The sequence below is a fragment of the Megalops cyprinoides genome, chromosome 7, assembly GCF_013368585.1.
Source record: "Megalops cyprinoides isolate fMegCyp1 chromosome 7, fMegCyp1.pri, whole genome shotgun sequence".
Taxonomy (NCBI): domain Eukaryota; kingdom Metazoa; phylum Chordata; class Actinopteri; order Elopiformes; family Megalopidae; genus Megalops; species Megalops cyprinoides.
In genome coordinates this window covers 39,176,897-39,234,453 of record NC_050589.1, presented here as the reverse complement: position 1 = coordinate 39,234,453, position 57,557 = coordinate 39,176,897, and the positions used below count along the sequence as shown (strand labels likewise).

Genomic DNA, 57,557 nt, shown 5'->3' with positions numbered 1-57,557 from the left:
CAACTCTCCCTTACACATCTTGCTTTCTGAGGTGTGACAACTCTAGATTGGTTGACATCTGATCCATGCTGGTTTGACTGGGCAAAATAAACTCAGTGACCACTTTATTAGGTACACCTATACACCTGCTCATTGACGCACATATCTAATAAGCCAATCATCTGGCAGCAACTCAATGCATAAAATCATGAAGACAGAGTCAAGAGGTTCAGTTGCTGTTCAGACCAAACATCAGAATGGGTAGGAAATCTGATTTAAGTGAGTTTGACTGTGGGATGATTGTTGGTACCAGGTGGGGTGGTGTGAGTATCTCAAAAACTGCTGATCTCCTGGGATTTTCATGCACAACAATCTCTAGAGTGTATAGAGAATGGTGCAAAAAACAAAAAACATCCAGCGAGTGGCAGTTCTGTGGGCAAAAATGCCTTGTTAATGACAGGTCAGAGGAGAATGGCCAGACTGGTCCAAGCTGACAGAAAGGCGACAGTAACCCAAATAACCACACGTTACAACAGTGCTATGCTGAAAAGAATTTCTGAAAATACAACACGTCGAACATTGAGGTGGATGGGCTACAGCAGCAGAAGACTCCTCCGGGTACAACTCTTGTCAGCTAAGAACAAGAAACTTAGGCTACAGTGGACACAGGCTCACCAAATCTGGACAGTTGACAATTGGAAAAACATCGCCTGGTCTGATGAATCTTGATTTCTGCTGTGACATGCAGATGGTAGGGTCAGAATTTGCCTTGCCTCCATCCTGCCTGTTGTCAATGGTTCAGGCTGGAGGTGGTGGTGTAATGGTGTGGAGAACATTTTCTTGCCACACATTAGGCACCTTAATACCAAGTGAGCATTGTTTAAATGCCACAGCCTACCTGAGTATAGTTGCTGACCATGTGCATCCCTTTATGACCACGGTCTACCCATCTTCTAATGTCTACTTCCAGTAGGACAATGCGCCATGCCACAATGCACATGTCATCCCAAACTGGTTCCAGGAACATGACAATGAGTTCAGTGTACTCCAATGGCCTCCACAGTCACCAGATCTCAATCCAATAGAGCACCTTTGGGATGTGGTGGAACAGAACATTTGCAGCATGAATGTGCAGCCAACAAGTCTGCAGCAACTGTGTGATGCTATCATGTCAGCGTGGAGCAGAATCTCTATGGAATGTTTCCTGCACCTTGTTGAATCCATGCCACAAATTCAGGCCGTTCTGGGGGCAAAGAGGGTCCTACCCAGTATTAGACAGGTGTACCTAATAAAGTGGTCACTGAGTGTATTTAAGACAATCACCAGAGATTTAGGTACGATTCTTGGTAGACCTGCGGACTGAGCTCTCCTGTTCTGCTATGAGTCTACTATGGCAACACGACACAATGAGTGTTTCTTTTGTGTCCTGAACAAGAAACTGGCATCTGGTAGCTCAAGTCCATGTAACTAGAATGCAAGTCTCGATAGCTCATAATGCAAGACTCCAAGTGAGACTGTGCCAACCTGTGTTCAGCATTTTAGCTTCAGTGAAAACTAAGTTAGAGAAATGTTTGATTGAGAGAAAGAACTCCTGAGGACTGCCTCTTAGTCCAACCAAGGAGAACCACAAGGATCAACAGGAAAGAGCAGGCTCCCTGTTCAGAGGAACAGAAAGCAAGAGATCCAGCTGTGTCCTGTTCCAGCCCTCAGAGAAGAGCCAGGTCAGAGATCTAGCCTTATCCAGCACACAGAGAGGGCCAGGTTGTATATAGCTTCCTGTTGATCCCAAACAAAACTGGTATAATATCACAATATAACTCATCCATTTGAAAGATTCTCAATGTCTTTAAATTCCCTCTCTTGCTTAATGATGCTAAATACCAAACTGTGGTTTGTATTTGGGCTATTTTTATTATCTTCACCATGACCTATTTACCATGCTTACACTTGTTATATTTTGTAAAAAAAAAAATGTATGATAATAAATGTTATTTGTGTTCATGAATTGTGTTGCCCAGTAAATACTCAGTAAATTGATATGTTTAACGCCATCTCCCTTTAGATACGAGCAATTCCTCATTTGAATAAATTCTTCAAATGTTTAGGTGACTTCTAAATTGGTGCCCCAGCAATTTAACATTGACCATTTGCATTCACAAGAGGAAATGGACCAAATGGGCCAAATGGACCGAGGGTCTTCCTCCACACTTTGATGCCTTCCAGAAAATAATAAATCCTCACAGAGTCTGATGTAATCATGGTTGTTTGGTTTATTGCATATGGTGATCAATCACATACAGTAAACCGGGTTGGTCCGCGGAGCAACAGGTGTATATGCGGTGTGTATACATTCACAAACACTCCCCAATCACTCTGCCCTCCCCTCAGCCTACATCCATCCTTTATGCCTTTTCTCACTCCTCCTATCCCAGACCACAATTTCCAACTCCTCCCAGGCTCCTCCTTCAAGATCATCCCATTTTCCATTTAATACACCATTATTTAATTTTTAAGCTGTTACATTTACCCTGCCTGGAAAGTCCCATAAACTCCATAGTCATTCATTGTATATTATTTTTAAACATAATACTTCTGAAATTTCCCATTATTTCCACTCCACACCTATATATTTTAAACATAATTAAATAATACAGTTTGTTTTATTTTTAAGCATATATGCCTGGAATATTACCATTATTTCCAGGCCCACGTTTGAATAATAAAAAAGGTTAAATAACTCAGTTAGCCAGACAGCTGTGCTGCAGACTGTAAGAAGGCACACAGATATCTATGTGCCATAAGCTACAAGGTTAGGCCTTAAAACAAAGGGTTAATGTAAGAACTAGGCCCCGTCTGGACACAGCCCAGGAGCCGCGAGAGCAAGACAAAGAAGAATTAAACCCCGCAAAGGGGGGCCATTGGCTCAGCACTACTATGATGGGCGACTATGACAAACTGCAGTAAATCCACATGCAGTTCGCAAGCATTTGCCAGTAGATGTCTGCTAGGCCAAAGCAGGCAATCAGCTCTTATTTTCTAGCTGTATGACTCCTAAAAGAAAATATAACACGAAAATGGGATGCATATGTTAAAAGGAGGCAAAAACATGCTGACACGCTGTGGGGGCATGTCAAGGGGAGAAGATACAATAAGCGAAGGTGGCGTGACTATGAGTCAGAGGAAGAAAATACAATAAGCGTGACTGTAAAACAATAGGAGAAAGTGGCATGACTATGAAACCAGAGAAAAAAGATACAATAAGCGTAGACCATGAACCAATAGGAGAAGGTGGCATGACTGAATGAACAGCAACATAGTGCACGAAGGTTCTGGGGTGACTTCCAGGGAGGGCTAATGCTGAAGGCAGTGTTCCTTCTCCAAGATTACCCCCCTAGCAGTGTCTTACAATGGCCTACATGCAATGTTTATGACCTAGGGTAACCCCCCAGCATTACTTAGGCATAGAATCACATCATATTACTTTTCAGTAGTAGTGCTTAATGCATACAATATTTTCCACTATACAAAGTATAATAGAATACATATTATTTAAGGCTAACATATTAGATTGTCTGGTTTCCTTATATATTTCCAGACCTCCACATGTACAGTAAAGATAAAGTAAATAGCTAATGTAATATATCAATAACTTCAATTAATATGTCAATGGGGGGGGGGGGGGGGGGGGGCGGTGAAAGTGGCAATACTCATAATTTACATATGGGGTATACACTTTATCAAAAAATTTCCACCAAATCAGTTTCATCTTTGTTTAAAAACCTGAGAATGTGTGTGTGGATAGATTACTTAATTGGTTAGCCACACCCACCAGCTAATAAAAGAAATAGGTTGAGAGGACGATAGAACCAAGGAGAGTTGTTATACCTAGGTTTTTTTTTCTTTTGTTCTTTTTATTATTGCTTATTCCTCTTGGTATTTATAATAAACTCTGCATTTTCTTAATTTCCATTCCTATGTTTTTGAACTAAAACCTTTTTATGGGAGAATTACTGGCCAGCTTCTTCAAACGTAATGTGAGGATTGCTATACCTACTACAATAATTGGTGCTCTGCGTGAAGACAGCTGTATCCACTACACTGACAATAAAAAATTAAATCTCTTCCATAATCATACCTGAAGTCAACAGTTAAGTAATTAAGGTCTTATGAGGTCTGGTCCTGTCTCTATCCCTGGCATATGCACACACAAACAAACATGTATATGTAGACATTCACATATACACACGGACAAATACATGCATATTCTCACAACTTATTGTGTCTTCATCTGTTCACAGCAGTAGTCGTTCTAAATACCAAGCATTTTAACTACTTAATTAAAGTTTTATTGGTCAGCTCATATGAGTAAATGAAGATTGAATATATAAGTCTGTCAGTCTTTATATTTCAGTCTTTTGTCTTCTACTGACTGTTTCTATTAATGATCTGAATGAATCTGAAGATAATTACATGTTCGTCTCTTTGCCTCCTTCGCATTACTCCCTCTCTCCCTCTGTGCTTTTCACTCTGATGTTTTGCTTACTTTTTACTAAGTAGCTAACAGGACTTTGGGGGCTATATACAGTCCTGTGCAAAAGTCTTAGGCAGGTAAGATTTTTCACAAAACATTTGTCTTAAAACAGTTCTTTTCTATCTTCTCCATTAGTGTGTCAATAACAAATATCATATTTTAGATTTCCAAACATTTCTTTTGAAAATAGTGAAATGTGTCACTAAGACTAAATAAAGAAAGGAAGTGGCAAACTAACACAAAACCTTCCAGACCCTCCAAACCTTTTTTGTAGGCATATACTCCAATGCATGATAAAACAACTATACCAAACTACTAAACAAAACAGGTGGTAATCATTAGCAACATAAGCAGGTTTAACCACAATTATTAACTGAAACAGAAACACCTGTGTAGAGGGAATAAAACTGGGTGAGGATCAGCCATACTGAAAAGGTGAGGTTGCAGAACAGATTGCTAATCTTACACCATGACAATGGTGAGCATAGAGACACGACACAAGGTGGTCATCCGCCATCAGCAAGGTCTATCACAGGCAGAAATTTCGAGGCAGACAGGTGTTTCCAGATGTGCTATCTAAGCTCTTCTGAAGAAACACAAAGAAACGGGCAAGATTGGACCAGAAATGCAGTGGTCGGCCAAGGAAACTTAGTTCAGCAGATGAAAGACACATCAAGTTGAACAAACGAAGGCAGTTCGTTCGTCAAAGGGCTGGAGAACGCTACAAGGATAACTGTGTCTGCAGGCAGCAGTAAAGAATGGTGGAGATTCCTTGCAGGTTTGGGGCTGCATTGCTGCAAATGGAATTGGGAATTTGGCCAAAATTAGTGGCCTCCTCAATGCTGAGAAATACAGGCAGATTCTTATCTATCATGCAATACCATCAGGGAGGCGTCTGATTGGTCCTAAATTCATTCTGCAGCATGACAATGACCTCAAACATACAGCCAGAGAGATAAAAAAAACTATCTTTACCAAAAGAGGAACAAGGAGTCCTGCAACAGATGGTGTGGCCCCCACAAAGCCCTGATCTCAACGTCATCGAGTTAGTCTGGGATTACATGAAGAGACAGAAAGAATTGAAACAGCCAAAATCCATAGAAGAACTGTGGCAAATTCTCCAGGACATTAAAGCTTGTAATCCTATTGCAAATAAGGTATTGGCTCCAATGAGCTCTCCACCTCAGGACCACTACCACTGTCTCTTAATGCATATAATAAATAAAAAAAAAAAAAAAAAAAAAAAAAATATATATATATATATATATATATATATATATATATATAAAATAAATACCATAGGTACCATTAATTTCAAATTTGTCTGTTTTTTTATGATTGGGCAGTGCATATCAGCTATTGATCAAGCTGATCTCTTGCTTTAGGGTGATGTGGCAATCCTTTCACAGTGCAAGCCTTCAAGCATAAGTCATAAGAATGGAGCTGAGACCCATTGGTGACTTAACAGCCCGTGTTAATGATTTCCAATGATCCCGCAATGACTGCAAATGAGATTTTAGGCATCCAGTCCTGTTGTGAATGCATATGTGCGTGTGTGTTCTTGTGCACATGTGCACATATGCCATCATGTGATTGTCAGTCTCTGCATGCAGGTATTTGCATTGACCCATTCCAGGACTTTTTTGTAAGGTTATGTTTTGCAGGCATATGCTTCTGTGTGACGATGTGTGCTTTTTTCTCAATGTATTTGTGTTGTCTACCTATGGAGCCCAAAAAAACTCATGCATTTCAATCATGTCTCACTTTTTTAAAGAAATAAATTCCTCTCTCTCTCAGACAGAGGGCAGTGTCTGACCTCTCTTGCTGCTCTCTCAGGAGACTTCCTTCATTCCTGATCAACCTGCCACCTTCCTTGCATCTCTGGCTTCCTTTGTCCTCCCCTCTCCAGTTTATCTCTCATCCCCTTTCATTCCTGTCTCCTCCTTTCCTGTTCTTCTTTCAGACATTGGTATCCCCTTTTCTGTTCTCAGTTTCTCTTCATTTCCCCTCCACCCTCTCCCTCATTCTCAGCTATCAGGCTCAAGTTAATTTTTTTTAATCTACAAGTACACTTTCAAAATATGGGGAAAAAACTCAACTTTTAGTGTTGTGTGATGTGGAAAATGACGAATACAGAGGAAACAGGAATCAAAAAGGAGGGGGACAGAATGAACATATCTGTGACCTCAGCACAGTGTTGTTCTGGAGGAGGGAGAGACTGAGAGGGAACAAGACATGAGGGATTGTTCTTAAATTATTGGAAGCGATTAACAGGTGATTTATGGTTGGTTGCTGTCAGGGGCTTAACGATAAATTATGACGACCCAAGAATTACACTTTCTCCCTCTCCCTCCATCTATCTATTTTCTCCTCCCTCAGTCTGTCTCTGTCCCTGTCCCTATCACTCTCTCCCTCTCTATTTCCCTTTCTGTCTCTTTCTCTCTGTGTGTGTCTCTCTCTCTCTCTCTCTCTCTCTCTCTCTCTCTCTCTCTCTCTCTCTGTCACTCACTTGCTCCCTGTCTCTCTTTCTGTAGAATAATGAGCTTTCCTTGGTCACAAATTTAATTCATGCTAGTACCCCCCCCCCCCCCTCCCCCCCTACACACACACACACACACACACACACACACACACACACACACACACAAACAGTTGCAATGCATCTTCCTCCAACATCTCCTCTTCTCTCTGGGTCTATGTCTGTCTGGCAGTTTGTTTTTATGTATTACTGTCTGTTGCTCTTTGTCTATCACTCAGTCTTCACCTCCAGCTGTTCATGTGTTTACTGTACTTTTCTGTCTACTCATATCCAATAAGCTCCCAGGGATCTCTTGGTAAAGACTTTGACAAGATTTGATTTTACTAATTAGCCAAAATGAAATCATTCTCTACATTTTTTGTCATTGTGCATACCTGCTTAATCAGTGGTCAAAGGCCTTTAGTGTTATGTATTCCCTTTACTAAAAGCAGAGAATTTTCTGAAGGGAAATTTGAATGATATACCCATAAGGTGACATTGAAGGTGTTGAAATTTTTAATATTCTTACTTTTCAAGTAAATATGTAGCCTGTGTTTCCCAATACAACATCTACTTCAGGAATATCAATGCTTTGAAAGGGTTCTCACTATTTCATGCTGTATTTGTATAAAGGATGGCTGGTATTGTAAAGCAGCGAGAAAATTCTTCAATACCCTTCACAATTGACAGTTTTTTTCTCACCAGCTCTCCTTCTCCCTTTTACAGATGTTTTGCACCACAGCTGCATTTGTGTGGATTTTTCAGAAGCTTTCCTTTGTGATGCAAGTCTTGGATTACCAATGGGAGCTCAGTGCTGTAGCTTGAAACCTCTGCCTTATTGAAGTCAGACCTTGCTTTGGTTTGTTGGGCTGGGAAATAGGTATTAGGTCATTGATCATGCAAGAGGCACACACATGCCAATCATGAAATGGAGGAGGACCCCTGGTATGATCCAAAATATCCCCACCCTATGAGTTTAAGTGGCATTAACTGAAACATGGCTAAAAAAGATTTTTTTTTTAAGAAAGAATTGCATTATAGTTGTCTCCCACACCTCACCTGTTGTAACCATGCCAATTTCTCCTTGCGGTGAGTTTGCCCTGCTTGGTTTGTATGTGGTGCCGGTCTTGATTTATAACTAGCTACTGCCACCTTGTTTGGCAGTTTCTTTTCCATCCATTACTCAAGGACCAAACTATGATCCCATCTCAAAGTCACTGGAGCTACTGAATTCTAGTATAAAATGTAAATAAACTGGCCTATGCTTCTCATAAAAATGAACAATTTAAGCAACAATTAAATAATTAAATTACAACAATGAATCTGTTTGGAATATATTTGATTGAAATAAGCACAGTTATTGACAAAGTTACAAATAACAAAAATACAAATAAGACAAAGATTTAGATTTTTTGACACACATTTAACAATCAATAGTTTTGGGGGACAGGTGAAGGCTCTCCTTAACAGAAACACACAGTTCTCATAAAGATATTCACAGCTGGGGCTCCTCTTTGCATTGAAAAGTTTCATTGATGGCAAACAAGTGATTCTATTTGCTGCTGGCAAATTCTGTGAAGCCTCAGGTGTGACAATATTGTGTCAGGTTAAAAAGTGACTTTATGTTGTTTTGCTGTTGTGTTGATTTGATCTGGTCCTGTTTCACTATATCTGTGTTTTTTTCTTTTCTTTTATGAGAAAATGAGTGTGTGTGTGTGTGTGTTAGTCTTTATCTGTGGTATATCTGTGTGTGTAAGAGAGAAAGAAAGAGAGAGAGAGACAGACAGACAGAGAGGAAATGTGCGTGTGTGTAATTGCCGTGACGAGAAAAGATGTTGGGGGTTCGTTAGTGCGTAGCCTGATCGCTTGAACACATCAGGAGAAGCACAGAGAGAGGAAGAGGGGGGTCAGATGAAGAGAATGAGAAAGGGGGAGAAGTAAACGCAGAGAGGAGGAAACAGAGAGAGAATGTGTCCGTAAGAATGTAAAACAGTAAAAGCAGAGAACACAGAGAAAGGAGCTGAGAGCTGAGGTGTTCTGAGTGTTGATCAAATACCACACCAATATAAAGACTCGCACACGGAAACAGCACCTGGAACACCGACTTTCCTACTAAAATACTAATGCAACAAGGCAGACTGATGCAATGACTTATGCACTGAAACACTGGTACAGTTACTCATCAATTGAAACACTTACTGGTTGAGTGATCACCTGATTGGCACACTAACCAATTAATTGGACCATACATCTGAGTGATACAGTCCTGTAATTCACTATCAGAAATATTTAATGATACAGTAGTTCACTGACTACCCAATGACTGGTACAGTAATTCACTGACTAAAACAGTGAATGATACAATAATTCACTGGCTGAAACATTTAATGATACAGTAATTAACTGACTTACCCAATGACTGATAAAGTAATGTGCTGACTCAGTGACTAATACAGTGGGACAATGACTAGCACACAGAGTAACCAACAAACATGTTAAAGCACCTGGCCTGTTTCATATATCAGACAATCCAAATCTCAGTGAGTTTAGCAGTAAGATTATTCCTGCTCTTAACCTTCAAAGCCTGGCTAAGAATGGTACTTTGATTCACACTCTACTGCTGCAGAATGAAACACAGAAGGAGACTTGGGGAAGAGGGAGAGAAGCAATACGAGAATGACAGGGAGTGACAGTGGGTACATGCTTTAACCTTTACATTGAGCACAAAGGCATAACGGCAAGACAGAAGGTGATGACGGAAAAGCAGGACTGAGGGACAAAGTGTGTGTGTGTGTGTGTGTGTGTGTGTGTGTGTGTGTGTGTGTGTGTGTCTGTGTGTGTCTGTGTGTATGTGTCTGTGTGCAGGAGAGAAAGAGAGAGAGAGTCAGAGAGAGAGGAAGCAAGAGCAAGAGAGAAATATAGAAAAGAAGAAAGTTTGTGAATCTGATATAAAAGTGAGTGTGTGTGTGTGTATCTATGTATGTGAGAGAAAGACATGGAGGATGTGTGTGTCTGCGATTGTCTGCTTGCTTTTTATGAGATAGTGATCGAGTGTGTGTGTGTGTGTGTGTGTGAGTGTAAGAACATTACTTTGTGTACAGTAGGAGTGATTCCCAACATTAAGGATTTCAGCATGAAGGGAGAGGTGGGGGGGGGGGGGGTCAAGCAAGAGGGAGGAGCTGAGAGGAATGCCATTCAGTTATCAAAGATGGGAGGGATGCAGGGGTCTCTGTTAGTTCTCAGGGGAGAAGAGCAGAAGGGAGCCACATTTACAACAATCTGAACCAGAAGCTATAAAAATGACTTCTGAACGATCCTTACATCTACATTCACTTTTCCAGTGTCCTTCATCGTAAAGCTTTCTATGTATAATGTGTGTGCATGCATACGTCTGTGAATGTATATGTTGACTATGATATGCTGACTAAGACATAAACTGATACTGTGATTCAACTGTGATTTAAGGGATAAGGGTATTTTCCTGGCAATGAGAAAAGTTAGCATGTATAATAAATCAGTACCCATTGTTGAATTTTTTTGACTTATAATTCAAATGGCATACTCATAAGAGTATATGAAATAACAATGGAAAACAGAGAGTAGGAGAAGGAGAAAAGAGGGAGGAGAGAAGGAGAGAAGAACGGGCGGGAAAGAAACAAAGAAAGACAGAGAGAGGAAAAGGGAAGGAAGGGAAGCGTGTCCGAATGAAGTCTCTGGTGAGGGAGTTTAAGACAGAGTCATGGCAGTACCTGACAGTCCTGTCAGCGTCAAACAAACACCCCCATACACACACACACACATACGCACACACACACTCTGGGATCTCACACTGCGATCACACGGCAGGGCTGTGGCTCATGACCAGTCCACTTGCCTGCGCTTTGACTCTGTAGAGTCTGAGGGAAGGATGGGAGGAATACTAAGAAATCAAGCATAGATTTTTTTTGTGGGGGGGGGGGGGGGGGTCACATCAAACTCTCTGCCATTCTCCTGCCCTGTTTTTTGCTTCTCCTTCCCCTTCTCGAGTGTTCTGTAGGGACTCTGAGCCAGGCAGTGGAGCATCTCTCTCTCTCTCTCTCTCTCTCTCTCTGTCACGCTCTCTATCTCTCCCCCCAAATATTCACATTTAAAAAAAATTTTAAAAATTATGCCACTTTCATTCACCTCACAATGTGCCATATTGCGAGAGATGGATTCCAAAGTGAAACATGAGACAGTGATAACAACAATAATGTTGCAAGTGTAAGTGTAATGAATAACAGTAATAATAATCATAATAATACAATTATAATTATGATGACTGAAGGAAATTTAATATAAATAAAAGGCTACATAAATGGACAGTACCCTTCCTCGCTCTTTCTATCTCATTTACCAGCACTAACACTTTCTGTATCAGACACAATGCATTGTAAAGTTTGCAAATAGTTTGATGAGATCAATCCATTTTCAAACTCTAGCTGAAAGCTCTCACTCTCCTGCTTTGCTGGTCTGGCTCAGTTCGGCAGTGTTGGCCTGTTGACACACATGGTGTGCAAGAGAGACAAGGAGAGAGAGGACATGAGGGTGTGGGGTGGGGGGGGACAGCATGGACGGCTGTGTGCTGCTGGGGCACAGAGGAATGAGAGGAATGGGAAAATTAATTGGCTCAAAGAGACGATCCTAATAAGACAGTCACTGAGTGCGCAGAATTCCAATGAGACAGAGAGAAAGAGAGAGCAAAAGAATCCAAAGGAAGGGAGAGATGGGTAGATGGTTTGTCAGTAATTTTACAGTTACATTTACATTTATTCATTTGGCAGATGCTTTTATCCAAAGGGACTTACAAGTGAGGTACAATACAACACAAGCGAAAAACCATACAGAGTCAACAATATTAGAAGTACTGCATGACAAAGTTCCAAAGGTTAGCCAGGCGAGGTACAAACTAGCAGGTAAAGCTAACAAGTGCGTTAAACTTACTTTTTAAATTTTATTTTATAGTTTAGTAGGAGACAGGAGACATGAGAAATTCCTTTAGGGGGTAATGTTTCAGGTGCTCAGGTGAGAGAGCTGTGTCTTCAGATGTTTCTTGAAGACAGAAAGGGACTCGGCAGAATGGTGAAGTGTGAAATTTGAGGAGTGTAATTTGAGGAGTACACCAATTTAAAGGAAATAGAATAGACTAGACAGGCTTGTTTTTAACATTTACACACCATCAAAAACATACGACGGAGTATTAGGGCCACATTGAGGAAAAAAAAAAATCTGAGATTTCAAGAATAAAGTCGTAATTTTACATGAAAAAAGTCAGGCTAATATTACGAGAATAAAGTCGTAATTTTACGAGAAAAAGTAATAATATTACGAGAAAAAAGTCATAATATTGCGAGAATAAAGCCGTAATTTTACGAGAAAAAAGTCATAATATTACGAGAATAAAGGGGTAATTTTACGAGAAAAAGATCATAATATTACAAGAATAAAACCGTAAAATTTCGAGAAAAAATTTTTTTCTCGAAATTTTTCTCGTAATTTATAGGAAATTATATTACTAGCAACCAACAAAACGGGAGAGAGGACAGTCAATGGTATGAGGGGCCGTTTAGGAAATACTTCAGACTGTTGTTACACATACACACATGAAACACGTACGCATTCACATGTGAAACTTTCACACACGCATCCACACTACTAAAAACTCGCGCATATATGTGAAACGCTCATATAGACAGATGTGAAACGCATTCACACACACATACTTATGAAATGTTCGTACAGATACACATGAAACGGGCGCATTCATACATATGAAACGCGGATATAGACTTGTATGAAACCCATTCACACACACATATATATGAAACGCTCATACAGATTCAGGTGGAACGGACTCACACATATATATGAAATGCTCATACAGATGCATATGAAATTCATTCACACACACTCGCACACATATGAAACTCTCATTCAGATACAGGTGAAACAAGCTCACACATACAGTACATATGAAATGCTCATACAGACCCATGTGAAATACTCTTTTGTAACATTGCACACTCGCATACATGCTTCGGCATGAAACTTTAACCATGTGTGAAAAATTCTGTGTGTTTTATATAAGTCTATATGCGCGTTTCATGATATTCTGATATTCTGATATTCACCCTCTATAACACGTAACCTAAAATTACGACTTTATTCTCGTAATATTATGACTTTTTCTCATAAAATTACGATTTTATTTTCGTAATATTATGACTTTTTTTCTCGTAATATTACGACTTTATTCTCGAAATCTCTTTTTTCCCTCAAAGTGGCCCTAATACTCCATCGTACAAACATACTAACAGCTACCTATGTTTGAAATACCTGCAGCATATCGTCTTTAAAAGTGTTTACATGGGAATCGCATCACTGAGATGCGATTCCCATATAAACAGCACTTTCTACATTCGTTTGTAGTGATAACTTCCTGTCACCCTCAAAGATACGGACGCACGCTGCATGCAACAAAACTGGAGATGACAAGAATCCGTTTTCTTTATTGTGACTGTCCTCGAGCTATCAGTGTCAGCGGAAAGTAGAAAAATAAGAATAATGGAGAAAAGGGACAAAAAAATGTAAACAAAAGAAGTCGAGCCAATTACCTGAACAAATGTGGAGTGATTTGTTTGTGCATCTAGTATCATGCGCTGGGTGCTAACGAGCTTAACTGAGCTCGTTAATAATAAATTGGGGGTAGCGGTGGGGAAAATCACCGTAGTATAGAACCATTTTCATGGACTCTGATGGGCCTCTGTAACGACACACGGATATAGCACACTTCTGCCGACGCTGACAGGCGAGCGAGATACAAACTGCGCACGCGGATGTACACAAACACCTGCAGATTTTTAAAACGAGTTTTTTAAACGGAGTTTTTTCGGTTCTTCTTTTCTCTCTGTTTTGTCTGCGTCCATTTCCTCATTTGTTCCTATCAATATTAATCTGTTTCTCTGATACCTTCTCTTCAGAACATTACATGAGACACCACAAAGAACAGTTTCCATGCTGTTTATTTTCTACCTTTATCGTGAAGTTCTTCGTGCTGAGGTATGATACACACATAAATTCCATACAATATTTTCTGATATCTGAAAAATGTATATCGAGCGACCTTCTAACGCACCAGAAACCGTATGCATGTCCCTTTGACCCTCTAAATTATCTCTAGATCCGGTTACAAAACCGGTAAACTGGTATCTCGTAGCTTTCTTACCTCTGTGCCACTGTAGGCTGAGCACTTCGAGGTCATAATAACAATCGGTCAGAATACTGACACTTGCTTTCTAAAATACGGAAACCGACAGACACACAAAACCCTTTGATTCGGCTCTAATTGGGGCAATATATGCCCACACAAACACCTGTGGGTGTATGCAGTTTTACCCGTTGGGGGTTCATTCTGAGTCAATGGGATTTTTATTTGTGTTTGAACCACAGTTGATCAACACATGCAGCTTTGATTTCAATAAAGCATGTATATGAGTGTTATCCTGGTTATGATTACTGACAGCATAAAAAGGTTTTGATATAATTTTATGTAACAGGAGGTCTTAATCAGTGACAGCTATTTGATTATTAATTCAATTTACATGACATAAAATGAGTAATCTAAACCATGAAAATATAAACGTATAGTATAGTAACATGAGTCAGTCATATCCCTTTTTAAAAAGTCAACAAACACAGCACTGGTGATTTAAGACTTTAGCTGAGCTCTCAAGTATTAACATTATTCACAGTAGCTTCCTTTATCCAGGGTAAGTTACATTACCAAATATTTCCATGCAGTATCGTACACTGATGGGAATAAATTCATGTGAAGCACCTTTTTCAATAGCAGTTGCAGTTACACTTGCAATAGCGCTTTGTTGCTATAAAGCCACACTATACTGCCACCCCAACAGTGGCACAGAGAGAGAGGGAAAGTGATGAGTTATGCAATCTGAGTGGTGTAGACTTCCAGCTTCAGTTCTTTCCATCAGACAGCTTGATTCATGCTGACCAGAGTCCAGGAGATGGACATAGTTGTAAATAGTGGGCACAGGCTGAACGAGGGGACAGAGGAGGAGATGAATCCATGCAAGAAGAGGTGGAAAAAAGGAAAGAGGATGTGGCACAATTTTATACTATTATACTATTAATTATTATTACTACTATAACTGACTGGAAAAGGAATCAACAAAGAAAAGGAAAGAAGTATTAAAGGGAGATATTATGAGCTAGGTCAGGTGGCCTGAATGAAGGTAACTCCAGGTTTGTGATACATGAAGTACAGATGAAACCAAGGTGAAAGCAGTGGAGGGAATTCTGCTGTGGGATTTAACATGGCTTTCCATGTCTGTGCAGCGTAGAAAGAGATTGTATTATCTCACTGACCTTGAGACCCAGGTCCCCATCTGAAGGAACTAATCACAATCCTTCTCTGCCTCTGGGGGTTACATTATCTTCTGTACCAGACTTTCACATGCTCATTCATGCTACTCCAAACCTCTACAGGAATGCCGCTTTTTACACTGGACAACTTCTGAGAACAAGAACAGGGATGATTTGACAAACCTAGCACATCTAGAAGAATTAAAAGAAATTAAAGCTTAGGTGCTTTTTTTGCCTAAGCTCCCTCTCTGCTAAGAGAAGGCTACGTTGTTTACATTCTAGACTGTCAATTTCACACCCCAGTCCAAAATGCAAATCTGGCCAAAAGGCAGTGTTCATTACAAATTCAACTCCACAGCCAGAGAGGCTGTGAACCTGGGGAAGGCTTTATTGACTTCAAAAAAGTGTGGTTCACCATTTTCCTTAAGTTTGACTTTTCTCTTGCTTTTGCATGCTGTTTTTCCTAGCATATAATTCAGAGCCTTTAGAGGGAGAGTGCAGGAGGTGAATGCAGGTGTGATCTCCTTCAGTTGTATTGCCACCTCTCCTGCATGTACATGTCCCCTGTATATAATTGCTCTGCACTGAGGCCTACTGTGGGTTCAGACAAAATATGTCATATCAGATAGGTCACTGAAGGACCATGTTATATGCATGTCACCACTAACAAATTGAAAGAGATTCCACAATAAGCAAAAGGCTGCAACATTTGCATTTGCTGCCACCTACGTATATACTAAACTTTCACTGGAATGTCAAAGTCACGGTTTATGTCCTTATGGTGGACTTCACAGGGGAAGTACAATATCCTTTTCCAGTGAGCCAGCTTTGTGAAATATAACAGAAATTTAATTGGTATTTATTGTTTTATTGTACAGCATATAGTGCTACAATGTGTACAGTTCATAAACATGGTATTGTGTTTGATTCAAGGTTTAAACTGATTTATGACAGGACTTTCACAAAAGGTTCTCATTGTCATAGCTATTTTGTGCTGTTTATAGACCGCTTTCTTGAACGTGAACATGGATACCAACTCTAAATTCATGATTTGATCTGAACCAAGGCCAGACTTGAACTAAAAGTTTTAACTGGTGTCATAACTTTTGTTTGTTGCATATACAGCACCTCTCTCTCAATCGCCCTATCCTCTCTCTCTCTGTCCCTCACCCTGGGTGAACACACTGACCCTGCTGTCTCCAGATTCTCTCTGCCTCTCCCTTGGTCCCTCTACCCCCCACCTCCCTGCATTGCTGCTGTGTCCAGAAGCCTTCTCCATGCATGTGTTGAGATCAGAGGTGAAAAAAGGCGACTGTATCGATTTCGTTTGCTGTGAAATGGTAGCTTTGGTCTCGCCCGGTTTACTGCTGCTTCACAGCAAGTCTAGCTGCGCCTAGAAAGAAAGAGAGAGCGAGAAAACAAAGAGAGGGGGGAGATGAGAAAGACAAAGAGAGGAGGAGATGAAGACAGAGGCAAAGAGAGGGGGAGATGAAGAGAGAGAAGGAGGGGAAGGGGGAAGGAGATATTTTTGCTTTATTCTCTATTGCTCATTTGTTACCCCTGCTTTGGTAGTAATGTACAATGCAAAGTAAAGCCAATAAAGCACTATCTGAATTTGAATCTGAGTTTTTTGGGGGGGGGGGGGGGGGGGGGGGGCTGATGAGGAGGAAAGGCTGTGTAGCCATTGTGAATGAGGAGAAGTTCAAAAAGAGGGGCATTTCCTTCTATATTGCACAGTAAATTGCCAAATAAGGTTGTGTGATCATGCAGAAATTCAAACAGGTGCTGAAATTTCCACTACAGCCAGAACATCAGCAATGCCAAATTCTTTGTGGAGAGGAGGCTGAAAGTATAGAGCTGGCAGCCCAATATGAAACTGTTTGTCATAAAATGAGGGACAGTGTGTAACCTTCTGAAAAACAGTTATATTAGTACCGGCAAGACGCCTCCACTGCGGGGGACCAGGACACCTATGCCTGGACTGTCCAGTACGCCCCCAGAGGGAAGGTGCCATGGCAGACACTAGGTGAGAGGAACCGTCCTATTCAACGTGTCACAAAAACAACTCCACTCACTTACCCGTGCAGTTATCCTATGGCTCCGTAACCTTGTCTCTCTCAGCGTTAATCAATTCGGGAGCTGCCGGGAATCTCAGCGATGTTCATCTTGCAGACCAGCTGGGAGTCCCTCGTCGACCCATCATTCCACCTCTCACCGTTACTGTCCTAGATGGACGGCCTATGGGGACTGGTCGGATCACCCAGCAAACGGAACTGGTGCAACTCAAAGTAGGGGTGGTTCACCTGGAACATCCAGCTGCTGGTAACCTCTTCCCCCAAAGACCCTCTGGTTCTCGGCTACCCATGGTTACATCTGCATGACCCAGTCTTGTCCTGGCGACAGGGAGAGCTTCTCTCCTGGAGCCCACAGTGTTTTTCTTCTTGTGTCTCACTGCCATGCCGCTCCACTTTGATTGAGAGCCCTCTCATGACCTCTCTGAAGGATATTCCCTCTCACTATCAGGATTTTGTGGATGTGTTTACCAAGTCCCGAGCTGCCACGTTACCTCCTTATCACTTCTGAGACTGTGCCATCCAGCCACCTAGCTCCCCGGCTGCATCCAGCTTCTCGCCATTAAACTGGCTCTCGAAGAATGGCGACACTGGCTGGAAGGAGCTACGCATCCTTTTGTGGCCCTAACTGATCATCGTAACCTGGAATACATCCGAGAGGCGAAGAGGTTCAACCTCAGACAAGCCAGGTGGGCATTATTCTTTACCAGATTCAACTTTTCTGTCACTTATCTCCCAAGTTCTAAAACATTAAAGCCGACGCCCTCCTCACGGCAATTCAACCTACCCGACGTGGTGACCGTTCCAGAACCCATTGTCCTCCCTTCCTATGTCATTGCTCCAGTGTGCTGGGAAATAGATACCACCATCCAAGATGCCCTCCAGTCAGAACCAGCTCCATCTGAGACACCGCCACACCATACCTATGTACCCACCCACATCCAACCTCAACTCATGCAATGGGTTCACATGTCACTGAGCTCCGGACATCCTGGTATTACTCGTACCACTGGAATAACATCTCGCAGGTTTTGGTGGCCCTCTCTGGCAGATGATATCCGGGATTACATCCTTTCCTGTCCTGACTGTGCCCAGTCCAAGATCCCCTGGAAGCTGCCTGCAGTTACGCTAGAACACTTACCAATACCACACAGACCCTGGTCTCACATCAGTCTGGATTTTATCACCGATCTACCCCAGTCCAGTGGTTACAACACCATTTTAGTTGCTGTGGACCGGTTCTCAAAGATGTGTTGCCTGATTCCCTTACCTGGTTTACCCACAGCATTAGAACTAGCGGAGTGTCTGTACAACCAAATTTTCAGGTTCTAGGGCATTCCAGAAGACATCGTCTCCGACCGTGGACCTCAATTCACCTCACGAGTCTAGAAAGCCTTCTGTAAGTGCCTGGATGTCAACGTCAGTCTGTTGTCTGGTTACCACTCACAATCCAATGGACAAACCGAAAGACTGAACCAAGAGATAGGCCGTTACCTGAGGCAATACTGCCACACCAACCAGACTGACTGGAACCGCTTCCTAAGCTGGGCTGAGTATGCACAGAATTCTCTCGTGCATTCATCTCTCAAATTAACCCCTTTCCAGTGTGTCCTAGGATATCAACCCGCCCTGTGTCCACAGGACGTGAACCCCAGTAACGTCCTGGCCATGGATGACTGGTTCCGGAGGAGCCAGCATTATGCAAGGCTTTTTTTTCTGGTGAAACATTTCATGATGCAACTGGACGTTGCACCTCAGCACCACATCCACAATGGTGTTCCTTCACTTTTATGTCAGCATGGATGCGCATATGTGCAAACATGCCATAAGCATTTGTAGGCGGTACCAAGCAAGTTTAGCTCTACAAGCGTTCCAGGGTCAGCAGCTCTAGAGCAGTATCTGAGACTTGGATCAGCTGAAATGCAGCACCGCAGATTTCACAGGGAACTATGCAGCTATTAACTTCACCCACAAACTAATCCTGGTCGATTTAAAATTCATACCACACAACGCAAACTCTATGTTTGTTCTACCCACCCACGGCCTCGGTCTGCTCTCTTATCTACTTATCTTATCTGGCCGAAGCTGACCCTGTTGCACTCAGTCCTGTGTGGGTATTTCCTATCCACAGAGAGCACCGGTTTCTAAGAGTACACCAGCAGAAAAACCGAAAGGCCGGTACTCAAACAGAAACACAAAAGTGTAACAACAGAAGGTTAAACACCACTGCACAAATCCTCAGCTCAGGCTTTGCTAGTGTTGACACAATGGATTGTGATTATATGTACACCTATGGCTGACTTTGATGTCATCAGCAGTTTAGAGATATTCTAAATGTAGCACATATAAATATCATGAGGTTAAACAAGAAAGGTGCTTACACACAATGTCAACAGTATGTGAACGAGACAGAGGCCCATGTAAAGACATTTACAAAAGTTTTTTTTTTCAAGTAAAACGCTGGCAGCGTTTGTTCCAAAAAGCAGTTGAGAGCATCATTTGCTGCCATAACAACAGTAGCATGTACATTGTTAGCGATCTAGCTGGCTATACATTGTTGCAGAGGTAACGTTAGCTAACAGGCTAGTTTTGCTAACAACTTCAAGCAGTCAACACCAACACTTTCCAGAAACTCCTAGGATCGGTCCAATTTGACTCCAAACGGCCTCTTTATGATTGTCATGTTGTACAGTTCACTGTGCTCAGAAACTAGCACAATTAACTTCTCCACCACTACCTTCTCCATTTTTGGTGGTTGTTATGGGAAACAACAAGTGTCACTACTCCGCTTGTGATTGGACAGCTGTCAAAAAAGCGCTTATATAATGTTCAAACATGAATAAAAGCTATAAGCTTAGAAGGAATTTCTTTCAACCATGCATAGTAATGCACTTTGGATTCCTACATCTGAAGCCTTGTTGGCAAGACCACATTTCTGCATGGATTGACATATGTCAATAACATAATACAAACAAAAAAGGACAAAGACTTTTGTGCTGTATTGCCTACTGCCGTTACTATTTATATGTACTGATAATATCATGCTGTCTGCTTTTTTTGAACATCGAGCTATCAAACCAGTAAATCTGTGAAGGAGAAACAATATAACTTGGAGTCAGGAGCAAAAGTAAGACATGACATTTAATTACAATTTGTTCATTGATGGTATTATGAGAATTTATTCCAATATGGTTGGTCCATACTTATTGTTCTGAATCAGTAATGCTTATTCACCAGCATCATCAACTCATGGACAAGGACATTCAAGAGATAAAGTGGCATGTTATTTTTTGTTAGGTATATTCTTTTTTGCTTTTAATAGTATCTGTGAACAGTATTATCAGCTTTATTCAATTCTTCCAACATTCATCAGAATGTTACACGTTTAATAAAAATGTTGCCACGTGGCCAATCTGTGAACACTAGCCAGTATTACAATCCTGCTTATTTAAATTAGAGCTGCTAAATAAATTAATGACATTACGGCTTGTGTTGGGCATGAATTGAATCAGTTAGGGTCAGTGGTTGAAGTGTAAGATGTAGTTAGCTAACATGCCTGAATAGTTCTCATTTTAATTTTAGAATTATTATTATTATTATTATTATTATTATTATTATTATTAACAACAACAATAATAATAATAATAATAAATATAGCTGCAAGCAGCAATGAAGGGGCCAAGCACCTCAGGGCCACCAGGTAGACAACTAACGAGAACAACCCCTGACCAAGACACCAATCCATCACAGGCTGAACAGACACATTGACACCCACTCTTACACTCACACCTATGGGCAATATAGCATGTCCAATTGACATTACCTGAATGTGTTTGAACTGTGGTAGAAAAACCAGAATACCCAGAGGAAAGCCACATGAACACAGGGACAAGGTACAAACTGAATGCAGACGCACCCCGGACTCAAAACCTCCATAATGTTAGGCAGTACTGCTACCCATTTGCACCACCGCACTGCCCCCCACTACATATATGTCAAGCTTAAACATAATCAGTGCCATAAAATGCAGTATGCCTTCTTGGGACATTGCAATGAGAAGTGCCAACGCTGTTGGAGGAGTGCAATTGTTGGGTATTTGAAAAAATCCAAAATCATGGGAAAAATGGCAGAGAACATACCATATTAGCTGAATATAATAAAATGTCCCTGGTTAGAAAAGGACCCCTCATTTTTAAAACCTTTTTTTGGCAAAAGACTTTTTGAAGATCAAATCTTATTTATTTAAAGAAATCATTTCATTTGATACCACCAGGCTTCTAAATAGCTTCATACCCCAGGCTGTGAAGATCATGAACACTCTTTCTCCACCTCCACCTCCGCCCCCCCCCCCCCCCTCACTGAACCATTAATCCCCCCATAGGACCAGACAGACACTATTCTGCACTCGTGCAATCCATTTCATGCTGCACCTGGCATTTTTTGTACAGACAAAAAAGATCATTTATTGACAGTACATGCTGCTATTCCCCTCCAACTATACCATAAAGACATGCCACCATAGAGTCATGCTGCTATTCCCCTCCAAATGTTTACAAAACTGAGTGTATTGTTTGTGGATATATGTTGTTTTAATTCTCTTTGTAATTTATATACACTGTTGATATAGGAGAAACCACATTTCATTCCTGATTGTACGCAAGTGCATGATAAAATGACAATAAAGGAAATCTCAATCTGAAATCAATTTAATAAAATACACTGAATAAAACAAGGTACTCTGATATAATCTTCTAATTTTCTACATCTGTTAGATGAAGTTACCACGTTTAAATAAAAATAAAAATAAACTAGTCTACTGGAATTTCTAACACCACTCAACAATCTCAGATAAATGGCAGCATCGGCTATTCTTAATGTATAATGACATTAAAAAGTCCAGTCCTCCCATGTAAGACAACCCCACTTTTCAGATATAATTTCTGAAGTAAAAAAAAAACGCTGTCTAACATTCAGACCAAAATGGAAAGTCCAAGTGTTTCTTCAACAGTATTTAGTGTATTAGTTGTGGCAATAGGTCAAAAGGTGCAGGAGATGTGCCTACTTTAAGTGCTACAAACTGATTGTATCTTAGCAGCCATGCCATTTGGACATTGAACTATGTGTTCATTTTCCAGTTAGGATCTGACATGTAATGATGTAATGACCTACAAAAAATTGGTCGCATTATCTGCTTTTCTTTGTGTGGTCTGTGCCTTGTGATGTCCATTAGAACAAAATATCATTAAAATCTAAGTACATGGACACATGGGTGTTTAAACCTGTTTTTCAGTATAGCACCCCAAAGTGGACAAATTTCACTAAACCTGCTGTGTGGCACCCAGGCACAATTGTAGCATGTGTATCGACTTTTATGCCAATGAACAAAAGCATTGCAGAGATTTAGCCACTCTTCCTTTATGGCAACTTCACGGGCGAATTTGTGGGTACACTGCAGCCACATTGTTCAACCTGGCAACTATCCTTTAACAACTGTTAAAGACAATGGTCCAAAGAGGTAATACACAAAACCTCATTGTGCCATATCTCTAGGAGGGGGTGGTTAAATGTGTTTTTGACAAAATCAAAGATGGATGAAACACAAAATGGCTGATGTGGAGGTTTCATAAGTTCCCAGATAGGATCCTTAACTTTGATGAAGCACAAGAAATTTAGTTGAGATATCTGCTTTTCTGCCAGAGTAATGGGTATTTTAATTATTTTTAATGGTATAGCGCCCCCCAAGTGGCCAAATTTCATGAAACTTGGTGCTAATACCAACACAGTGTACTAAGTTTGGCATCACTCCAACAAAGCATTGCTGAAATATGACTCACTTCCTGTTTTGGTGTCTTCACCATGGAATTTCATTGGACGACAGTGGCCGTATCGTTTGCCCTAGCAAAATTCTTTGAGTAACTTTTGGTCAGAACCCTCTGTAGATGATATGGACCAAATTTAGTGGTGATAGGATCAACGGTCTAGGACTAGTTCGCAAAAGTAGGTTTTTCAAAAAATTAAAAATATGATTTTTCAAAAATCCATTACAGTGGATGAGTCTATTCAATTCATGACCCAGGGATTCAGTGGAAATAAGGATCACAACTCTAGGACAAACGGTTCAAAAGTAATAAGCAAAAATGTATTCTGAAATTTGGCCTGTTGGTGGCGCTACAGGGATTGATGGATTGACTCCAAACTTGGTGCCTGGATACTTTGGACTGTGCTCTGTGAGGGTGCCAGATTCCACCAACATCCACCTAGGGGTTCTATGGCCTGCCATAGAAAACCATTGAAAAAATGATAATACCAAGATGGCTGAAAAACAAAATGGCCGACACACAGGTTTCATGCTTTCCCAGCTAGGGTCCTTCACTGTGATGATGCACAAGAAATTTGGTTGAAATATCTGCTTTGGTTCCAAAGCTATAGGCATTTGATTTTTTTTTTCTGGTATAGCGCCCCCATATGGCCAAATTTCATGAAACTTGGTGGGTACCCAATATTCCCCCTGGCAATAAAGTCAATCTTCGGCATAGAAATTCATTGGACGACAGCGGCCACATCGTTTACCCTAGCAAAATTCTTTGAATAACTTTTGGTCACACCCATCTGTAGATGATACGTACCAACTTTGGTGGTGATAGGATCAACGGCCTAGGACTAGTTCGCAAAAGTAGTTTTGAAAAATTCAGAATGGCAGAAGATCCAATATGGCAGACTTTAACGCCAATGGGTGCATTCAAATCAATTCAAGGAATCAGGGGGAAAAAAAGATCACAACTAGGACAAACAGTTCAAAAGTTATAAGCAAAAATAGACCTTGAAGTTTGGCCTGTTAGTAACGCTGCAGAAGAAAGATGGATAAACTCCCAGAGGAGAAAGTATAATAATAGTGAAAAATTCTAACAATTACAATAGGTGCCTTCGGTGCTTGGCCCCTAATAATAATAACAATAATAATGCCTTTATTATTATTAATAATAATAAAGGCATAATTCTAAAATTAAAATGAGAACTATTCAGGCATGTTAGCTCACTACATCTTACACTTCAACCACTGACTAACTGATTCAATTCATGCCCAGCACTTGTGCAATAATGTCATTAATTTATTTAACAGCTCTAACAGTCTTATGCTTTGTTAACTGTACAATAGGGACCATGAGTTATTTCTGCCAAGGACACATCAATAGGGCAGCTGCAATCTGTTGTGATGTGATCGGCTGTAATTAATACTCTAGAAAAGAAAAGAAAAAAACATCAGATTTTGGTGTTATTCATGTTTTTAAAAATATAGGCACTCATACAGATTATGTGAAGGACAGTAAAAAATAATGTGTTGCCCTAGCCAGCTATCAACTCTTGACAGCCCCTGCCCAGCCCTCTGCCCCCCTCCCCTGACTTCAAAAATCCTTGCCTATCTTTGGAGATCAGAGCCCACATCTCACCTTTTTATTATAACAACAAAATCACATCTTCCCCTCCAGCAATTTACCTTCTTCTCCCCTCCAGCCACAACTCATTTCACTGAATTCCTTTTTTAAGTTCCAGAATGAATTTTCTTTCTGTTTGTCCCCAGAGGGCAGAGTCTGAGATGTGTTTGATTTCTCAGTTTTGTTCATTTTTATCAAGCATGTCGAAACTTTAATGCTGAACACCACATTTCTTTTGTTCTCTCTTTATCCCTCAGTCTCTCAGACACCAATTGCAAGTACAGGAGTGGTGTGTGTGTGTATGTGTGTGTTTGTGTGTGTGTGTGTGTGTGTGTGTGTGAGGGTCCTCACTCATTCACAGAAAGAAGAGCTGCAGAAGCAGTATCAGGCCCACCCTCTTATATCACATGACTGATGCTGAGTAGATGACATGTTTGGGAAGAGAGGGAAAAAACCCAACCCCTCTCACCCACTCTGTGTCCATCACCTGTCACAGGTGCTGCTAGATTTCCTGTTTCTGTCTGGCGGAATCATCTGCTCCAGTGGCTCCTGTTCCTTCCAATACGCTGTGGTTCCAAGGAGACAGGACTGGGGCGATGGTGATGGGGGTTAGATTTCTATTTCAGTGGCCTCTCCGATCCTCTCAGCTTATTCCAGTTCCCCCATGGTTCAGCCCGGCTGGCACCAGAGACGTGCTGGTGCTGAGCCTCCCCTTAGATTCCTCTTAGATCAGAGTGTCAACTGTCAGTCACCCAAGTCTAAACCAAAGGGGCATAACATAAGATGCTGATGTATGCGCACACACACACACACACACATACGTTTTTATTTATTCTAAGGACAAGTTATAAAAGTCATTAAAAAATGACTTTTAGTGGATGACCTGCATTGGCAAGTTTTGCTCTCTACAAAATCATGCTAACATCTAGTCTGGAGGGGACAGCAAATGTTATTTTTGTTGTTTGAAACTGCAACATGGCTTTAGTTTTCTGGAGAATGTTTTTATGGCTTGGAAATCATATTTTCAAAGCTATTTTTCACTTTGATTTTTACATATGAAGAGTAATAGTCTTACGTGTTGCTTAGCCAACTTCCTGATTTCAGACTAACAAAATAGACAAGCAAAAAGAACAGAGTATAGCAAAATTTGAGAGATGCTGCAACTGCTGCTTTCAAAGTGCTGGTTTGCATTTGGGTTTGCCCATAATAAACCACTGAACCAGGTGGAAATGTTTGGCCTAATATTTGGCATTGAAGGAGCTTAATGCACAGTGGATGGGGTTTGCGTTTCATATGGTGAGGAATTTGGCTTCATTAGGCTAGTGCTCTACATGGAAACATTTATTGCAAATTGATGTAAGGTACTGTTGAGAATATATAGCAGATGGCAATGGATGTTAAAACATCTATCTTGTTTTAAAAATAAAAACATAGACCGATAGATAGATAGTGCTTAGACAGTGCTTCTCTAGCTTCACATGACCAGGCCGATTGGATACACCAGTCCGTTTTGATCACAAGGGGAACCGGCAAGCAGGGCTCAGCTTAAGCCTACCAGCCGCTGATGAAGACGAATGTGTGAACACGGGTTGGTGGAATTGCTTTTTCGGGGACTGCAATCGGTGGCATTCAGGAAGGTGGAAGCAGGACCTGTGATTTATTGTTTTCAGTCTGCCCTTGTGCACCACTACTGTGCTGCCCCCCCCCCCCCCCTTACCTCAAGTATGTTTATTAGAATAGTCGTGCTAACCACAATACATCATTGCAATTGGTTGCGGGGGGGGGGGGGGGTCCAGGAGTGCCACTTATCTTCATATTCAACTACTACAGTCTGCAGGAAGAGGGAGGGGCAAAGAGAGAAGACTTATTCCATCACAGCTCCAGGTTCTACATCCATCTGATGCATTTCATTCCTGTATGCATTGCATTTCTCAACTTCACCAAGGAATGCCAGAAATTCCTGTGCCAGACGACCCAGGGGCTGGACCCATGGAGAGCATGAGTGAAGGAGTTTTGTTTGTAAGCATTCTGTCATACTTACAATGTCAGCTTCTCACCCATGTGACTGTGGTGGCATTTAAAAAACTCATTTTTAGCACAGATATAAAATGATCTAAAGTCTGACACTGATCAAAATGCAGCTGCCCCAAGGTTATTTTTTCCTTTCCTTTCATAATAGTCACATGTCAAGAGGGCAGTTTGCATGTCTGCAATTTAATAACTTACTGAGGTTCATCTCAGTAGCTGGAATGGGGAGAAACCTAAAAAAAACACTGTACTAAAATAGTAATGCAGGAGTGAGGGTTCACGAACATCAGAATGGCTGGAATGATCATGCATTGTCAGTCCATGACTGATTTGAGCCAATCAGTATTTTGCTGTATAGAGCAAAGGCTGTTCTTTGGTTCATATAATTTCATCGTAAATACATGATAGCTCCACCTGCTATAGGGCTCCTGAAAGATTTTTTATCACAATATTTATGATGGAACAATATTTCTTTGCCTCAGTGCATCTGTTCATTACATGTAACTCTGGTGCAGAGTGCCATGTAGAAGAGAGAAGGAGCTAGAAGAGGGACTGAGACAGAAGTTGTTGAAGAAAAGTGAGGTGAGACAGAGAAAAAGAAGGAAGGAAAGGAGGAACAGAGGAAAGAGGAAGACAGAGACACACATTACAGTGAAAAAGAGAAGCCCAGCCAAGGTGAGGGGAGTAAAGGGAGAAGAAAAATTAAATGGGAGTGATGAAGCAGCCCTGGGAGGGAGAAACACTGGGGGAGAATGGAAATGAATGCAGGTGTGAAGGAGGGCTGAGAGATAGGGGCTGAGGAGAGAGTCAGAATAGAGGGAGAGAGGGAAAAGGAGAAAATAAAGCAAGGAAGCAGAGAAGGGTGAGGCAATGGAAGAAACATGTCATGAGAGAACATCATTTCGGGTTGCCAATTCATGTTAACTGAGTGATGTACTTATTCTCCAGATCCAACAAAAATCCCCAGGCCAAGGGCTGAACAAAAATTGTCTCATTTTCCCATATTCTGAGAGATCTGGTATGAAAAAGTGCATGAAGTCAATGGTTGTTTATTAAAGTATGGTAAAAATTGTAGCATCGAGCAACTTCAGAGTATAAATGTCACCCAATTCCTCAAAATGTCTATAGCTCAGGTGACAGCTTTGTTGAATTGAGAACACAGAGGCAGGCACAGGCTTGACTCAATAAGCCAGGCAACCAAGTGTTTCCACACTGTTTGGACCACTATGGGTGAGTGTAGAATAGAGAAGGAAGATGAAATGTGTCTCTTAAAATCACACACACACACACACAATGATTATGCTATATGATTATTCCACTGAAATCTGTCTTGATCATTCAGACTGGGTCCTTATGGGAATCTACGTACATAAAAACATGAAAAACATGTTTTTTTATTTTACAATGAATGATTTCACTTTTATATAATGATATCCCCTGGGTGCCCAGTGAGCACTTTTAGAGTTTAAAACTATCATTAATGGAAAATCTCAACAAGTTAGACACACAAACATATTTAAGATTCAAGCTATTTCTGCACTCTAAAACAATTAGCTGACCTACCCTCAGCACTTCATCACCGTCTCATTTTCATGCCTTCTCTGAATTATTGTCCAGTTAAACTATTCATAGAGGTGATTAACTCCCAACAAAATATAGTAGATATGTGTAGGTTGATAATTTTATTTTTATTACATATCTGTATATTAGTTTTATGCTTGACGTCAAACAACTGAAAACGTTGCACCTGTATAAAATCGCATGTGTATTGCTACCTCCTGCTGGTTGCCTTTGGTACTCCAAAGAAAAGTGCCTTGTAAAGATGTGGAATGCGTGAGCCATTTCAAAAAGATCTGTACATTTTATCACCCCTTCACAACCAGAAGCAGAAAAAAAAATCATACACCTGATAGTGTTATTTTTATATTCATTGAATCAGAATCAGAACTTTATTCGCCAAGTACAAATGTACAAGGAATTTCTCAGGTGTCGACATTGAAAACATAAATGCAGACAGAACTCATACAGTACAAAACGATAAAATAAATACAATAGAATACAACACAATTAAAGAAGCTGTGCATGCCTTTGATTGTGTGTAGCAAAAGGCAAGAGCAGTGACCTCACCTGGCCTCAAACCCAGGTCTACAGGGTACCATTCCTGCAGCTTGACTGCAACACCAAAGAGCCAGGCTTGTTGGCATGGAGGTCAGAGCGCATACTCAACCGTAGTGATAGCACTCTGTCACATTATGTACATTTGTGCAATAACTTTACTGTTCCCTCGTGGGATCTGTGGGATGGACAATTAAAGTGCAAGTGTGCAACTAGACAGGGGGCAGATATGGGAAGGGTCCTGATTTGAGAGGATTACAGCCTGGGGAAAGAAGCTGTTCAGGTGGTGTGTAGTCCTAGTCTTTATGGATCTCACTCTTACATTGTGTTTTGAGGGTAGCCACTGGAGGAGAGATTGGCCAGGATGTGAGGGATCAGCCATGATTTTCCCCACCCTCTTCCTCATCCTGGACGAGTACAGGTCTGTGGGGGGAGGGGTGGGGCTGACAGCCAATAATCTTCTCTGCACATCCCACAATGCACTGTAGCTTCCGCTTAGAGTGCGAAGATGCAGATCCGAACCAGATGGAAATGGAGGATGTCATCACTGATTCAATAATGGCTATATAGAACTGGACTAGTAGCTCTTGTGACAGCTTGTATTTTTTGAGCTGAGGCAGGACGTACATATGCTGTTGTGCTTTCTTGATTATTGTGATCATGTTCCCTTCCCACCTGAGATCCTGTTGGATGATGAAGCTGAGGAATTTATGGGACTTCACTCTGCTGACCATGGTGCTGTGTATTGCCAAAGACGGGTGTGGGGTGGGCTTCTTCCTGAAGTCAATAATCATCTCCACATTTTTTTGTGTGTTCAACTCCAGGTTGTTAGCCTCACACCATGACACCAAATGGTTTGCTTCCTCCCAATATGTGGACTCATCACCATTTGAGATGAGGACAATCAGGGTAGTGTCATCAGCAAACTTAAGACATTTGACAGATTCACTGTTAGAAGTGCAATCATTGGTGTAGAGTGAGTAGAGCAGTGGGGATAGCACACATCCTTGAGGAGTGCCAGTGCTGAGGAAAAGGGGGTCTGAAATGTAGTTACCCACCTTGACATATGTTTTCTATTGGTTAGGAAGTCCTGAATCCAGTGGTAGACAGGGGAGGGCACGTTAAGCTGTTTTCGTTTTTCTGGTAGTAGGTCAGGGATTACAGTGTTGAAGGCAGAGCTAAAGTCTGCAAAACCAAAAGTATGAGGGCCATCTAGGTGCTGCAGTATGTGGTGCAGAGCCAAGTTGATGGTATCATCGACACACCTGTTAGCTCTATATGCAAACTGCAGGGGGTCCTGGAGGGCATCAGTCGTGGTTTTGAGGTAGTGCAGAATGAGTCTCTCAAAGCACTTCATGACAACAGATGTTAAGGCAACTGGCCTGTAGTCATTCAGGCAGGAGATCTTCTGTTTTTTGGGGACCGGGATGATAACGGAGGTTTTGAAGCAAGCAGGCACAATGCACTGGGCCAGGGACTGATTAAAGAGATCAGCCAGGATGGGAGATAGCTCTTCTGCACAGTGCCTAAGTGTTGCCGGTGAGGCACGATCAGGGCCAGCTGCTTTCCTGATCTTTTGTTTCTTGAGAATTCTGCTGAGTTGATGTCTGGTGATAGTGATAGGAGCCAGGGAAGGTGGGGGTTGTAGGTGTAGGGAGTGTAGAAGGGAGTAGGGGGGGAGGTGGGGGCAAACAGAGTGTCTCAGAGAGCGTGGCTGGGGTGGGGAGAGGGGGGTGGGGTGAAAGTCCTTTGTTTTTAAAATCTGGAGTAGAGGGTGTTAAACTGGTTTGGAGTGAAGGGTCTGCCATAGTGTTGATTGGTTTAGGTTTGTAGTTTGTGATATTCTTCCAGATGGAAGAGCAGTCATTAGTGGAGAAATGGTTTTCCAGTTTGTCCCTATATCTGCGCTTGGAGGTTTTGACTGCTTTATTGAGTGTATTCTTGGCCCTCTTGTATGCGTCCCAGTCACGACTCCTATAGGCGTCTTCCTTGGTGTAAAATTGATGTATGAGGTAACTGCCTCAGCCATCCAGGCTGTCATTGGTGGTTCTGAAAACATCCCAGTCTGTAGAGTCCAAGCAGTCCCACAGATCCTCTATGGCCTCAGAGGACCATATTTTGACAGCTTTCACCTCTGGCTTGGCAGTTTTAAGCTTTTGCCTGTATGAAGGGAAGAGGTGAATAAGGGAATGGTCAGAGTTTCCCAGTGGGGCGTGGATGGTTGCAGTGTATGCATCCTTCATGGTGCTGTAACAATGATCCAAGATTTTGCCTTCTCTGTAACAATGATCCAAGATTTTGCCTTCTCTAAAAATATATTTGTTTCATTGTTTGTATTTAGGGAGTTCAACACTCCCTAGTCAGGGTGTTTTCTTTCAACCTCTACAATCTGGTCTGCTAACTGTTGTTGTGCTGAGTGGACATTTGCCTGGGGTGGAATGTACACCCCAACCAGGCCTATTATAGAGGTGAATTCCCGTGGGGAGCAGAACGGCTTGCAGTTGACAATAAAACTTTCCAGCTGGGGAGAGCACGTTTTGCCCAAAATAGACACATCGCTGCACCAGCGTTGGTCAAAATAAAATATATTCCTCCGCCTCTGGATTTCTGGCAAAGTGCGGGATCGCGATCTCCTCTGAAAAGTGAAAAACCAGACAGATCTACCGAAGCGTCGGGAATGTTTTCATGTAACCACGTTTCAGTGAAGCAGAGTGCAGATGTATGGCGTCAGATTTATGTCAAAAGTCGCGAGCGCAGGAAACGTGCTCACAAGCGTATAAAACATTCTCGTGAGCGCAGGAAACATCCTGCGAGCGCAGAAAACATTCTCGCGCACAAAGCAGCCACCACGCGCGAGTGTTTCTGCTTGGCGAGCGCTGGAGGGAATACACGCTGGCGCATAGTGGACAGAACAATGGCGGCGATACCTGAAGATATGTAAGTGATATGTAAGTGATACTAATAGATGGCTTCGTCTAACAACCCAGCAATTTACTTACTCTGAAATTTGGCTGGAACATGTAAATAGCTAACGTTAGCTAATTAAAGTTAGCTATGCTTCCCCTATCATTCAGCCGATTGCATGCAATAGACGTTAGAAGTAACGTTAACGTAAGTATATTGCTGGGCTGTGAGACGAAGCCAGCTAGCAGTATCACTTACATGTAAATCTTCAGGTGTCACCGTCATTGTTCCGTCCATTGTGTCTTCAACTCCGAATTTGTTGTCAGGACGCAGTTGTTTGAAATAACAAGCCTCCGGCCAAACAGTGTCTGCCTGTCGTCCAGTTAACGGAAGCTGTCAATCAATGTTCAAGGAGGTCGTGTGGGTGTGGTTGCGTTGAAAGTGACCAATCATAAGAGGGCCAGTGACTCCCTTGGTTTCCGCCCCCAAATTGTCAAAACTCAGGTAGATTAACGCGAGCAGAGTTAACCGGCGCCAGCGCGTATGCCCTCCAGCGCTCGCCAAGCAGAAACACTCGCGCGTGGTGGCTGCTTACAGATGTAGTATAAAAGTCCTTTATCGTGCTTACCAGCATTAGCAGTTCGTCGGATTTGTTGTGTAGAGAGCGAACATTTGAAAGAATTATCCCAGGAAGTGCCAGTCGAAAGCCGCGTCTGCAGAGCCGCGAAAGAGAACCACCGCGTCTTCCCCGTGCTCGCCGCTTTGTCGTACCTTTGTTCCTTGATGAGGATTGGTAATCACCCGGAGAGTTCTTTGAAGAAATGGTGAATTCAATAACGTCAATAAACTGCTTCTATTTGAATATCACTTTATTCACTTTATTAGTAGTTATTTAAATCATTACCGTTTGGGCTGATGACCTTTGCCAGAGCTTGAGTATACACACAGTCTCCATTTTAAAAAATAAATTGACCCAATATATACATCAATGAGTAATCAATCAGTGTCAATCAATGTTGATCACTGTCAGATCTGACATGTTCATGGATGTACATAATCAATTACTGCTTTCAGTGATTGATCAATGATTATATCAATCAATAAATTGTCAGGATTAGGGTCTGATCATTGCCACAGTCACACAAAGTGCAAAAACTATGAGCAGGAATGTGACCCAGCATTAAGGCATGTTATTGTATACATTGCTCTATCCTGACATTCATTAGTGGATGTTCATACTTTAATTTTGTTAATTTAATTCCAATGCAAAGATTTTATGATTTACAGATGTTTACAAAACTTAAGAAGAGTAAGGTAAATTATTGCTTATTTGGTGAACCCTGGAACATTAAAGCATTTTAGCATTAAAGAAGAAGAAGAAATCCTCATCAGTGAGGATTTGGGGTAGAGAATGTATTTGCCCTGGTGGGGAACACATTGAGAGGGATCTTCAGGACACTCACCACACGTGCAAGAAAACACACTGTGGACCTCTATCATCTCAGATTAAGCTGATATGTGTCATGTGACCTATTAGGTAACTTACAAGGAGACAGTTTGAAGCTCAAACATGCACATGCTCATTTAATTCCCCTCAAAGGCAACTGCAAAATATTTAAACTGCTCTGGGTCTTGAAGTGCCCATTATTGTAAAAAGAGCTGTCTTTTTCAGTTAATTAAATGTAGTGTGGCTATCCGTATTTGCAAAGGTAGAGGTCACTGCCATTGCTGGTATCTATTTGACTGTAATTGGGTTCAGATTGTACAAGTTTGTCACCATTTGAGGGGGAGAGAGGAAAGGTCATGCAGTGAAGAAGATGGAGGAGGAGAGAGTGGGGCCACTGTGAGGGAAAGAGGAGACAGTGGAGTAAAGAGGGAGCAAAGGATCAAGAGAGAGAGACCATAACAGTGTGCAGGTACATTTTGGGTATGACAGCTGCTCTACATGGGGAGAATAAAACAAAAGGAGCTTCTTTTAGACAAGGTGAAAGTAGTAAATTCGTATTATGACTCGTTAGAAAGCTACCTGTACTGTATTTTCTGCTGGTCTCTATTAATGAAGGCAGAAGTGCTTTTTTCACTGAAAATTCGTCTTTATTGATTTTGATAGGTTATTATAGGCAGGGTGTGTTCTGACTGTCAGAAAAGATGTGAAGGCAGGATTACCAGGAAATAGAGATATCGATTGGGTCCTGAGAGGAGAGAAACGTTACAAATTCCACCAGGGAGCGAGGATTTGGAGATACACAAAGGCAGCAGTATGACACGACGTTTCTGTCGATATCTGGTGCCTTCGCCTGCCGTACTTCCCAAAGAGACTTTAAACAATCGGCTGTATAAATAGACTATTTTGCAGAGGAGCAATATGAGGTGGCCAGCAGCTAAATGTTGCTGGTCACTGTTCTGGCCTTTAGTACCTATTTCCATACCAAATTAAATTTTACTTGATTCTGTTTTCAAAAATGTAAACAACTGGTCAAGTGAAATATCTCTTATAAGCGTTCATTTAATTATTTTATGGGCTTCTTAATATTTCGTAACTCGTTGACAAAATAATGATCTGCAAACAGTTTTAGGCATTTCCGTTTCAGTCAAAACTGTTCTTTATGCATGCGAAAACATTGTGTATATTTATGTTACTTGCCTATGTCACATTATAAACCTTCGTGGACATTGTAATTGGTGTTATTCGTCGTTAAACCCAAATTTATTAAGGCAGAATCGTGCCTTAAATACGAAGAAGCGCAGAGTAGGCTATGATTTGTGCTTGTAAACAGCGAACTGTAAAAGCGAAACACTAATCGCAATTGTAATTCACAACTTGCTAAAGCACATTTTGGAGTTTGCAATTGTAACTTCCGATCTGCAAAACTGCAAAAAAACAAACTTCAATCGTAATTTCATACTCGCAAAACTGTACCACAGGTATTGTGTTTGTAAATTCCGGTTTGAGCGCTCAGGAGCGTAATCTTATCAAGTGATTTTTGGCCGCTTTCTATAGTCTGTGTGCCAAAAATGAAAGAAGCGCGACTCACGATTTGTAACTTAAAACTTGCTCTCAAGAAACCGTAAGATGTTGCTGTTCTAACACAAGCATCCAGTAGGTGGCAATGTGCGCGATTGATAGGCCACGAACCCTCTCTCTACATGGCTCTGGAAATGCTTAAAGACTCGAAGCACCTCCCACTGGCCATCTCGGCACAGCTGACGATGTGGGACAATGCAAAAGATCCGGTGACTACGAAGACTCTAAACTCCCCCTACTGACCTGATGAACTGTTGACAAGTTCCTCAGTTCACCAATTCCTTCGGACTCAAAGGACCCGGTGACTATGAAGATTCACTGACTAAGCTGACAAGTTCCTCAGTTCACCAGTTACTTCGGACTCCAAAGATTCACTGACTATGAAGACGTGGTGCCTACGTGTTGCCAGAATCGCTAGTTCTCAGTATAGCAGGCGTGGGCTACATCCGCCATTGACTGTGACGATGCAAAACGAATCAGAGCGCTTCCGTGACATTATTTTAGGAGTTAATTAAAAATATTATTAAATATTATTTTGCTCATCTCCCTGGAATATTATTTCATATTTACATTTTTAACAGTAGCATATTTTAGGTGCGCACAATGTATCGCAGTTCTTGTATATCACAACTGCAATTTTACGTAGGCTACGATTTATTTAGGTAATGTTGACATCACATTTCTTTTTATATAATAAATAAAGCCCTTATTAATAAATATTGACAAATCAACATAGTAGGCTACAAAACAAAACAGAAATGTGATGCATAAGCCTATGCATCACATTCGTAGCGTAGCCTACTATGTCTACATTAGCAACAAATAAAAATACGACATCACTGAATAGGCCTACAAGTATATTAAAATGTTTGGGCTCGGTTAGTTCAAAACTTGTAAAACGAAGTTTTTCGCTTTGGATATAAGCTTTTTTTAAGCTTTTTTTTTTTTTTTAGTTTTAGCAAATGACATGTAGGCTACTTAGGCTATTATACGCGTTAGAATGTGGGGTTCTATTACCTTTCTGAAGACGAAGTATACTTTGCATGATTGTTAGAATAGCAAGATGCAGTTTCACTCAATAATGAATATTACGATTTAATTATTATTAATTTCATTGACATTTGGTTTCACACGTGCTGTTTTGCCACAGAGCAGGCTAATAATGCACATGGAACAATGTAGAGTAATTTTTAAAATGTAATAAAACTATTTACAGATTCGTGTATGCCGCCCGACCGGATATGGAATGAACGAATCAGTCAGTAAAAGATTCGAATCATTTTATTGAACTGAACGAGACGAACCGAATCACTAAAAAGAATCGTTTTGAACACCACTACTTCATACAAATTCACTTGCGCCCCGCATTGCAGTCTCGCAAATCTGGGAATTTGTTCCAGTAGAGGGTGCTGGTTGTCCACTTTGGGTGTCGTTTCCATGGTGTTGTTTGTGCATCTTCATTTTTATTGGTCAACCAGCAGCCAATGCTTCTGGTCGGATAAAAGAGGAGTGCAATGATTGGTTGTTGGGACCACTTCCTTGGCCAATGCAAAAGTGTGCTTTTTACGAATTGTTGTTGCGTCCAGGAAGTTGTAAACCTCTGCTACATACGGCAGAAGTACAAATAATTTCATTGTGTGTTCTTTGCCAGGATCCAATCGAATTTTCACTTTACCTGCATCACCATCACCAATTCTGGCACAAGGAGACAGCGAATAGGTGCAGTTGCTTTTAAGTATGCTTGTGTAGTATGTAGTGTTTTGCCTGATGGTACAAGTAGTACCAGTCTAGCGCGTTTAGTGCAACGGGAAAATGCTACCTTACCAGTTAGTTGTACTCTATAGCTAGCGAACAAGGTAAACCGCTATCTAACGCTAGCTACGTTTTCCCCGGTAACGTTAACTAGCTTGCTAGCTAGATTACTAGCTGTCGTGCCTGCAGTTTGACCAAGTTTAGTAGTTAGCTAGCATAGCCTGGTAGCGAATAAACTGGATGAAGATAGTGAACATAGCTACATTAGCTGAATTGATTGAATTGCCATCTGTATCGATCCCAAAGCAATATTATTTTTAAGATAGCTATAGGTTAGATAGTTTACAGGATTTCGAGTTACTGGTAGCTTGTCAACTAGTTGCTAATTCAGTTCAATGTGTTTTTATTCACGTTAGGTACCCAGCCAGCTAGCCATAAGTGATGTCTAATCATTGCGGGTAGCTTCCTGCTTTAATTTCCTCTCTCTTCTGTGGGGTATGTACCTCTCTAAGTAACATTCTAACCTTACAGTTTGCTGCTGCAGGTGTGTGTTGGGTTAACCTGAACGACCCAATCCGAATAATGGCTTCTCAATCCCTTCGTCAGTACGACCAGAACCGAGCCAGACTAGAAGACACACAGTGAGTATCCGGAAAGAAACGAAAAAGAAAGAAAACAACATTTTTGTGCAAATGATGTTGTCGTAAACTCTTTTCAGCATTCCCCTGCTTTTAGTGATAAACGTTACTGATTATCGGGGACCTAACCTAGCACATACCCCTACTTCTGTTACGAACAGGCTTACATGTGTTTCACAAGGGAAATTAATTCAGCGTGTTCGCACTCTCCCTGTCTGCAGAAACATGAAACACTATGGGCACAATAAAAATGGTGTTAGTTCAAGGCCCCCCAGTCTCAGCTCTGCCTCCCATGCTTTGAAACGAGGAACGGAAAATCAGGATCCACTGGCTCGGGACGGGAAATGGACGGTCAGACAAGGAGGTATCAGCAGGTTGCCAGTTCTAGCGAAGACCCAGCCACCTCAACTCCAGATGGACTATAGCCAAGTTAACAAGAAGTGGGAACACAGCTTTCTGAAAGTAGGATTGCCTGTCTTATATTTTCTTTTCTGTGAATTCCTCAGAAAGGTTTATTTGAGATGATTGGCCTTCTCAAAAACACCGTTTGTTATTTGCTTTTTACATTTTGCCAAATTTGCTTGGTGACTGATGTAGTTTACATTTTACATGTTATTTAGCTAAACAACTGGATGTTTCCCAACAACATGCAAAAACACAAAGATGAAAGGGATATCCATTTGTTGTATGTATGCATATGAAATGTGTGTATACTTCTGCAGTGTGTGGTATAGGTGTGTGTGTGTTGGAAGGAACATTTAGAATTGACTGTGCCTTGCTCCTGATGGGACTTACAGGGAAAAGCTCAGAAGAAGAGACCCTGCACCAAGCCCGTGGCCTTCAGCCTGTCCGAGCGTCTGACCAGCAGGACTATCACAGGGAGCCAGAAGAAAGCGCAGTCTACCAAACCCGGTGCAGCAAAGCCTCAGCCACTAGCAGGGACCCAAGCCAGTGCGAGTCAAACCGCCCTGCTTCTTTCTCCCAAGGCTACCAGCACTGCCCCTCCCACCACACACTCCAGCCCAGCTGGTGTTCAGAGCATTTCTCTGCCAGTCTGCCCTTTAACCAGACAGCAGTCAACACAAATGATGACACACTTCTCAGAGTCCCAGACTCTCAGTTCTACCTCCCAGTCTGAACACCCAGTGCTGTCCACAGCCCCGTTGTGCCGTGGGTCTGACCAGTCTTCCCAAGCAGGTCACTTTACCCAGTTTGCCCCCAGTGCAGAGCCCCAGCACTCAGTCCCTCTCAGTGCAGCTTTGTTGTCCAGCCAAAGAAACTGGAGCGCTCAGCCAGCTGGCACCAGTGGTACCTCTTCCACTAGACCCACACTCAGCAGCAGGGACTGCTGGAGGCAACTGGACACCATCATCCCCAGCCGTCCATCCAGCTCCTCCGATCCTTTGTGTCCGGCGGCTCCTGCTGTCTATGCCCAGGAATCCCAGTATGCCCTGGCACTGTCAGCAAAACAGCCCACAGTGCAGTCTGGCCACTTTGGGTCCATAAGCTGTCAGTCGAATCCACAGAGAGGGACTAAAATAGACATGGGCTTCACCCAGACCACCTATCTAACGAACCCTCAGTGGAGCAAGGATAGCATCCAGCCTGTGGCATCCACCCTCAGCATGCTCAAGTCCCAGAGAGAAACAGACCCCATCAGTACAGGTGAGGGCTTCTGGTCGGGGAGCCAGCTTGCGGTCCTGTCTGACTGTCCACCTGCAGCTGTTGTCCATGTTTCTGTCTACCAGAGCAGTAAAGCTCACATGTCTACCTCCACACCTGTCACTTCCAGAATGCCAGTTTCTAGGTCCCTGCTTGAACATTAGCTACCTCTGCTTCTGCTTGCAGTCATGTTTTTTGTGGTGATGCTCTGTCTGTCTCACAGGAGATGGGGTGCAATTCTCCCCTGACCCAGCAGCACTGCGCACTATCCTGCAGAATGAGGGGGTGAAGGCAGCGGGGCTTGTGGGAGCCACACTGAGGAGCTCTGTATGTCCCACGGGGAGGGGAACGTCTGTCTACTTGGTGAGCTTCTTTTACCCATTTTTTCACTGTGAAGATGGAACCCAGTTAGTTCATCTTACCCCATTTCTACAGTTGAGATTGAACCAGACTGGCTAATTATACTCCTTTTCCAGTGGGGAGCTGGAACTGTCATTATATGTGCAGACTTGTACTTCAGGGTTTTATGTATTTATGTATATTTAGACGTTTACTCCAGGATATGTGTTAGCATTGTGTTTCGAATGGTGTGATCCTTATGCCATGCATATTGTATGTTGATCTAGGCACATACTTGAGATCTTAGCATTATATTTGGCACTGATGCTTGTTTATACGTGGCTAGTGGGCCCTGTTTGTGCAGCTTTTCATGCCTCTTTATTAGATACACTGAGTATGGTGCTTTGTGTAAGGGCGTCTGCCACTTGACAGTAATGTAATGTAATGTAAAGAGGTTTGCTTGCTTAGGTCAGGTTTTGCGTGGTTTTCCGAAGCGTTTTTGTTGCATTGACTTGCATCAGCACAGCTGACCATCATTAATGATGATGGTCTACATTAGGGCTGGGACGATATGCTTTTGTCATGATACGATATTGTCACGATACTTTGGTGCTGATTCGATTCATATTGCAATTCCGATATATTACGATTCTACAAGTATTGCGATTCGATGGTATTGATTATTGCGATTTTTTTCCCCCTTATAGACTTCATTAGACAATAAATCATGAGTCATGTTTCCAAAAGTTATCAACAGTCAGTCTGACATTTATTCAAGTATTTGGAAAAGTGCAAAGGCACATAAAAAGTGCAACATAAAAACCTAAAGTGCTCTGTAATTGTCCCAGTGCCTCCTGAGCAAATGAGGTAAGCTAATGAGTACAAGGCCAAAATGAAGGGCCTCTGAAAACACAACACGAACTTCACATAACCTTCAAATTAGCTTGCTTTTCAATAAAAGTTTTTTTTCCAATTCCTGGATTTCAGATAACACTCAAATAAGCACAACATGGAATACTTTTTCAAGTAAAATAGCAACTACTACTTTTAACTTTCTTGGAAATTAAGCTAGTGCTTGGGAACATCAAGGTTTTTGTGCAAAAACAAGAGCTGGTCAACATGCTCTGACTTGAGGCTGCTCCGCTGAGCTGTCACAATGTCCCCAGCTGTTGAGAACACACGTTCAGCAGAGATGTTTGTCCCTGGTATACATAAGTACCACTTTGCTAGCTTTGCCAGGAGAGGATACTCATGGTGATGTTGTTTCCACCAGTCCAATGGGTTCTCAGACAGTGGCAAAAAAGGTGTTGTGTTGTAATTTTTTACTTCCTCCTCTGCACGGTCAAAAGCAGACTTCTCTTGTGTTACTGGGCCTGATGTCTGCCTGGCATCTCCAAATGTGTTGCCAAGTAATTCAGCCAGGGCGCAGGACCCTCTTCTTTTAAAAGGTGGGGGGCCATGAGGATCGCTGCTCTCTCCTGTTTCCTCTTCTGCTGCACCATCAGCCATTTCCTCCAGGACCAGCCTCTCCACTTCTCCCTATATCAGATAAAGCACAATGGAACAAAGAAAAAATATATTATAATTGGTAATAGACAAAACTAGGCTATTTAATAGAATACATTTTCCTACAGGTATTATAGAATATTCAAAAATACATTTATTGATTCACTAAAATACTAACCATTAGCACACATATAGATTGTACTGCAGTAATAACTAAAGTTATAATTATAAAGTTAAAGTACATTTATGAGTTACATCATAAATTATCTGTAATGGTTGTATTTACCTGATCATCGCACTCCACTGTGGCTGCAGCTTCTGCAGCTAATCTTGCTAGTGTTTCTTGCTTCTCCTTCTCAGACAGGAAAGGGAGCGCTTTAAATCTTGGGTCAAGCACTGAAGATAGGTTGAGTGTGGCCTTCTCTTCCTCGGATGTGTACCTTTTTAATAGGTCTTGGTGAAAGGCTTCCTTTATTTCTCTAACAAATGGAGAATCTCCCAGGTTTTCCTGGGTGGCTTGCAGAAGCTGTGCATGTAGTGGAGCTATGACGGAGAGTGTTGGATGAGTCTCATCTGACATAACGCACGTAGCCACCTTGACTGGCTTCAGTGCCTGGATAAACTCCTCCGCATTTAATATGTCTGACTCGGTGAATGTACTGATGTCTTTCTCCCTCTTTCTGACCTCCGGGGAAAGCAGTGCAGCTGTGACGGCTGCCTGTTGCTCAAGGAAACGCTCAACCATGTCAAACGCACTGTTCCATCTTGTTGCTACATCTGTTACCAGTTTGTGTGCAGGGAGGTCCAGTTACTTTTGTTTTTGCTCCAACACATGGAGGGCTGTAGCATTTCTATGGAAAAACCCAGTGATGCGTCGTACACATCCGAGCAGTCTTGCTACAGCCGACAGCTTAAGTGGTCGTTGAAAGGCCAGGTTAAGGGTGTGCGCGTAGCATTTGATGTGGAGAAAGCTAGCTAACTGTGTAGCAACTTCCATGTTAGCTGCATTATCTGTGACTAACACAGCGTCTTTCTCAGAAATCCCCCATTCGGTTGCTACGTTATGGAGTAGCTCTGCAATGTTTGCCCCTGTATGACATTCATGCATGATTCTTGAAAGGACAATGACCAATTTTCCACTATGTAATGTGCTGTCAGAGTTATGTATGACTGGACCTCGCGGGCTACGGAGTAATGTAAGAGCATGTTAGAGCGACTCGGTCAACACTGCTCAGCTTTTCCTTGACTTCTGCCCTCACCTCGTTGTAGATTTGAGGAAGGATTGTCTCTGAGAAAAACTTTCTTGACGGTATTACGTACCGCAGCTCCAAGTTGTAAACTATGTTGTGAAACCCTGTGTTGTCCACCACATTATATGGATGGAGGTCTTTGCAGATGAAATGGGCAATTGACGTTGTAATTCAACTTTCATTTCCGGGTGGTGGCGAACAAGATGCTTGCTCACGTTTGTCGTATTCCCCCAATACGACGTGCTCCCATGGCACAGTTTACATACCGCTTTTGTCATATCTAGCTCCAACTTTCCTGGTTGGGTATAAAATCCAAAATATGTCCATACTTTGGATTGAAAATGTACGGGCATAGGTTTTAACTCTGGTGGTGGTTTTCCCTCCATTTCCCGCTTCTGGCACTATTTTTATTCGTGTCACAGTATTCAGCAGCCCAAGCGTTTAGAAGCGCCCTCTACAGGCCTGGTGGAATTCTCGGCCACTCTTGGCTCACATTTGTCAGTGAAAGCAAAACAGCAGTACAGCGCCACTATTACGCATATGACATCACAGAAAGTATCGATTCTGGGAAGAAGTGTCAATATTTAGTATTGTGCTATAAAAAAATCGCGATATATCATCAGTATATATATATATATCATGGAGTCAACCTGCAGTTTCAGTTGATATTGGCACTAGAGATTATTGAATGGTTTCAGTTGATATTGGCACTAGAGATCAACATGGAAGACAGGAAGAATCATGCCACCATCACTGATCACAGCTAATTATACAGGAGTATTATGGACTCTTTTGCAAACCTCAGTCTTGCCTTGCCAATGAAGTTCAAATAGCCATTTAATCTGAGGAGATGGCTGAATTCAGTATGATGCCTTGTGCTATGGCCCTGCCTGTGGGTAATGCAAAGGAAAAGCATATTCAGATCAGCCAGTTTTAGTTGAAGCTCATGGTAGATTGCTTCCAGCTCTACAGTTGGAAAAGCAATGTATTTGTAGCTGTCTTGTTGTTTGTTGTTGTTAATAATAATTATAATAACAATATTATTATTATTAATTATTATAAATGATAATAATTAACTTGCTTGGACCTTCATCCAGGGTCACATACATTACACATACATACTGCTTTATTGAAACAAAATCATAGTCCTACTCCAACAAAGAGTTAGACCTGCAAGCCTGCAGCCGCCACACAGATGTACTGTACATAATTTTTCCAAAAATGTAAAACAGTATTGTTGACTCTACACATGTCTCTCAGAGGCCACCCTTAGCACTTACCACACATGATCTGCCCATCTCTCTTTCAGCCCCAGAGAGTGTCTGTGGTGAAGAGTCGGTTTGGACCTGGGGTCACTGCAGGTGAGTGGAGGTGCCTGCTGGCCTCGCACCCCAGCTGTGTGTCAGGGCCTGCCTCTATCAGCCAGATTTGCACACATCTAGTGACAAACATGTGCTTAACTGAAGTGCTGAAGGGTCATAGGCTTGAGCATCACCGGTTTTCCACTAGTCAATGTTTTTCCCAACCAGCCACCATGCAAGTGAAGATCATCACCTGGTTTCATTGATTGTGGAATGCCAAGGCAGTGTACAATCCAAAACTTTTTGGATTCCCAGGTGACTAGTGCCAGCAGATACTTATTTTACTGGACATACAACTGCTTCGTCATCCCAGGTCGTCAGTTTGTGTCACAAACAGTGTTCCGTTGGTATTTAAGGTGGCCATTTAATTTCTCAGCCTTTGTGTATACATGGAGTAGACAAAGTAATGGAAACACCAAACAATGTAGGAATATTGATTAACTAATGAGGAGTTAGGCTGTGCTTTGCCTTCAGAAGAGCCTCAGTCCTGCTGTTTTGGAATGCAAGTTTTGAACTGTTATTGGACCATTTTTCAAGGAGGAAAGCCTGCAATTCTTTGAGAGATGAAGGAGGTGAAAATCTACTTCACACTCAACACTGAACCTTCATGGGAAGTTCTGGAATGTAGTTTAGATCTGGTGATTGGGGAGGCCCAGGAAGGTGTTTGACTTCATCCTGGCATTCATGAAATCACTCTTGAATCCATTTATTTGAGTGAATGGGGGTGTTATTATCTTGGTGTATGGGAGCAATGTTAGGGTCCACATGGTCATCTAAAATGGCTCTGTATTCCTTGGCCATAATTCTACCTAGCAGAGTAGTAATCAGACCTAAAGAAATGAGAAGGCTGCCCATAACACAACAGATCCATCACGTGTTTAATAGTTCTCACATCTTAAAGTGTTGTTTTAATACATCTTTTGCAACAAAAACATTGGTAGTTATTATGAACATTATTGTGAAATAAACATGTAGACTCCTTTTTAATTTGTGATGTACTCACTTCAAAATGAGTCTTTTTCATTTGCTGTTTCCATTACTTTGTCTATGCAGTAGGGCTGCCCCCTAATAGTCGACTAAACGTTAGTCGATGAGAAGAGTCTTAGTCGACAAAGTTTTCATTGATCGGTTAGTCGCAGAAAAAAAACCCTCAAACTCCATTCGGGAGTTGTGCCGTTAAAAAGTTATTAGACTATGTCGGGCAGGAAATCATCCAAAGTGTGGGATCATTTCGAGCGTGTAAAGGACGACCCCAAGAAGGTGACGTGCAAACTCTGCATACAAAGATTCGCCTGTCATTCGTCGACCTCAAACATGACATCATCTGAAACATGTAGGGGAGAGCCGAGACGCAAGTAACACGGAGATTTTCTCCGAGCCCATACAAGTCTGATATGCCTGACTGCGTCAGCATGTACAGCATGCAACACTTAGCAGAATCCCGAAAAATCATGTGGATACATCATGCTTTCGCGGAGTTATACCCCAGAGGTGGAAAGTAAATTCACTCAAGCGGTAATTTTTTTTAATGAAAAGTTGTGTCTATTGTTTCATGTGTCATAGTTATGATCATTTGACCGATTAATTAGTACTTTAACACATCCTGAAGTTTGCCATGTCATCAGAGTTTCTCAGTTTAGAAGCAAGTCAGGTTTAACTGTCAGGAGTCATTGTCGGGACCGTGGGAAGAGGCTTTAAATTGGGGGTGCCGTAGTGGGGGGTGCATTTTTTGCGTGTCCAACCTGGGTGCCGGGGGTGTGGAATTAGCATTCGCGATGAATACACTATAGGCTACTTCATACACATAAATTAATTTTTATTTAACGAGTCTGAGTGAAAGCTTTTTTTTGTGAAAATTCCATTCATAACGTCACGTTCTAACATAACATACGCTAGGCTACTATATGAATCGTATGCCAGTCTTGCAACTGCCAGACCCCCTTGCACACAGCAGAAAAGAACATACAAATATAAATAGCCAAGACATAGTTAAACAGGTCCAAAAGGCTGTCGCGCACAGAGGACAAGAACATATCCATTGCGAAAGCTACATCATGAGATTGTTTAATTAACAAGGATGGCAATTTGGATAATTAAGTGGCAAATAATCGCAAAGCTTTCTCTTAAATGTTTCACAGCTTTTTTGTGTTACAAAATTCAAATTACAAAACGGAGCTAAATTTAGCTAGTTAACTCGATTTAAATTACTGAGAATAAACTTTTAGGTTAGGTTTATTGAAATGAACAATAACGTTTAGAACACAGACCTCACAAAAGCTGTGATGTGTCATGAGCATTTAACGTAATTTAAATCGATAAATGCCATTCTTGTTAATTAAACAATTTCACGTTGTAGCTTTCGCAAGCACACAAACTACAGACAATCTGCGCTGTTTCGCGATCATAAACATTTATTCTAATTACGCGATTGGTGTCTAATATTCTGTGAATTATTTGTTTTATTGTTAATCAAGGAGGATAATGGGGAACAGTTTGAAAAGTAATGATAGATTTAAAGGTAGTGTTCAGGCTTCTCCTGTTTCCAGCTCCCCCGCCGCCACTGATTGTGATAGCTAGCTACCTTGAATGATGCAACATTACTAACTAGATGACTAGGCTACGTGACGTCCGTTGACCATTTTGATAATTAATAATTAAGTATTGCTAATTATTTCTCAAAACATCCTCAAGCATTAAATTCTTAGGTAAGAACAACAGGGAATTTATTTAAAATGTTTTAATACGTTTATTTTTTTGCATCTGGCAGAGAGTTCTGTGATGTCTGCCTTTTCCAACAGGGGGTGCTGCAGCACCCCTAATTCCCACGGCCCTGGTCGGAACGATTGTAACAGTTGTTTCTTTCGTCCCTCTACAATAATAATTATACTTATTATATTATTATTCCGAAATCGTTCCACATTTGTACAAAATAGCACCTGGTATTGATATATAGAGAACACACACGTGAGTTGTTGATCACAACGAAAATTAGTTTCTGTCTGTAACGTTATCTTTTAAAATGACGTTTATCTGAAAAGTATTACTTTCGTCCCGGCTCTCCCGGCTCTAGTAGCCTAACGTTATTATCCCCACGTAACTTATTTTTATGCAGTGTAGCGCTCTGTTGCGTTATATGGTTTGTTATGTTTTCATTAGCGGTATTAAGCTTCTCATAATTTTCAGTTAGCATTTGCTATATTTTTAACGGTAAATCACTGTTTTCTCAAAGCTAAAATTAGCTAGAATTTTTCCAATCTAGTGTTCTTATCACACTGGTTTTAGCATACGTGCTCAACGGCTGTGACCGTATGCGCGAAAGGGTTATTCCATCATGCTAAATAATTAATGGCCTGATTAACACTAACGAATTGCAAAGTTAGGACTATATGCAGCTAAATAAATATATTGTCATATGCGCTATTAGGCACATCCAAGTGTTCGTGGGGACTGGGGAAGCTAAATTACCTTGCTTACTGTATGTTTAACTTAATGTTCTGTTTTTTATTTATCATTTGTTTTATAAGTTATTGTGTTGGTGTTACAAGTTCATAAATTGTATTATGTTATACTGTGTTGAAATAATTTAACAAAATGTTCAGTCTCCTTGCTGGTTGTTCCGACACATTCAGAATCATTACCGCTTTTGCCGTTAACATTGTCATTAACAGGCGGCTCGCTTCGTGTTTGCACTTTTTATGCAATTTATATTTTAAAGGCTCATTATTATGGTTTTGTATTTCTCTGTAACGTTGCACAGTGTTAACAATGTTTCTCATAACATTCTTCCTCAGCCTTGGAACTTAAACCATGTTCTGCTGCCCCAAAATATATATATTTAAATAATTAAATTAATGTCATAAACGTGCGACGACTAGTCGACTAATGGCTTGAACTAACGACTGCTAGTCGACTAGGAAAATCTTTGGTCAGGGGCAGCCAGGAAGTGCTGTTTTATGTGAATGCAAACAGTAGTTTTAGGTTGACTGTCCATTACATGTGAATGTTGCTGAGAGGTTCTCAGCCAGTGACAGGGCTGTGATGGGACACTGTGTCTCACAGGGAGCGGAGTGCAGTTCTCCCCTGACCCAGCTGCACTCTGCAGCATCCTGCAGAACAACGGGATGAAGACTGAGGAGCCCCTAGGGGCCACACCGAGGAGTTCCCTATGTCCCACAGGCAGGGGGGCATCCATCTACCTAGTGAGTTCATATTTAGGACATTGTCTGCTTTTTAGCAAGAGTGTGTGGGTGTGTGTAAGTGAGACAGAGACAGAGGCAGTATACATACCGTGTGTATGCACACAATATACATTGTGTCTGTGTTTCAGCCTCAGAGAGTACCTGTCACAAAAGGCCGCAGTGAAGCAGCAATGGTCACGACAGGTCAGTCTTGGGTTCACTGCGCTGATTCGGAGGCCTCTTTAAAGAGCTCTGTATCGTGGTGTGTCCCTTCTCTGACTGTCCCTCTGTCTACTCAGGCATGATGCTCAGCCAGACCGCAGCAGTGAAATGGACACCCCAGCGCGTCCCAAACACTAGGCCCCAGTCTGTGGTCAGTGTCTGTGCTGTCACTTCATGCTTTGCTCATGTGCAGCAGTCAAGTCACGTAGAACTCTAAGAGGGGAAAAAAGAATGTGTTAGATTTGGTTACTTCAGCCTGCCCACGGGCCTTTGACACAGTATGTGCTCTGTGTAATTAATCTTTCCCTGGGTCTCTCGTGTATTTGTATATCACCTTGTGTTTATATACTTGCTTCAGAAAACTTCATTTCAAGTTCATTTCAAAGTCCATATTCCAGGTTAAAGGGTAAACGTAAAGTAAGATGCCGTTAGTTGTATGTATATATGTAAGGAATGAGAGTTCATAAAATCGGCATCAGTAGTATATATGTAGGGTAAGCTAATGTCAGATAAGTAGGTAAAGAGTAAAGAAAATGACTGGTAGTTTTAGAGAATGTTTTTTTTTTTTTCTCCTCTCACATGAGTGTGTTTTTCAGAGGCGCTTGCTCTCAAGCCATCAGACCCCCATCTTCAGGGGCTCCCCCAGAGTTGGGGCTCTGCAGAGCTACCAAATGGAGCTTGGTGTGCACAATGAGGTGAGGGCTGAGACATGGAGGGGGAATGTACACAACACAAATACTTATTAATCTTGTACTGAGGTCTACATCAGTCTGTCATTCTCTGCCTACGTTAAACGGACACAGTAACAACATCTCTGCATTCCTAAGCAGTGAGTAGATTGAAAGTATACATTTATGAAAACATATATCTAATACCTGAAACATATAGTTTAAGTTGTGCTTGACGTGCACCTAATTAAAACACCTTGTTGCATATTAGTATATCAATAAAGTAGCACTGAGAATCAACATGGTAAAGAAGCCAACCATATTTTACATGGCTACAGCTGGGTGTGACTTCTAAATGTGCTAAGATTGGGGTCATCCAGTTTTCGTTTAGTGTAATGTGCTCATCAGAGACTGGTATGAGAACTGATCCTTACACAACTGAATACAACACATGACTATCACCACATTAACAAATTTCAGCAGTTTTGGAGGCAGGTGAAGGCTACTCCTTTATAGTCTACTGAGTAGAAACAATGAGTGATATAATCGAAGGTTTAGAGATTGTTTTCCCAACAGAGAAGGATCAATGAATCTTCTACACTAAGGGAAATAGAATGAAGAACTATGAGATGTGTTTAAACTTTCCCGGTCTTTTGTGACTCTTTACAGTTCTCCACAATAAGTTATCATACCCTGCATCTTTGTTCTAGGTTTTTTGTTAGACTCAAGATATTCTCTCAGTACATGACACAACAGACAGATGTTATTGTCTGACATTGCATATTTCAGCTCCTTGGTATATTTCAGGAAGTGACCCTGTCTGTAATGAGCTGTCTTGCCTTCAGCAGGAGGACGTGGTTCAGAGACTGTTTGAAGAGGCAGAGCCAGAGGAAGAGACAGAAACAGACAATGGGAAAGATATGGTGACGGACAGGGTAACAGACCAGCAGTCGGCTGTAAGTTGCTTCTGCCAGTGTTTCCCAACCTTGATTCAGAGTCAGACTGTATCGCTATCCATTTTTTTTGTTGTTTTTGTTTTTTGGTTAATGAAAAAAATGTTTTGTTTTTTTTTTGCTGGTAATTCTGGAAAGAGGGCAAAAAGGTGTACCCAGTATATGGTGCCTACATTCTTTTTTTTATATAAAATTTGTCTTGTCTAAATCAAATGTAAATATTTCATGGACCCTTGTTGCTCAACTGTATTAGCACTGCAGATTCTATCAGTACAGACAAAAAATAAGACAAATCCAAACACATCCAAGAGCACATGTTCAAATTTTCCATGTTCTTGCACATAACAGCTTCTTGCAGAGAGACCATTTTGATGTCTTTACCCAATACCCATACAATTTCAGCAATATAGTCCTCTAGTATACAGTGCCTTGCAAAAGTATTTAGGCCCTTGACCAATTCTCACATTTTACTGAATAACAAATCATACATTGCAATTACATTCTGTGTGATATTTTATTTAAAACACTGAAACTCAAAATTAATTATTTTAAGCTTTTTTAATGTATCATTTGTTATTCAGTAAAATGTGAAAATTGGTCAAGGGTCTAAATATGCTTGCAAGGCACTGTATGTAGCTCAGGCTGTGTTGTACAAGGCACCTCTGTTACTGTTATAAACCAAAGAGCAGCACACACATTACTAAAGACAACCAAAGCAGGATTTCAAACACAGGCCAATCAGCATAATGTATATGCTTTCTCAGTGAGCTTCGACATGCACAATCTCTGTCTCTGATAACTGAATCCCCACCATTACCACTAGTTCCCTTTCCTTTTGAGGGTATAGCCCCCTGCGCGACCAAGGGCTCCATCACTCCTGCTGTCAGAATTGTTGCTCAGGTTCTCTTCCTGTAAGCACTGGGGTCGGTCTGAGGTCACAGTATATGCTGATATATTGCTCCTGTATGATGCCTGTGCCCTTTTTATGCATTTATGGCCTACAGTTGCACAACTGTCTCTGCCTCACTGATTCAGTTATTCCCCCTCATAAAAGTATACGGCCGATCTCCTGCAGCTCTACCGAGTCCTCTCATTACTACTGTGGAGTCCGTCCAGTTGGACTTTGAGATACAGCTTTCAGAGACATATACTTGCTGTCAAGATGTTCAGCCACCTGAAAATGATCAAATGATCACTACATTGGCTACACACATCAACACCCTAATGAATTATTTAACTCTGGAAGCTGTTTTTAATAAGAGTCAAAGAATGTGAGTCTACTGTGGAAACTGTACCAAGTTGGATCTGAATGAGCAGAAGGAGAGCAGGGAAAGAACAAGAAACCTCTGCTTAATTAGCTTGCTAGCTAGCTAGCTTGAGTATGAAGAGCTACTTTCAAAAAGGCAAACAAGCCAACAGTGTCCTTGAACAATATTAAGACCGATTGGTTTATGAGCTACTCAGATTGGAATATAAAAGGAGCAGTCTCCTGATACTTTAAAATAAATAAATAAAATTTGATCTTAAGAGGTACAGAAAAAAACTCTTGTTCGGTAGGTTTCTGATTACCAAATTAGGTAGTTGGCTAGCTGGCTGTTTGTGGGGAAGGAACAAAATGTAGAAAATTCTCTCAATGTCATTTAAACAGCCATGAATGTAGTGCTTTCAGACAAATGTGACTTATCATCCTGTGATTTGGAACCATGTTAGGCATATGCAGAGATGGGCAAAGATACATCAAAATGTATCTTGTTACAAAATACAAAATACCCCTCAAATAAATGTATCAAAATAAAATACAAAATACTGGTGCCAGAAAATGTATCAAGATAAAATACATGTATTTTGTATTTGCAAAATACAGGAAAATACATTTGTAAATTTGGGCATTCTGAATTTGTACAAAATGGCAGAACGTTCTGATTATTATAATGTACACAAGGCTCTGGTGAGAGTTTGAATCCTACAGGAAGGAAGAAGAGGAAGTAGAATGCTACTGTATCTAAGCAAAACTGGAAAAACAACAACAAAACAAAAATACTGAAAATAGTATGCCTTGTCCAGTATGTAGAAACTTGTTCTCTGTCCAGTTCAAAGACATGGCAGTTGAACTGTGCAACAGCTAAGTTAGGGAGTGCAAAGAATTAGATGGTTAGGCATCTCTTGATAAGGTTATCATGAACATAAAATGTGTACAAGCTCCCGAACTCCTTCTTCCCATAGCCACCCAACTGACAAGCTAACTTGATAAGCACTAGCTATGTACCAGCCTAGACAGCTTGCTAGTGTCACTAGCTTGTTAGCATCGCTAGCTTGATATATTATAATGTTAACCACCATGTACCATGCAATATGTAGCCAGACATAAATTATACATCTAGCTAACACTTGCTGGCTACCCATGGCTAGCCAGTCTTATATGATCCCTCGAGCTGTTTCATGTTGTTAACTATCCAAGCCAACTTGTAGCACTAATTAATAGCTAGCAAGCTAGCTATTAATTAGTTCTAGCTTGCTGACTCACTCACTTCTTTAGCCACCGGGCCACGTGTATCAATTGTTTTTATCTTTAGCTTTTACCTATGGCGTTCAACATGTATACATTCTAAAAAAAGTAAGATATACAAACGGGTGACAAATTAAAGGAAAAACCAACATAAAGTGTCTTAGTAAGGTGTTGGGCCACCACAAGCCGCCAGAACAGCTTCAATGCACCTTGGCATAGATTCTACAAGTCTCTGGAACTCTACTGGAGGGATGGAACACCATTCTTCCAAAAGATATTCCTTCATTTGATGTTCTGATGATGGTGGTGCAGAGCGCTGTCTAACACGTCAGTTCAAAATCTCTCATAGGTGTTCAATTGGGTTGAGATCTGGTGACTGTGAAGGCCATAGCATATGATTCACATCATTTTCATACTCATCAAACCATTCAGTGACCCCTTGTGCCCTATGGATGGGGGCATTGTCATCCTGGAAGAGACCACTCCCATCAGGTTAGAAATGTTTCATCATAGGATAAAGGTGATCACTCAGAACAACTTTGTATTGATTTGCAGTGACCCTTCCCTCTGTGGGGACAAGTGGACCCAAACCATGCCAACAAAATGTCCCCCACAGTATAACAGAGCCACCGGACCCCCTCACTGTAGGGGTCAAGCATTCAGGCCTGTACTGTTCTTTTGGTGTAGGCCACACATGCACTCGCTCACTTGTCGAGAATATGGTGAAGGATGACTCATCTGACCATATCACTTTTTTCCACATCTCTGTAGACCACTAAACCATTTGCACCACTAAACTCTCAAATGTGCATTCATTTTTAAGCACTGCAACAATGTTATAATATCCCTCTCTATGTAAGTGTCAACGGACTGTTCTTGCTGACACAGTCTGATCACGTCTTGCATTGACATTCTCAGTCACCTGAGGAAGAGCTGCTCTTCTGTTTTTCCTTACATATCGCACTAATGCACGAGCATCACGGTCATCAAATGTGCGCTGTCGACCAGAATTTCCGACCCTACTGATGTCTTTCCCATAGATCTAAATGAAGATGTCTCTTTAGTCACTGTTCCTATTGAAACACTAGCCAGTTGAGCAGTCTTTGTGACTGTGACTTTGTGACTGTGCCTGCTATCCGTGCCCCAAGAATGAACCCTCTTTCAAAGTCACTTAGATCTTTTCCTCTTGCTTAATTGTACCATGCAGTACACCTGTGTGGAAGCATCTGCATTCATTATGTTTCTCCACTCATTTATTCAGGGTTTTCCTGTAATTTGTCACCCGTCTGTATTTTATATAGTTATTGCAGTTCAGGGCGGCAACTTTACAGAAGATGAACTTGATTACGGAAATACTGTGAGTAGTGTGGGCTTACAAAATCACTGTCTGTGAGTGTGTCTAAGTGTATTGCTCTTCATTTTAAGATGTAGTTACATTAATTTTTAAAAAATTTTTATGAATCATGGAGAAAGTATTTTGAGTAGCTTGAAAATACAAAATTACTCCACTCTAAAGTATCTTGTTACAAATTACATTTTTTTCAGCCTTGTCAAATACAAATCACAAAATACTCAAATAATTGAAATACATACTCCAAATACAAGTAACAGAAATACTGCCTATCTCTGGGCATATGAAAGAACTGCATACAGACACAGAACATAATGTTTGTGACTGGAGCAATGGCAGTCAACCAGTCACGCCAGATTAGCTGCTGATTCACAGTGATGACAAGTAGCAGAGTGTCAGAATGCATTTTGCCAGGTTTAATGGTGGAGCCCCTGTGTGTTTTAGAACAACTGTCCTACAAGAGAGGGAGAGGTGGAGGAGGAGGGCGGTGGCTCAGGAAAGGAAGGAGGCAGGAAGGTGGCAGCCCAGCCCTTTGTCCCGCCCCCTCACAGAGAGTCTGTTATCGTCTTCTCGTCATCGAAGACAGCCGTCGACAGATCCACTGCTATGTGGGTTTGCCCCCCTCCTCAGGACTCGGAGAGCCTCCTGCCTCTCGACGCCCTCCCAGAACACAGTTCCATGCCACCCGTGGTCCTGGAAGTGCAGTCAGACAGACCCTCCGGCTCTGACCTCTCTACTGCCACAGAGGTGGTGTTCCAGCGGCTCCCCTGCTCCATCACCAGGCAGCAAGGTGCATGTATCAGCATTTCCCACCTTCCTTCTCATCTTATCCAGCACAAGCTGGGCTCTCAGCCTGACCCTTAACTCCTACTGCACTGCCCTTTTGGCAACAATGGCTAAGAATAGCTAATCTATACGTAGATTACATCCTTTACATGTTTGCCATTTATACAGCTCAATGTGGCCTCATGCAATTCAGGTTAAGTACCTAGGGTGAGGGTACAACAGTGCCCCACCACACTGTTCCTTCTTCACAGGAATCCCCTTTAACAGCCCATCTGAGGTTAGCTGGCTCTCAGTTTTGACCTTGTGATTATGGACAGGTTTGTCTCAAAATTGAGCTGTAGAGCAGCGCTTTTGAGTAGAGCTTGTAACCAAAAATTGTCAGGTTTGATTCCTATGCGATACCTGTTCCTTTCCTGTGCTCTTTAGAAAGGGGCTTATACTGAGTCACTCAGATAACTGTCCAGCTATATAAATTGATCAATTGTTGTAAATGTAAGCTTCATAACTTTGTAAGCAAAGGAAAAATGAATAAATGAACAAATATGAAGGCTCCTCTGTAAGAGGAGAATGGAAATGAGAACTTGTCATCAGTTGTCCCTCCTGGTTAAGTAAAGGTTTAGTAATAGTCCTCTCTCATGGGGTTTCTTTCTCTCCCACACCAATAGGTGGCGCCACCCAGTGGATCCCGCATTACCTCTCTGGCGGGCCCATAGTTCACCGTTGTGCTCCTCCCCTGGAAGAAGTGTTACTGGATGAGGAATGTGCCTCCTTCACCTCTCGTCCCCCTACCTCCCCAGCCCGTCCCCGTTGTGGCAACCCTGTGGCTTCCACGTTACTCCTCCACAGCTATATTGTGAGTCAGTCTCTTTCTCTCAAATTTAAATTCAAAAAAGCTTTGTTGGCATGACTACACAAATGTACACTGTTGCCAAAGCATTTTTAATATAAATTTGTGAATAAAATAATTATTAGCCTCCTAAAAATGCATATAAGCACAACCACAAAAACATATGTATAAATTGTACATTTTTAAAATAACGCGGCAAATGCTTCCTGCCCATTGTCCCTCAGGCTGTGTCACTCAGATACATATCATGCAGCCAAAGATACAGTGTTTTCCAATTTGTTATTTCTTTTCATCTTTTGATTTTTTAAATGTTGGGAGGTGTATTTCAAAATATTTAACCTTTTCGCACGTAACTTATTTTATGCTATGTAGCATGCGTGTTACGTTACATGGTTTATGTTTTCATTAACATTATTAAGCTTAGTCTCTCTCTCTCTCTCTCTCTCTCTCTCTCTCTCTCTCTCTCTCTCTCTCTCTGCGATATCTCTGTCTCCTCCCTCTCTCTGACTCTCTCTTTCTCTTAGGATGTTTGGGGTGATATTTTGGCGTTTAGTCAGGTGAGGAACAGGATGTATGCACTTCATGCTGTTCTGTGAGAGATAATCAGCAGGGGGCGACAGTACAGATGGCCCAATGACCTGGGTCCCTTCGACAGCACTACAGGGCCAGTAACACTGCAGCTGTGGTGGCCATTTTGTGTCCTTACATTTCTCTTCTGCATCATAGTCTCTCTGGTTAAATCAGTAAATTTGTAGTCTGAGTGGCCAGTGCTGAAAAAATCTTTGTCAAACCAAAAGTACTCCTACATTGGCAGGTGTTTTAGATTCCTTGTGAGCTGTCATAACCCGTTAGGAGCTACCAGCAGATGGCTACATTAGGGCAGCAGGCACATGTTTTTAGGGAGAGCAAATACATTTTTCAGACATTTCACAATACAGAGCTGTTAAGAAGATATTGGCCAGATAAGGGGAATAATATATTTGTCACCAACCTCATCAGAGATGTTGTCACTCCTTCTGTGAGAAGAATGTTGCCACTTACTACTTTAATTAAAAGTCATTTAAACTTTATTTCTTGGTGACAGGGGAAAAGCTTTTATGTGGAAACTATTTCATTTTGCTAGGATGTCCCCTACGCTGTGATAAGGGATAGCTCCAAAAACCATGGCTTTATAACTTCATTCCTATGACTGCTTGCAGATGCGCTGCTAAAGTACAAGAGCAAGTCAGCAATGTATGAAGACCATAAATGCCTTAAATGATATTTCACTTACCCATTATGTCATCTACAGGGTTCCTGTGATGATGCGTATTATTGTGGATATGGGAAGTTGGAAAAGGAAGTTTTTCGCTCTCCGGGTGTAAATCCAACAACCCTGAAAAAGATAGCCATGTAATAACAGCTCACCAATTCTGCACAGTATCTCTGAGCTGCGGTCTTGCAATGTGGGATTTCCCAGCCTATTTTCCGTAGGTGACATTGGGAATTAAGGCGGTATTAATTGTAATGAAGAAAAAAGTATAGCTTTCAAGTTGCGTAAGAATGGAAAGTATCCATGCTATTTTGCTGGAATTTATTCCCATTTATGAGATGTTTACAAATTGGGCATCTTCTCAACATATGGGACAAACTGAAAAATGTCATCCTTATTGTTCGTTTGTGTCATGTAACATGAAAATTAAACTGTAACATAAAAATTGATTGAGATTTGCTTGTAGGAAATAGTCTTACTCTCCCAGCTGAGAGTAGGTACAGGAGGCCTAATAAATGACTCGCATTGCCGACCCTGAGGCAAGACCTTTTTACTCCTAAAACTGCTTTTAGCAGGACGAATAATTCTCAGATGCTTGATGACTACAGGCCCTGGCTGTTGTTCAGGTTAAATCTTCCCTTGTGGTTTTCTGTCTCTCTTTCGTTTCAGCGTTTTGCACCGATTGACTTGCCCCCCACAACCCCCATGGATCCCCAGGCCATCTGCCACCATGTCATTCTGTCTGCTTAGGCCTCGACCAGCAACTGCCCAGGACCTAGGGGGAGCAGGGAACTTACCTTTAAACTGACCCTTATTATGGTGATTGTAGTCATGGTTAACATGCTTAGTGTTTTTACCAGTTTTTTTTTCTTTCCAGTAAGGTTCATCCATGAGCAACTGATTCCTTTTTAACTTAATTGTCTAATGTAGTGACATTGCTTATATGTGCTTCACATTAAATAATTATAATTCTAACAAAAATAATCAGTTTACATGAAAAAATATGAATTATTGATACATATAATATCAGAGATCTCTAAATACCTATTTTTTCATTGTTAGTAAAATGATTGCATGTCAACTGCTCACCACAATTGATGCAGTCCAATGAAAAAGGAACCCAGTTGTTATGGGTTGATCCACATTCAGACTTGAATGGTAATCATGTAAAACAATCAAAGCAGGTTCAAAGGTCAGGTCTTTGCCTCCATTGGATCTAGCTTTGTGGAGGTGGAAAAAAGACTTGCGGGGCAATGTGGGTTACCGCCGGGGAGGTGC

General features: G+C 41.5%; 1 long non-coding RNA gene across 1 annotated transcript; it reads left to right on the top strand.

Moving 5' to 3' along the window:
• The first annotated feature begins 36,673 nt into the window (after nt 1-36,673).
• Nucleotides 36,674-37,690, top strand: LOC118780199. The gene is made up of 3 exons (XR_005005074.1): nt 36,674-36,727; nt 37,292-37,401; nt 37,620-37,690. It is a non-coding gene; the product is annotated as an uncharacterized LOC118780199 (long non-coding RNA).
• The last annotated feature ends 19,867 nt before the right edge of the window (nt 37,691-57,557 follow it).